The sequence below is a fragment of the Stenella coeruleoalba genome (genome assembly GCF_951394435.1).
Source record: "Stenella coeruleoalba genome assembly, chromosome: 2".
NCBI classification, from domain to species: domain Eukaryota; kingdom Metazoa; phylum Chordata; class Mammalia; order Artiodactyla; family Delphinidae; genus Stenella; species Stenella coeruleoalba.
The window spans coordinates 120581204-120653292 of NC_137147.1; positions in this window are offsets into that span (position 1 = coordinate 120581204).

Below are 72089 nucleotides of genomic sequence, written 5' to 3' on the forward strand. Positions count from 1 at the left end.
CTTTCAATCTAGCAAGCCATTTTTAATTGAGGCAAGTGAGTCATAAAAATGTGCCAGGTGACATTGGAGGTCAAAACACGTTCACTGATCCAACTTTAACCACGACTGCAAATTTATACACATGGGTCACATAGTTTAATTCTAAAATCACAACAAAATGCCTTGTGGATGCTGGAGCCACCATGGAGTGAATTCATCAGTTAACCCACTAGCAAAACTTTCTACAGACTGAGCATGTCCTCGAGTATAAAAGTCATGTTATTTGGCAGTTCTCTCATCAAAATGGGATTTGTTGAAGCTTTTCTGATCACCTTTAAAATTTCACTGTGTTGACATTTGGGCATGTTCTTCCATGTTGCTGAAACAGAAATCATGAGCAGTGACTTTCCTAGTTTCATCCCCAAGTAGAGTTGAGGGCTTCTGTTCATTCAATACAGATGGATTGAGGACCTGCCAGAAGTCAGGTGATACGGGGTATAGGGCTGGCGGGAGAACACAAGCTCCTCCTGGAGCATTGTGTCCAGTAAAATACTCTGCCCAGCAGATCCCCTAAGTTCTTTCCTTTGGGAAAAGTGGAGGCTGATGGATTGTTCTTGGAAGGGGGCTGGCTATCCCTTGCAACACATGCTGAGGATGGGCACTCTGTGCCAGGTGTGTGGGAAATCAGGGAGTCTGGTCATCCTCTACCCACTGAGGGTGTGTGTCCAATCATCAGAAAAGAGCATCCAAACTCTACCCAGAAAGTTTGGGTCATGAACCAAACCTCACGAACAGAAGCCTCTGTTATGGGCTTAACTGACCACCTTCAAAATTCATATATTGAGATCCTAATCTCCAGTGCCTCAGAATGGGACTATATTTGGAGATAAGGCCTTTATAGAGGTGATTAAGTTAAAGGAAGGCTGTTAGAGTGGGCCTTAATTCAATTTGACTGATGTCCTTATAAGAAGAGGAAATTTGGACACACAGAGGGACACCAGGGATGTGCAAACAGAGGAAAGACCACGTGAAGACACAGGAGGCGAAGGCAGTCATTTACAAGCCAAGAAGAGAGACCTCAGGGGAAATCAACCCTGCCGACACCTTGATTTTGGACTTCCAGCCTCCAGGACTATGAGGAAATAAGTGTCTGTTGTTTAAGCTAGCCAGCCTGTGGCATTTTTTATGGCTGCCCAGTAAGCCAATCCCTTTCTGATGCCAGGGAAAATGTCCCTGTGGATGAATATCCAGAGGAGGAAGTCCTGAGAGCCAGGGACAGTGGTGCTCCATGAGAACCCTGGAAGGCTGTACCATTTGGGGGAACCCATGATGTGCAGATGAGCCCCCAGCAGAAGGAACAACCAGTGTGGAGAGAGACTCGGGTCTGGAAGCCTGCTGCAGGAGTTGGGGAGGCCATCCCAAGGGCAGCTCAGAGAGGGGACACTCCAGCTTCCCAATGTGGGCACAGGCCTGAGCATCACTTTTGCTCACTGGTCTCAAGAGTCCTGGACATCCCTGCTGTTCCTCACACATGTCAAGCACCCCACAACCTATGATCTCGGCACATACTCCTCCCTCTGCCTGGGAAGTGCTGCTCCAGGAGTGCTCCTAGCTTGCTCACTCACGTTATTCAGGCTCTGCTTTAAAGGAGATGACTTCCCTGGTCATCCTTGGAAAGAGCTCTCCTGTCACTGTGTCTCCTTACCTTGCTTTACTTTTTTATTTTTCATTACTTCTATACTTATTCATAGAAGTAATATTTATTTTGATACTTTTCTACGTTACAGTGATTTTACTAGACCCCAAATTTAAAATAATACCATTTCATACTGGCCACGGTTGCAGGTTGGGTTTATTTATAATTGATTCTTAGCTGGAGCAGGGGATTTGGTGGCACCTTCTAAACTTGAGCTGGTGTGCATCAGGCTGCCCTCCCCTCTTTTATAACAGCTTTACTGAGATAAAATTTACATACCATACCATTCACCATTTAAAGTATACAATTCAATTTGCTTTACTTTTCTTAATAACACTTATCAGCACCCAGAATTATATATGTAGTTATACAAGAAAGTAACACACAAGAATGGGAACCTTCTCAGTGTGGTTTCCTGCCATGTCCCAGTGCCTAGAAGAGTGTTTAATGCCTGAAGGAAGACCTCCTGGTGTGGTGTGAGCATTAAGTGAGCTCGTGTACATGAAGTTCTTGCACCAGTGCTTGACACACAGGGCTCCAGAAACCTTGGCCATCGTGGATGGAGACACCAGGCAAGGGGTGTCCATCTCAGAGCTGTCGGGTTCATCAACAAACCTGTCTAGGAAAGTTGGACATTTTACATTTGTCTACTCAATGATCTCTTGAGTTTTATTCTTTTTATTATAATAAAACTTCAGCTTGATATTTTCTGGCCAAAATATGAAAAGCAAGGCAGTGAGTAGCTGTCAACAAAATATACAAATACCATTCCAAGATCTCTTTGCCCTTTGCACTAAGGCACTGTGGGTCCAAGTACCACTGACCCAGATTTCCATAAGCAGTCATCTCACATATATACACTCACACCTCTCTTTGTGCAGCATCATTATGAGTGTGCCTGGTTTGTCCCTACACAGTGTTATATCAATATTCTGTGCCAAGAGCACCTGCTACACAGTCATTGAGAATTTCCACTGTGCCAAACATTGTATGAGACGCAAGGTATTTTCTATCAGTATCATTATTCTCATTTTTTTCAATAAGGAACCTGAGAATGAGAGAGCTTTACTGAAATTAATTCTATTCTTTTCTAAATATGGGAGAGTTCCTCTAGTGAAGAGTGGACTATTAAGGCAACTTGACTGGTGACTGGATATTCTTGTACAAATCGTGATGGCTTTGTTTGCTTTGTCATATGTTCAGTGAGGAGTCTGAACCAGATCAGAGGTTTTCAGACAAGGAAACACATCTCATATGTTTCCCAATGTTTGCTTTTGTTAATAAAGTTTTATTGGATCATAACGAAGCACATTCATTTATGTATTGTCTATGGCAGCTTTTGTCCAATGACAGTAAGCTTAAGTGTTTATGACAGAGACCACAAAGCCTAAAATATTTATTATCTGACCCATTACAAAAAAAGTTTGCAGAGTTCTAGACAGATAAATGCTAAGGTCTTTCATGGTATTACATTGTTCTATTGTAGAAAGTCACTGCTATGTTCTCAGAATTTAGTAAACAGTCTTGCTAATTTCACTGACCATACTTACAAATGCTACATTACAGTTTTTCAAAGGCCCTAACCAGCAATGAGGTAGGTAGCTCAGGTAATAGAATTATTTTCCCTAGTCAGTATTGCGTTTCTAGATTGAAAGCAGAGACAGCTAATATGCCTGTTCATATCAGGATAAAGCACTGTAAGGCATTGAATTTCACCCCCCACCACTTCCATTTTTAAAGAATATCTCTGGTATCTATTTGAAACTGAATTGTGACTTTTAAATTATTTTAAACAGTTTTTAATTGAGATGCACTAAAGTAATACACACTGAAAAATCTGATCTATTTTGATGTAGTTTTTCTCAAAGTTAATTTACACTAAGAATATAATTTTCAAAACACTATTTGAAACCTTTTACTTTAATTTGTTGTTTTTCCTTGCAATTTATTTGGTTGTTGTTATACCCAGGCAACAATGATCTTTCATCTAGAAAGCTTAATATTTCAGTAACCACACAGATACTAATGCATGAAAACAATGGGCTTATATTGCCAAAGTTGTTAAGAAAATTTTTGCTAATAGGTCTCAATTAATTTTCCTGTCTGCTGTGGCAGCTCGGCAGTGGGCTAAGTGCTGCATGCTGCCCAGAGAGTGGTGCTTGGAGGTCCCTGTGTATAATGAGGCAAAAAGAAGACCTGTGAGGGGTCATACACAAGTCATCTTTACTTTGAGGACAGGATGCATTAGCATGACCTGGTAGGAGAAGGAAATGTGTTTCTTCGTTTTCATCTCTTCTCAGCTGTGTCGGAATGGTCAGTTTCTGTCTAACAAAGTTCTTCAGCCAATCCCAATAAGTCTTCCAGTTTATTCGTAGGTTCCCAGTTAAAGTGTTCTAAGGTTCTAGAATTGCAAGAGAAGTGATAAAAGTAATAATTTCTATTTCATCAAGTAAGTCAAAGATTTATATGGTAATATCTAGGGAACCCCTAAAAGAGGAATAAAATGATATATAACTAAGGAGCTAAGAGAGGAGAATGAATAGAATAATAATAATAATAATGAAATGATTAATCCCAAAGAAAGAAAGAAAGGGGAGAGTAAAGAAAATAACTAGGTCAAATAGCAAAGAAGTAGAAAGATGATAGATATAAATTCAAATATAACAGTAATTACTTTAAAGCTAAATGGGTTACATACTCCAATTTAAAGAGATAAAAACCAAAGGCAACATATATGCAACCTTCTAAGAGAAACATCTTAAATATAAGGACACAGAAATGTTGAAAGGAAAGGAAAGTAAAAATATATACCATATGTACCTTAATTGAAAGATAAATATACTACCAGACCAAGTAGACCCTAGGGCAGGAAACATTACTGGGAACAAAGAGGAAATTTTTTATGATAAAAAAGGAGTCAAGAAAATATAATAATTTTTAATATGTGTATATACAGTAACATAGCCTCGAAATACATTAAGCAAAATTGACAGGATTATGAGAAGTAAACAAATCCATGATAACAGTAGAGTTTAACACACTCAATACCTAATAGAACAAGTAGATAAAAAATTAGTGAAGCCATAGAACATCTAAAGTACACAATTAATAAATATGACCAATTTACATATTTATTATGTATAGGCATATCTTGGAGATACTGCAAGTTTGGTTCTAGACCACTGCAATAAAACAAATACCACAACAAAGTAAGATGCATGAATATTTTGGTTTCCCAGTGCATCTAAAAGTTATGCTTACATTATACTGAAGCCTATTAATTGTGAAATAACATTATGTCTAAAAAAATGTAGAAACCTTAATTAAAAAATAATGCTCTCAGATATACGGGACCAATAGATTTGCTTGACATAGGGTAGCCATAAACCTTCAATTTGTAAAAATGCAGTACCTGCGAGGTGCAATAAAGCAAAGTGCAATAAAACCAACATGTCTGTATTAATATAACATACATATATCTATTATATATTTTATATAAGCATAGTCATTGTATCCAGCAGCCATTTGCAAGTGTACAGAGCACATTATATGACCTTGTATTTCTGTTTTTGGTAATACAGGTATGCCTCTCTTTACGTAGCAGATTTTTTTTTTTTTTTTTTTTTTTTTTTTTTTGCGGTACGCGGGCCTCTCACTGCCGTGGCCTCTCCCGCTGCGGAGCACAGGCTCCGGACGCGCAGACTCAGCGGCCATGGCTCACGGGCCCAGCCGCTCAGCAGCACGTGGGATCCTCCCGGACGGGGGCACGAACCCGTGTCCCCTGCATCGGCAGGCGGACTCTCAACCACTGCGCCACCAGGGAAGCCCTACGTAGCAGATTTTTTGCCCTCAGGGAGGTTTTTCCTTGTCTATTTCTACTGTTGGTAACATCTAAAGTGGATATTAGGAAATACATCCTTCTCAGTGACTGAGAACATTTCTAAGTCCAATTCCTGACTACTGAATATTAGAGGACTAAGGATTGTTTCAGTCATAGGCTCTTTTATCCCAGGTCTATAGATTCTCAACCTGTGGAACTCAAAAGGTTAGTAACTCTTATTTGATTACAGACAGGGTTCTCCAGCCTGAAATATTGATTTGCTTTCTCATTCTTACCCCAATACTAATGGTATAAAAAGGGAAGCAAGAATGGTTGGTCTCAGGTTGGATGAGAATTATATCACTGGCATGGCATAGGATTGTTGGCATATGGAAATGATAAAGCCAAGCTGATCTTTGATTAGTTTTATAACTGTTTTAAAATTCTCTTTTGATAATGTACCACCTTATGGACAGGGGGAGACTGGTGCCATCACAAAACCCTTTGGTTTGCTACCTCCCATTACCTCCTGCTTCCATGTTATGCGGGGGCTATCTCCTTAAGGCAGTCAGGCTTTTGTGGGAAGCCCACATCCATGATCTTATCTCTATCCTCAGTTGTTTTAGCCAACTGAGGTGTTTTGACATCATGTAGATTTTTTTAAAAATCTGCCTTTGTCCCTCAAAAACTTTTAAAATTTTATCTCTTATCGTTTGGTGTCAAAACTGAAATGCCCTAAATTTCTTGGGCCTCTCTATTCTTAGTACTGTTTGAACATTTGCCAATTGTTTTTCTAAACTCATGTCTTGTAATACCTTGCCAAATGTAGCTACTAACCACTAGCACCAAAAACTAAGCTGTGTCTTTCAATCCTTTCCCCTGGAGCTACAAGTTCTTGAAGCAAGTAGTCTGCTTCCCCAGTGTCCACAGGTTTAGCATGTATTTTGCTCCTGGCGAACATGGATAACCACTTCACATCCCTTTCCCCACCATCCTCACATTCCAGCAACTGGCATAATTTCCTCACCCTATATTGGGTCAGGCTAGGATTGTCTTTCATGACCAAAAATTTCATGCCTTCAGAGGCTTAAGAATGAAATTTACTTGTCACTCACACAAAGTCACTGCAGATTAGGCAAATATCCATTTTGTAAATCTGAGATACCAGCTTCTTCAATCTTCTGTCTTGCCCCATTAGTAAGGGTCTCAATTCTTCACACAAAAGAAAGAGATAAAGTTGTGAAAGGGCTTTCCTCTGCCTCAGTGCAGGAGTGACATATGCCTGTGAGCCAGAACCGGTCACATGGCCCATCTTACTATGAGGAAGGAAAGCGTGTAGGATGAGTCCAGAAATGAGAGAAGAAGCAGATACTGGAAACCCAAGTATTTCTCCCAGATGGGTATTATAGTCTCCACTTTACAGATGGGGAAACTGAGGCTCAGAGTCATTAAAATAATTCCTCCAATATTCCAAGTTAGTAGGTGACAAAGCCCCAGGTTAATCTGATATTCTACTGTGTGCCATACCTCTCCTAATTTATTTGTTATACCATTTCAAATATCTTAACATCAAATTATTGTCCTATGATGATCACTTGGATAATTAAAAGCCAAATGTGTCACTTTAAGACCATAATGGCTCCCCTATGTGTTTTTTTTGTTATATATAAAACAGTTCTGCTTAGAATACATAATATATTTTCAATGAGTAATAAGTTAGATGCATGTACCTGAGAAATGTGTGTTCACTTTGTATTTATCTTCTTTCCAGAGGTCTTGTAACTTGCTGCACATGGGTTAACTTACCCAGCATCATAATGGGGAGCATGCCTGGAAGACAGCATTCCTATGCTTTGTACCCTAGTGGTCGCAACAAAAGGATTTAGGAAGAGCCAATACTTGGCACAAAAAGCAGCCCTTAGCTGGTGAGGGTAACTGTTGTGAGATACCCAGCCAAGAAGGGGATCAAGGTAAGACATCACTAGGTGTGGAGGTCATGGGGGAACTAAGGGTGTTAGAAGACAGAATAATGGGTGAGAAGATGGAAATTACCAGTTGATATTAAGATTCCAGAAAGCAAAGAGATGGTGAGGATTGTAATACAATAATGAATCGAAACATGAGAAACTAATTGCACAAGTTTCTTTTGACAACTAAAATCTGCCCATTTTGTATGCATCATCACATCTGTTTGAGAAAACAGCGGTTGCTCCTTGAAAGCTTTCTCTACCAAATTTTAACACTTTGAGGCTGCCTGAAGTGTTGGAGATATGGATATACCTTATCTGAAATTCAGGTTTTTAAAAAATAACTCCAAACACCAACAGCATAAAAGCATTATGCAAAAGCCCAAAGTTTTTGCCTTAATTCTTATTTTTAAAAATTACTTCATTGCTTTTTAAAAAGCACCTCAAGCTCATTTGAATGATTTAACTCATATTTCAAAACACCCAAAAGTGAAAAGAAAAAGGAAAGAAAATCAATCCAAAGTTCATCTTTCAGAAATTGCCATAATTAGATGAATATTATTAATATATATTTATATGTCAGTGCTCAGGTATAATAGTATACAGACAAATAATTTGTAAAAATGATTTCACACTACCAGTACAGTATAATAAAAATTATTAAGCTTTGTTTTTATTGAATTTAACAAATAAGAAGAAACAAAAGAAATTGCTGGAATATATATATATATATATACACATATATACATATATGTGTATATATATTTTATATTTTTCATTACTTCCTAAAATCTCTAAGGAGGGAAAAGAAATGTAAAGAGAAAACATAAAGAGTTTGAATCCTTCGTTTTACAACCTGTTTCAATTTCAGATGGCGACAATTGATCCTCTGCTCTGAAAGAAGGAAAAATTCTACTGTAACATTTAAAACAAAGTATCTTCCGTCATCTCCTACTTTTATTAGTTATAGAATTATTTTTCCATTTCTAGATGTATAACACTGAGATTCTGTTCCATAGCCTGCTTACCTGAGTTTCATCACCAGGTAGGTTTGGTTTTGTGTTGGTTGAACTCTCACTGGGGCTGCTTACCCGAGCTTTTGCAAATTGCAAATGTTCTTTTACTCGAGGTCTATTTATCTGGATATACTTTTTAAAGGTCAGTTTCCTTCCATCGGGGTTATTTTAGGCATTGTTCCAATATCTCTTGGCCTGAGAATTGCATCAGTCCTCTTATCACATCTTTCAATGCTTTTCAATGTCTAGTAAAATTTTAAAGATTTAATGGTGTGATATTTCTGCAGCTAGTTCACCTGATTGATGCTTTCACATTTGAAGGACAATTAAATTTATATTTTATATTTGGAAGGCAAATTATTTCTTGGGCATAAAATTTGGATCCAACCTTTGTCTCTCTGAAGACTTTGTAGACACTGCTCCATTACAGGCTTGTGTTGAGTATATATGTGTGTATTCACATGTGCATATATGTGTACATATATCATACATGTATAAAAATACATTTACATGTATATATACATATATCTGTGTATGTATATGTAGAAAATGTATAAAGCCATTCTGATCTTTTTTTCCCTTTTATAAGTGATTTGTTTTCTTTGCCTGGATGTTTGAATATTCCTTTCTTTACGTTTCAACTTCAATATTTAACCAGGTTCTTTTGCTAAGCTAATCATTTTTTATCTGGGAGTTGATGTACCACTCAAATAGACAACTAATTTTTTCCTTAGGTCCAAGGAAATCTTATTTTATGTCAAAAGTCATACACTTAAAGGCTTATATAGGGCTGATGCATAACAGGAGTATATAAAGTATGTTGGGTCAATTTAGAGGGAGTGATGGGGCCCCTGGTGAACCAGATAATGGATTCTCAACATTAAAACACTGAGATAAAATTTTTAAAAGAGAGAATGCACAAGGGAAACAAATACATCTTCCCAGTTTGTGATCCTTGGCCTATGACTTTGTGTAATTTTTCTGTTCCATTTAAATTTTTTTTCCCCTAAATTAGGGACTATGATCAACCTCTGTTAGACTGTAATTTTTCTGTCTTCGATGATTATTATCTTCTTTCTTATTGCTGAGATATTAGTATCTTTTTTTTTTTTTTTTTTTTTTTTTGCGGTACACGGGCCTCTCACTGCTGTGGCCTCTCCCGTTGCGGAGCATAGGCTCCAGACGCACAGGCTCAGCGGCCATGGCTCACGGGCGCAGCCGCTCCGCGGCATGTGGGATCTTCCCGGACCGGGACACGAACCTGTGTCCCCTGAATTGGCAGGCGGACTCTCAACCACTGCGCCACCAGGGAAGCCCAGATCTTAGTATCTTACACATTCATTCTGGTTTCCTCAAACTTTCCTTTATACCAGTCATTCAGCATTGTCTGGTGTTTGCCTTAATTTCTCAGATTTATTTATTAGTTCATTAATGGTGTGACTTTAGTCTTCTGTTAGTTTTGTTTACTATGTTTTTATTATTTAAGATTTTTATTATTTAAGACTTTTATTTTTAAAGATTTTTAGTTTTTAATATTTTTATTATTTAAGATTTGAATTTTCATTGTATTGAATTTTTATTATTGTTGTTTTTCTATTGCTTTAAGCAGTAATGAAGAATTGTCTACTGTACCTTTTGTCAACTTTTTAATAGACTGGACTCTCCATTTGCCGTTTAAGTTTAATTTTTTTCTTTCCTTTTTTTAAAAATTAATTAATTTTTAAACATTTTTATTGGAGTCTAATTGCTTTACAGTGTTGTGTTAGTTTCTGCTGTATAACAAAGTGAATCAGCTATATGCATACGTATATCCCCATATCCCCTCCCTCTTGTATCTCCCTACCACCCTCCTTATTCCACCCCTCTAGGTGGTCGCAAAGCACCGAGCTGATCTCCCTGTGCTATGTAGCTGCTTCCCACTAGCTATCGATTTCACATTTGGTAGTGTATATACGTCAATGCTACTCTCTCAGTTTGTCACAGCTTACCCTTCCCCCTCCCCATGTCCTCAAGTCCATTCTCTACGTCTGTGTCCTTATTCCTGTCTTGCCCTTATGGCCATGAGAACATATTTTTCCTTTTTTTTTTTAGATTCCATATATATGTGTTAATATATGGTATTGGATTTTCTCTTTCTTATATACTTCATTTTGTATGACAGACTCTAGGTACATGCACCTCACTACAAATAACTCAATTTCATTTCTTTTTATGGCTGAGTAATATTCCATTGTCTATATGTGCCACATCTTCTTTATCCATTCATCTCTTGATGGACACTTAGGTTGCTTCCATGTCCTGGCTATTGTAGATAGAGTTGCAATGAACATTGTGGTACATGACCCTTTTTGAATTATGGCTTTCTCAGAGTATATGCCCAGTAGGGGGACTGCTGGGTCATATGGTAGTTCGATTTGTAGTTTTTTAAGGAACCTCCATACTGTTCTCCATAATGGCTGCATCAATTTACATTCCCACCAACAACACAAGAGGGTTCCCTTTTCTCCACACCCTGTCCAGGATTTATTGTTTGTAGATTTTTTATGATGGCCATTTTGACTGGTGTGGGGTGATACCTCATTGTAGTTTTCATTTGCATTTCTCTAATGATTAGTGATGTTGCACATTCTTTCATATGTTTATTGGCAATCTGTTTATCTTCTTTGGAGAAATGTTGATTTAGGTCTTCTGCCCATTTTTGGATTGGGTTGTTTGCTTTTTTGTTATTGAGCTGCATGAGCTGCTTGTATATTTTGAAGATCAACCCTTTGTCAGTTGCTTTGTTTGCAAATATTTTCTCCCATTATGATGGCTGTCTTTTCATCTTGTTTATGGTTACCTTTGCTGTGAAAAAGCTTTGAAGGTTCATTAGGTCCCATTTGTTTATTTTTTATTTTATTTCCATTTCTCTAGGATGTGGGTCAAAAAGGGTCTTGCTGTGATTTATGTCATAGAGTGTTCTGCCTATGTTTTCCTCTAAGAGTTTGATAGTGTCTGACCTTACTTTTAGGTATTTAATCCATTTTGAGTTTATTTTTGTGTATGGTGTTAGGGAGTGTTCTAATTTCATTTTTTGACATGTAGCTGTCCAGTTTCCCCAGCACCACTTATTAAAGAGGCTCTCTTTTCTCCATTGTATTCTCTTGCCTCCTTTATCAAAGATAAGGTGACTATATGTGCATGGGTTTATCTCTGGGCTCTCTATCCTGTTCCAATGATCTATATTTCTGTTTGTGTGCCGGTACCATATTGTTTTATTACTGTAGATTTGTAGTATAGTCTGAAGTCAGGGAGTCTGATTCCTCCAGCTCCGTTTCTCTTTCTCAACATTGCTTTGGCTATTTGGAGTCCTTTGTGTTTCCATAAAAGTTGTGAAATTTTTTGTTCTAGTTCTGTGAAAAATGCCAGTGGTGGTTTGATAAGGATTGCATGGAATCTGTAGATTGCTTTGGGTCATATAGTCATTTTCACAATGTTGATTCTTCCAATCCAGGAACATGGTATATCTCTCCATCTATTTGTATCATCTCTAATTGCTTTCATCAGTGTCTTATAGTTTTCTGCATACAGGTCTTTTGTCTTCTTAGGTAGATTTATTCCCAGGTATTTTATTTTTTCTGTTGCAATGGTAAATGGGAGTGTTTCCTTAATTTCTCTTTCAGATTTTTCATCCTTAGTGTATAGATGCAGGAGATATATGTGCATTAGTTTTGTATCCTGCTACTCTACCAAATTTATTGATTAGCTCTAGTAGTTTTCTGGTGGCATCTTTAGGATTCTTCATGTATAGTATCATGTCATCTGCAAACAGTGACAGCTTTACTTATTCTTTTCTGATTTGGATTCTTTTTATTTATTTTTCTTCTCTGATTGCTGTGGCTAAAACTTCTAAAACTATGTTGAATAATAGTGGTGAGAGTGGGCACCTTTGCTTTGTTCCTGATCTTAGTGGAAATGCTTTCAGTGTTTCACCATTGAGAACGATATTGGCTGTGGGTTTGTCATATATGGCCTTTATTATGTTGAGGTAGGTTCTCACTATACCTACTTTCTGGAGGGTTTTTATCATAAATGGGTGTTGAATTTTGTCAAAATCTTTCTCTGCATCCATTGAGATGATCACATAGTTTTTATCCTTCAATTTGTTAATATGGTTTATCACATTGATTATTTTGCATATATTGAAGAATCCTTGCACTCCTGGGATAAACACCACTTGACCATGGTGTATGATCTTTTAAATGTGCTGTTGGATTCTGTTTGCTAGTATTTTGTTGAGGATATTTGCATCTATGTTCATCAGTGATATTGGCCTGTAGTTTTCTTTTTTTGTGACATCTTTGTCTGGTTTTGGTATCAGGGTGATGGTGGCCTTGTAGAATGAGTTTGGGAGTGTTCCTCCCTCTGCTATATTTTGGAAGAGTTTGAGAAGGATAGGTGCTATCTCTTCTCTAAATGTTAGATAGAATTCACCTGTGAAGCCATCCGGTCCTGAGCTTTTGTTTGTTGGAAGATTTTAAATCACAGTTTCTATTTCAGCATTTGTGATTGGTCTGTTTATATATTCTGTTTCTTCCTAGTTCAGTCTCAGAAGTTTGTGCTTTTCTAAGAATTTTTCCATTTCTTCCAGATTGTCCATTTTATTGGCATAGAGTTGCTTGTAGTAATCTCTCATGATCGTTTGTATTTCTGCAATGTCAGTTGCTACATCCCCTTTTTCATTTCTAATTCTATTGACTTGAGTCTTCTTCCATTTTTTCTTGATGAGTCTGGCTAATGGTTTATCAATTTTGTTTATCCTCTCAAGAAACAGCTTTTAGTTGTATTGATCTTTGTTATCCTTTCATTCATTTCTTTTTCATTTATTTCTGATCTGATCTTTATGATTTCTTTCCTTCTGCTAACTTTGGGTTTTTTTTGTTCTTCTTTCTCTAATTGCTTTAGGTGTAAGGTTAGGTTGTTTATTTGAGATGTTTCTTGTTTCGTGAGGTAGGATCATATTGCTAAAATCTTCCCTCTTTGAACTGCTTTTGTGGCTTCCCATAGGTTTTGGGTCATCGTGTTTTCATTGCCATTTGTTTCTAGGTATTTTTTATTTCCTCTTTGATTTCTTCAGTGATCTCTTGGTTATTGTGTAGTGTATTGTTTAGCCTCCATGTGTTTGTATTTTTTACAGTTTTTTCCCTGTAATTGATATATAGTCTCATAGTGTTGTGATCAGAAGAGATACGTGGTACAATTTCAATTTTCTTAAATTTACCAAGGCTTGATTTGTGACCCATGATATGGTCTATCCTGGAGAATGTTCCATGAGCACTTGAGAAGAAAGTGTATTCTGTTGTTTTTGGATGGAATGTCCTATAAGTATCAGTCAATCCCTCTTCTTTAATGTGTCATTTATAGCTTGTGTTTCCTTATTTATTCTCATTTTGGATGATCTTTCCAATGGTGAAACTGTGGTGTTAAAGTCCCCTACTATGATTGTGTTACTGTCGATTTTCCCCTTTTATGGCTGTTAGCATTTGCCTTATGTATTGAGGTGCTCCTATGTTGGGTGCATAAATATTTACAATTGTTATATCTTCTTCTTGCATTGATCCCTTGATCATTATGTAGTGTCTTTCTTTGTCTCTTGTGATAGTCTTTATTTTAAAGTCTTTTGTCTGATATGAGAACTGCTACTCCAGTGCTCTTTTGATTTCTATTTGCCTGAAATATCTTTTTCAAACACCTCACTTTCAGTCTGTATGTGTCTCTAGGTCTGAGGTGGGTGTCTTGTAAACAGCATATATATGGGTCTTGTTTTTGCATCCATTCAGCCAGTCTACGTCTTTTGGTTGGAACACTGAATCCATTTACATTTAAGGTAATTATCAATATGTGCGTTCCTGTTACCATTTTCTTAATTATTTTGGGTTTGTTTTTTGTAGGTATTTTCCTTCTTTTGTGTTTCCTGCCTAGAGAACTTCCTTTGGCATTTGTTGCAGAGCTGGTTTGGTGATGCTGAATTCTCTTAACTTTTGCTTATCTGTAGAGGTTTTAATTTCTACATCAAATCTGAATGAGATCCTTGCTGGGTAGAGTAATCTTGGTTGTAGGTTTTTCCGTTTCTTCACCTTAAATATGTCCTGCCACTCCCTTCTGGCTTCCAGAGTTTCTGCTGAGAGATCAGCTGTTAACCTTACGGGGATTCCCTTGTATTTTATTTGTTGTTTTTCCCTTACTGCTTTTAATATTTTTTCTTTGTATTTAATTTTTGATAGTTTGATTAATATGTGTCTCAGCGTGTTTCTCTTTGGGTTTATCCTGTATGGGACTCTCTTTGCTTTCTGGATTTGATTGACTATTTCCTTTTCCATGTTAGGGAAGTTTTTGACTATAATCTCTTCAAATATTTTCTCAGACCCCTTCTTTTTCTCTTCTTTTTCTAGAACCTGTATCATTAGAAATTGTTGTGTTTAATGTTGTCCCAGAGGTCTCTGAGACTGTCCTCAGTTCTTTTCATTCATTTTTCTTTATTCTGCTCCCTGGACGTTATTTCCACCATTTTATCTTCCAGGTCAGTTATCCATTCTTCTTCCTCAGTTATTCTGTTATTGATTTCTCTAAGGTATTTTTAATTTCATTTATTGTGTTTTTCATCATTGTTTGTTTGCTCTTTAATTCTTTTAGATCCTTTTTAAATGTTTCTTATATTTTTTCCATTGTGTTTCCAGGATTTTGGATCATCTTTACTATCATTACTCTGAATTCTTTTTCAGGTAGGTTGCCTATTTTGTCTTCATTTATTTGGTCTTCTAGGTTTTTACCTTGCTCCTTCATCTGTACCATTTTTTTTGTTGTTGTTATTTCATTTTCTTTTTATGGGTTTTGCTGTATTCTTGTCTTAGTGGCTGTTTGGCCTGAGATGTCCAGTACTGGCATTTGCAGGCACTTGGATATAACTGGGTCTTGCTGCTGAGATGAGGACCTCCGGGAGGCCTCAGTCCTACTGATATTCCCTGGGGTCTGAGGTTCTCTGTTAGTCCAGTGGTTTGGACTTGGAGCTCCCACCACAGGAGCTTGGGTCCAACCTCCTGCCTGGGAAACAAGATCCTGCAAGCTTCATGTTGTGATTAAAAAAAAAATAATAATAAAGGAAGAAAGAAAGAAAAAAAGGGGCAGTACAATATCAAAGAATAAAAAACAAAATACAATTAGAAAGATAAAAATTATATTAGGAAAAATAAAACTATAATTGGGGGCTTCCCTGGTGGCACAGTGGTTGAGGGTCTGCCTGCCGATGCAGAGGACACGGGTTCGTGCCCCAGTCTGGGAGGATCCCACATGCCGCGGAGCGGCTGGGCCCGTGAGCCATGGCTGCTGGACCTGTGTGTCCAGAGCCTGTGCTCCGCAATGGGGGAGGCCACAACAGTGAGAGGCCTGCATACCACAAAGAAAAAAAAAAAGAAACTATAATTGGAACAACTGCAACAAGGTAAAATAAAACCACAACAGAAAAAGTAAAAAAAAAAAAAAAAAAAAAAAAAATTGGGGAGAACAAGCCAAAAGGAGAGAACAATAATAAATTATTAAGAATAAAATAAAATTAGAAAAATAAAAGATTTATTAGGTAAAAAAAAAAATGTAAAAGAATCAACAACAATAAATCAACAAGGTAAAACAGAACCCCAATCTAAAAGAGGAAAAAAGAAAAAAAAGCTTTGTTTATGGGGGTGGAGTTTAGGCAGGGCGGGGGTGCAATTCAGTCAGAGGTGGGGTTTAGGTTGGGGCAGGACTTAGGCAGTGCGGGGGTGACATTTGAGCGTGGGGCAGGGCCTAGGCTCGGGACCCACATAGCCAGAAAAGGCCTTGTGTGCAGGGCCTAGGCAGGGTAAAGTTTAAGCATGGGGCAGGGCCTCTGCTTAGGACCTGAGGAAGGGGAGAGGCAACACTTCCAAAGGAGGGCCTTCAGAGTGTGGAGTTCCAGAGTTTGGAGGCAGGCCCCTGAGTGAGGGTGTGTGGATGGCGTTTAGGCCCAGCACATTGGAGTGGGTCTCAGAGGGGGTCTCTGAGTGTAGAGGTAGGGGCCTGGGTGGGAGTCTAGGGGCAGGGCTTGGGCTCTGCATGGCAGGTGGGAGGCTCCGAGGGCAGAGGACTAGGCTTGGGAGCCCAACCGGCTCCCTGGTGCCTAAGTAGACAGGGAAAGCACTTGCCATGTTCCCTTCTGTTCCTCCATGCCCCACCCCCACCATCTCCCCAAGGGTCTCCTCCATCGCTGCTGGACCCCTTACCGTGGGTGGGTCCCACTGGGTGAAGGAACTCCTCCCCTCGCCCAGCCACATCTCAGGGGTGCCTGTTCCAGAGCTCCAGCCTTTACTTTTGCTCCCCCTTCCCTCTATCCAACTCCCTCAAGACCCACACAGCTGGAGGGGATCTTGGTGGGCAGAGGATCAGTCCCAGGATCTCAGCAGGCTGCTGGGGGCCCAAGTGCACAGGGGAAACCTGGCCATGCTCCATTTTGATCCTCTGCCCTCCCAATTGTTCCCCAATTTCCCTCTTTTCCCCTCCCCCAGCCGCCCCTCAGGGGTGCCAGTCCCTCCGGATTCCACTTCTCCTCCCCTTTCACTGCCCCCACACCCCATGTCCTACCTGGTCCCTGAGAGTTCCTCCCATCCCCTCTGGTGCCTGGTAGGTGCCCTTGTTGTCCCTTTTTTTAATAGAATGTTTGCATATTTTCCATGGTATTTCTTTTTATCATGTCTGTAGGATATCTCTCTGGATTACTGCTTGCACTGATCTAGTGTGAGTGATTTCTCCTTGACTCACATCTAACTATATGAGTCATGTTTACTTTTTGTGAACTAATTTTCCATGGACTCATGGAGGATAGGTTTAGGGAGAAGCAGAAGCCACATCCCTTAACTAAAGCCAAGTACTGGCTTTGTTTTGGAATGAGGCTCTGAACTCGCTTCTGAAATTTCTTGACTTTCGTGTACCAGGGTTACCTAGCAAGGTGGGCAGGGCTATGCTCAATATTCAGGTCCCTCTCCCAGGACAGTGTGGAGCCTGCATCTACTGAGTTGTCAGAGTCAGTTCCAATTGTTCATTTGCTCTATTTCACTCATCCCTTCCAAGGAACTGCTTCCCCTTTTCAGGAAAATGGAATAGATGGGGAAGGGTATGCCCACAGTCCACAGTTTGTTCAATTTTTAGCATAAGTCCAAAATTGCAAAAGTCAACAATACTATATATTTTGGTAGCATTTCTGGGAGATGGGTTGGAGGTAAACACCACACCTACCTTTCTCAAGTTGCACTAGAATATTCTGCTTCTTCTTGTCACTTCACCTTTTGAGTTTTTACTATAAATACATGTCCTTTTCCTGGTTTGTTTGCTTTTGGTAAGTGTTTTTATTATTATTATTGTTATTATTATTCCTGTCTTAGGAAGAGAAAAAGGCAGTCTCTTCTTCTTCATGTTGATGTTTGTGCTCAGAAATTTTGTCTCTGACTTTACCCTATGAAAAGGAAATTTATCTTGTTGGAGGACTTGTTTCAATGTCTCAGAGTTGGAGAAAATGGAACCATTTGTGATTACTGTAAAATGGTTCTTTGGTTACTAATTTGTAGATACCACACAAATGAATAGACAAAACTGAAGAATGATGTACAGACTAGCTCAACAGCTTTATGGTAATGTATTGGCTTCTCTGGACAACTTACCTGAATAGGCAATATCCTGGGAAAAGACTCAACACCAAAGAAATCATAATGCTTTACAAAGGATGAGAGTGGGATTGATGTGAGTTGGGGCCATCATGCAGGTTTGGAATACCAAAAAGAGACCTTGAAAAACTGTAACTCAAAAAGATACATGCACCCCTATGTTCATAGCAGCACTATTCACAATAGCCAAGACACAGAAACAACCTAAATATCCGTTGACAGATGAGTGTATAAGGAAGATGTGGTATATATACCATGGAATACTACTCAGCCATAAAAAGAATGAAATAATGCCACTTGCAGCAACATGGATGGACCTAAGAGATTATCATACTAAGTGAAGTCAGAAAGAGAAACACAAATACCATATGATATCACTTATATGTGGAATCTAAAATATGATACAAGTGAACACATCTACGAAACAGAAACAGACTCACAGACATAGAGAACAGACTTGTGGTTGCCAAGGGGGAGGGCTGGTGGGGGAGAGATGGAGTGGGACTTTGGGTTTAGCAGATGCAAACTGTTATATATAGAAGGAAAAATAACGAGGTCCTATCGCATAGCAGAGGGAACTATATTCAATATCCTGTGGTAAACCATAATGGAAAATAATATATAAAAGAATGTATAACTGAATTGCTTTGCTGTACAGCAGAAATTAACACAACATTGTACAGCAACTATACTTCAATAATAAAAAAAAAAGACCTGAGGATGATGAGTGGCAGGCACGTTAAGGGACAGGATGGGATGCTTTATGAGACCTATGCTTCAGGTTGTCCCTTTCCTGTGAAAGGACTCCTGGGTAGAAAACACTAAAACGTGAATTAGTGTGGAGGACATAAATATTAGAAAGACTAATTGGTGCAAATGCTACCAGATTGGGAGACACTGTCATAAAGTCTAAAATTCTAATGTATCAGTTTGGTTTGTAGAAGTTTAATAAGGCTGCGGTGGGACTTTTTCTGATTTTGTAAGTTACTTATATTTATCTTGCTAGATGAGTGTTTGTGAACTGTCTTAAATCTTTACTGGCAGAGGTAAAGTGTAAATGAACATGCATTATAATGCCTTAATTATGTTATTGTTTTTACTATTCCTTTAAGACCAAGTCCTCTAACTTTGGGTTAGTACTAGTGCATTTGTGTTATCTAGGTAATTAGACACACCACCACCACTTCCAATGGCTAATCAGTTTGAATACCCATTGACATCATTGTGTTACTTCTGGTGATCCTTTTTAAAAGACGAAATTTGGACTCAACTTTGAAGAAGTTGTTAGTAAAATGTCATTTAATCTTGGTGGTGGGGCAATGAGGCAGAACGTTTTGCATGTTTGCAAAATAAGCTTCATTTTGATGCATTTGACTTTGCTGATTATATTAATTAACTTAACAGCAAGTCTGAAGATAATTTATGATGCATTAAAAATGATTGGCCGTTAATTGCTTCTCTGGTAAAACAGGGACTTGAATTTCAGTGTAAGGTTTGTAAAAAATTTAGCTTGCTGGTATGCAAATTCAAATTTTAGAAATGGGCCTTTGCAAACAAATGGAATCTCATGATGAGATATAATTATGCATAATATTTCCCTCAGAAAGCAGAATTTAAATATTTTACCTAAATTGGAACTTTTTTCAGTTTATGCTTATAAAGCATCTTGATTTTGTTTTTTTAGATATTTATTTTATTTTAAGATAGTATTACATTTATTTACTAAAAATATACCAAAGTATATATTTTTGTTGCCTATAATATATAAGACCTAAGCATCACAGGAAGTATGAGTCACATGTTAAGTTACTGGTCTCCAAGATTTCTTCTCTTAGAACACCTTCAGTTAATTTTATTTCAAAACGTTAATATCTTTCTTGTGTTTTCAATTTAAATTTTATTCTAATGCCTTTGCAGATTTTCTTCTCTTCCAATACAAATTGAGGCCTGAGCACTTTTCTGTGAACCATTTTTCTTTTCTTTTTTTTCCTTGTTTGGGTATTTATGCACCATGGGCAGCAATGAATTTCTGGATGAAAGTTTATGTGGATTCTTCAAGTTCATTAACCCCATGGAACTTGCATTACCTGTTACCAACAGTCAATTTATCACATAGGGGAATGTGCAAATCTCCATGGAGAAATAAGCAAAGAATGTGTAATATTGAGTAGGTCGCATGTAAAATGTAGCTGACTGGTAAAAGCTAGATTAATAATTTAGAACAGTCTTTTAAACCTCACACATAATGTGTGTTGTTTTGTTTATTGCTCTGAACATTTTACTTCTCTTCGTAGGAAGCAGGTGTGTAGTAGATCAAAAGTTAGTGGGAACAGTTAAGTAATCTACATATCTTAACCAATATAGCTACTTCAGGGCATAATTGTTATAGCTGCACAGAACAGGTTCACACCTATGTTTTTCGTCCTTAATGCATCTTAAATAGAGTCTGAGGCTGCATAGTTTCTATGAATGCATGTGTAATGTCTGTTTGATAAGTGTCTTCTCACACCCTGAGGACTTTTATAGGCAATTTGCATTTCACAATGAGAGAAATCAGCTGGAGAGGGTTTATTGTTTTGTATAATAGAGAGGAGTGTGAAAATATCCCAGTTCTACAGATGGCACTTCTCGTTAGCCTTGAACATATACATGTGCAAGGATTGTTTTATCTTAACTAATACAGCAACCAAAAAGGCTATTTTTAGAGGTGAATTCACAGTTTGGTTGGATGGTAATAATTAGTAGAATTTCTTTCAAGATAGACATAGTACTTATTTGAACTCTAGGCTGGAGAGTGACTTTGTGATCCTGGAAAGGAAATTTCCCTTTGTGTTGATCTCTTCTAAATGGTGAATTGTAATAAGCCTATAATGCAATCAGCCTGATTTTTAAATAACTCAAAAGACAAATCAAGGAGTGTGGAGCCACTGCTGCTGTGTGTGAACTTCTCATTTGTGGCAGTCATATACAGATGAAAGCATATGCATATGTGAGCCCAAAAGCTGGGTAATAAAACAAAAGCCTATAAAGAAAACCATATGCACTTAAAAATGCTATCCGTGAACAATGAAATATCAGAAAACTTCAAGATCCCCACAATTCATAAAGTTAGTTTGAGTCTTATACCATTCCATCTACAAGTTGAATATTAACTTCTAAATTTGACACAAATATAAATGAAAATGTGACTCCTATTGATTGATTGATAGTGCTCCTGCCCAATTTAAATTAGTATTTACAATTTCATGGAGAAATAATCACATATCTCTGTAAATCTCAAAGTTTCGGTCTCCCTACCCATTTTTACACTTAATATTGATTGACGATTCCAAAGGCCTTTTGGTTGTGAGGGTTGTATCAATGAATGTTTACCATATTAGAAATTAAAACTGATAATCATCTTTAAACATTTATTAAATATTAAAAAAACAATAATAAACCCATTTCATGCTAACATACATAGATAATATTTTTAATGGAAAAATAAAAAGTAAAAGGGTAGCACTGATTTTTATTTTTGTAAATCTTCTTAATGTTCAGTTTAACAGAAAAGGGCTGGGATTTCATATCTGCTTCTGAAAGCATCTGTTGTGATATGTTCTTTTGGTTGAAGTATATGAATAATGCCTAGCTTTAAACTGACATTGAATTAGAAGAGGAAGTGTTTCAACAGCCCTTTTCGATAATTGTAAATGTTGTTCTCTGATATGACACCAGTTTGAAAAATGGTAGTTTTTAAAAGGTTAATTGAAAGTAGAATCTTAAATCATATTAATAAACTCAGTTACATTAAAATTTTTCTTGTGTCTTGCACTTTGAATGGATGTTTTAGTCACACATGATTTTATACCATCATGTTTTGATTATTGGTAAGATATTAGCTCACTAAATTATGTAGATATTACAAATGTTGACATAATTTATCATACTATATAAAAAAACTGCATGTTCATTAACATTACCATTGATATAAGAAATGCCTTTAAATTTTGGGAAGACATCACACTTGTGAAGGTGAATACAAATTCTCCAGAACTGCTGTATTTGCTTAAGAGCTCAAGTTTCGTCTTTGTCAACAAAAACGGGTCAATGACTTTTCCTGGAGGGATAAGTTCACACAGTTAAGTTTTGAAAAACCTGTCTGCCAAATACTTAAAACTAAATAACTATATTTTATCTGTCATTCTTTTAATTTAAAATAACATTCTATGACAAAAAATAGTCACACTCACAATTCAACCTCTAGTGCCTTTCCTGGGGACCACCATTTGATATGCGTAAGAAGTGCTTTATACAAATTTACCATTTTGTCAAAAAGAATATTTAAAACAAAAAGCAAAAACAATGTAAAGACCTGTACTCAAGGGTCAGGATTTAATAAAGTTTATCATCTTTACTGCTTTATCAAGGACACTCTCAAGTGCAATTGACACTTTTTTTTTTCTTCTTAAAACAGGTAGTGTGTAGTGGTGAAGAATACAGTATAGTACAGTTTGGTGTCATTTGCCTCGACTCAAGCAATGGCACCAGCACATTTTTCCCCCATTTCTTTTGCACCATCAGTACAAATGTAAACATTGTGAAAACAGCAAACAATGTCTCAATATTATTAAGAAAATAGTTTTAAGCTCAAGAACCCCCTTATGTCTCAGGGACTATCAGGCGTTCACAGACCACACCTTGGAAACCGTTGATCTCCAATCACATGTAGCACAATGCCATTTGTGTCTACACAGCCTTTCCTATTGCAAGAAAATTTTCTTAGTTCAAGTGCTCTAAATTTCATCACTTATCTAATTTGGATCTATGACTTCAACTTTAAACATTATTATGAGTGATTTAGTAGACCAAGAAAGGATCTTGTAAAGGCAATTTTAAAATACCACTAAATACTTTTATAAATAATCCCCAAAGCCAAATAATAACATGTTTTATTTGTTATTTTATGAGTCAAGGTCAAATAAGAGAGAAACCACCCTACATGTTTTAACAGATGTAATTTAATACAGTGAAGTGATTTTAATATCAGGAAGTATTTGAGGGTTGAAAGAGCAAAAAATAATGCTTCAGTATATCTGAAATTACAACTGCAGAGCCAGAGAACTTGAGATGTCCCAGGAATATGGCACTCAAAACTCTGAAGAGTTTATATGACCTGCTTCTGCTGCTACTTCCTTTGAAAAATGTGTGTTGAGGGGGAAGGAAGCTGGGTGATGATGGAAAGTGGCCAAAAAGAGAGAAGAAAAGTTTTTAAAAAGTGTTTTTAGTCCCTTTTCTTCTTCTCCCACTTTCCGTTCTTCTTCTAACATTTCCTGTTGTCTGAATCTAAGAGGAAGTCAGTTTCAAAGAAGTCTGCAAAATGCCATTTTCTCAGCCCTGATCTCACAGAGTGGAATATAGAACAGCGATTTGTAGTTGAGTGATAATAGAAAAATAACTGGCATGTTCACCCCTTTGGATACTCAGAATCCATACTCACCCTTCTACATGTGTTTGAATTACCATGCAACAACAACTTTGTGTTTTGGTCTAAGAGGAAGACAGTCCCTCATACAAACAAAGGTGCTTCCATCCTCCCTCCTAAAAGGAGAGACTGAAAATCTCAATAGTCATGGTACCTACCTCATGGAAAACATCACCAGGAAATATATTTCTCCTGCAGTGCAGTCTCAACCTTCCAACTGAATAATTTGTAACCTAAATATAAATTTGGACACAAAATTCATATACAATTATAAGAGAATAGGAGGAAGATAAAATTAGTTTATCCATATGAATGCCATATATATAATATAGGAAGGGTGGGGGGGGGAGAAATAGGTGAGGGAGACTAAGAGGTACAAATTTCCAGTTGCAAAAGAAATGAGTCACAGGTATGAAATAAAGTGTGAGTAATACAGTCAACAACTATGTAATATCTTTGTATGGTGACATATCGTAACTAGACTTAATATGGTGATCATTTTGAAATACATAGAAACACCAAATCACTATATTGTGTAACAGGAACTAACATAGTGTTGAAGGCCAATTATATTTCAAAACAAATAAACAAACTAATAGAAAGAGAGAATAGGGAAGAGGAGAGAGGGGATTGGCTAAAGGCTGTCAAAAGGTACAAATGTCCAGTTATAAGATAAATAAGTACCAGGGATGTACTGATACATGATAAATATAATTAACACTGTGGTAGGTTATATATAGAAGTTGTTAAGAGACTAAATTCTAAAAGTTCTTACCTCAAGAAAATTTTTTTTCTATTTCTTTAATTTTATATTTATATGAAATATGATGGATATTTACTAAACATTGTGATAATCATTTCATGATGTATATAAGTCAAATCATTATGCTGTACACTATTAACCTGTACAGTACTGTATGTGAATTACATCTCAGTAAAACTGGAAGAGAAAAAAAATATATATAAAATTATGCAAGGAACAACCTGCTATAGTAATTGGTCACAAAGCTGTGGTTGGTATTTGTAACATCTTCTTGCACTACCCATTTCTTGCCCCCTTTTTCCTCAGTCAGCACTGAATCGTCATGTTACTGAATTTAATTGGTTAATTAAATAATTAACATTTACTGGGGTGCTGGGAAGATGGTGGAAGAGTAAGACACGGAGATCACCTTCCTCCCCACAGATACACCAGAAATACATCTACACGTGGAACAACTCCTACAGAACACCTACTGAATGCTGGCAGAAGACCTCAGACCTCCCAAAAGGCAAGAAACTCCCCACGTACCTGGGTAGGGCAAAAGAAAAAACAGAAAAAAACAGAGACAAAAGAATAGGGATGGGACCTGCACCAGTGGGAGGGAGCTGTGAAGGAGGAAAGGTTTCCACACACTAGGAAGCCCCTTCGCGGGCGGAGACTGTGGGAGGCGGAGCGGGGAGCTTCGAAGCCGCGGAGGAGAGCACAGCAAAAGGGGTGCGGAGGGCAAACTGGGAAGATTCCCGCACAGAGGATCGGTGCCGACCGGCACTCACCAGCACGAGAGGCTTGTCTGCTCACCCGCCGGATCGGGCAGGGCTGCGAGCTGAGGCTTGGGCTTCGGTCAGAGCATAGGGAGAGGACAGGGGTTGGTGGCTTGAACACAGCCTGAAGGGGTTAGTGCACCATGGCTAGCCAGGAGGGAGTCTGGGGAAGTCTGCACCTGCCGAAGAGGCAAGAGACTTTTTCTTCCCTCTTTGTTTCCTGGTGCGTCAGGAGAGGAGTTTAAGAGCGCTGCTTAAAGGAACTCCAGAGACAGGGGCAAGCTGCGGCTAAAAGCGCAGACCCCAGGGACAGGCGCGAGCCACGGCTAAAAGCACAGACCCCAGAGATGGGCGGGAGACGCTAAGGCTGCTGCTGCCGCCACCAAGGGGCCTGTGTGCGAGCACAGGTCACTATCCACACCCCTCTTCTGGGGAGCCTGTGCAGCCCGCCACTGCTAGGTTCCCAGGATCCAGGGACAACTTCCCCGGTAAACGCATGGCGGGCCTCAGGCTGGTGCAACGTCATGCCGGCCTCTGCTGCCACAGGCCCGCCCCGCACGCTGTGCCCTGCCCTCCCCGCCGGCCTGAGTGCGCCAGAGCCCGCGAATCAGCGGCTCCTTTAACCCCATCCTGTCTGAGCAAAAAACAGACGCCCTCCGGCGACTTACACGCAGAGGCAGGACCAAATCCAAAGCTGAGCCCCTGTGAGCTGTAAGAACAAAGAAGAGAAAGGGAAATCTCTCCCAGCAGCCTCAGAAACAGTGGATTAAAGCTCTACAATCAACTTGATGTACCCGGCATCTGTGGAATACATGAATAGACAATGAATCATCCCAAATTGAGGAGGTGGACTTCGAGAGCAAGATCTATGATTTTTTCCCCTTTCCTTTTTTGTGAATGAGTATGTGTATGCTTCTGTGTGAGATCCTGTCTGTATAGCTTTGCTTCCACCATTCGTCCTAGGGTTCTATCCATCCATTGTTTGTTGTTTTTTTTTAATTTTTTTCCTTAATAATTAATTTTAATAACTGTATTATACTTTACCTTCTTTCTTTCTTTCTTTCTCTCTTTCTCCCTTTCTTTCTTTCTTTCTTTCTTCCTTCCTTTCTTTCTTTCTTTCTTTCTTTCTTTCTTTCTTTCTTTCCTTCCTTCCTTCCTTCCTTCCTTCCTTCCTTCCTTCCTTCCTTCCTTCCTTCCTTCCTTCCCTCCTTTAGACAACGAATCATCCCAAATTGAGGAGGTGGACTTTGAGAGCAAGATTTATGATTTTTTCCCCTTTACCTCTTTTTGTGAGGCTGTATGTGTACGCTTCTGTGTAAGATTTTGTCTGTATAGCTTTGCTCCCACCATTTGTCCTAAGGTTCTATCTGTCCATTTTTTTAATCTAAGTAATTATTTTTTGATTCAATAACTTTATTATACTTTATTTTATTTTACTGTATCTTCTTTCTTTCTGTCTTTTTTCCTTTCTTCCCTCCTTCCAACCTTCCTTCCTCCCTCCCTCCCTCCTTTCTTTCCTTCTTGCCTTCTTTCCTTCTTTTCTTCTTTCTTTCTTTCTTTTTCTTTCTTTCTTTCTTTCTTTCTTTCTTTCTTTCTTTCTTTCTTTCTTTCTTTCTTTCTTTCTTTCTTCCTTCCCTCCTTTCCTTCTTTCTTTCTTCCTACTTCCATTAATTCTCTCTACATTCTCTCCCTTTTATTCTGAGCCGTGTGGATGAAAGGCTTTTGCTGCTCCAGCCAGGAGTCAGGGCTCTGCCTCTGAGGTGGGAGAGCCAACTTCAGGACACTGGTCAACAAGAGACCTCCTAGCTCCACATAATATCAAATGATGAAAATCTCCCAGAGACCTCCATCTTAACACCAGCATCCAGCTTCACTCAAAGACAGCAAGCTACAGTGCTGGACACCCTATGCCAAAAAACTAGCAAAACAGGAACACGACCCCACCCATTAGCAGAGAGGCTGCCTAAAATAACAATAAGGCCACAGACACCCCAAAACACATCACCATTGTGGGCCTGCCCACTAGAGAGACAAGATCTAGCCTCATACACCACAACACAGGCACTAGTCCCCTCCACCAGGAAGCTTACACAACCCACTGAACCAACCTTAGCCACTGGAGACAGACATCCAAAACAACGGGAACTACGAACCTGCATCCTGCAAAAAGGAGACCCCAAACACAGTAAGATAAGCAAAATGAGAAGACAGAAAAACACACAGCAGATGAAGGAGCAAGATAAAAATGCACCAGACCTAACAAATGAAGAGGAAATAGGCAGTCTACCTGAAAAATAATTCAGAATAATGATAGTAAAGATGATCCTCCAAACTCTTGGAAATAGAATGGACAAAATGCAAGAAACATTTAACAAGGACCTAGAAGAAATAAAGGTGAAAAAAGCAATGATGAACAACACAATAAATGAAATTAAAAGTACTCTAGATGGGATCAATAGCAGAATAACTGAGGCAGAAGACCGGATAAGTGACCTGGAAGATAAAATAGTGGAAATAACTACTGCAGAACAAAATAAAGAAAAAAGAATGAAAAGAACTGAGGACAGTCTCAGAGACCTCTGGGACAACATTAAACACACCAACATTCGAATTATAGGGGTTCCAGAAGAAGAAGAGAAAAAGAAAGGGACTGAGAAAATATTTGAAGAGATTATAGTTGAAAACTTCCTTAATATGGGAAAGGAAATAGTTAATCAAGTCCAGGAAGCACAGAGAGTCCCATACAGGATAAATCCAAGGAGAAATACACCAAGACATATATTAATCAAACTGTCAAAAATTAAATACAAAGAAAGCATATTAAAAGTAGCAAGGGAAAAACAACAAATAACACACAAGGGAATCCCCAAAAGGTTAACAGCTGATCTCTCAGCAGAAACTCTGCAAGCCAGAAGGGAGTGGCAGGACATACTGAAAGTGATGAAGGAGAAAAACCTGCAACCAAGATTACTCTACCCAGCAAGGATCTCATTCAGATTTGATGGAGAAATTAAAACCTTTACAGACAAGCAAAAGGTGAGAGAGTTCAGCACCACCAAACCAGCTTTACAACAAATGCTAAAGGAACTTCTCTAGACAAGAAACACAAGTGAAGGAAAAGACCTATGATAGCAAACCCCAAAATAATTTAGAAAATGGGAATAGGAACATGCATATCAATAATTACCTTAAATGTAAATGGACTAAATGCTCCCACCAAAAGACACAGATTGGCTGAATGGATACAAAAACAAGACCCATATATATGCTGTCTACAAGAGACCCACTTCAGACCTAGAGACACATACAGACTGAAAGTAAGGGGATGGAAAAAGATATTTCATGTAAATGAGAACCTAAAGAAAGCTGGAGTAGCAATTCTCATATCAGACAAAATAGACTTTAAAATAAAGACTATTAGAAGAGACAAAGAAGGACACTACATAATGATCAAGGGATTGATCCAAGAAGAGCATATAACAATTGTAAATATTTATGCACCCAACATAGGAGAACCTCAATGTATAAGGCAAAAACTAACAGCCATAAAAGGGGAAATCAACAGTAACACATTCATAATAGGGGACTTTAACACCCCACTTTCACCAATAGACAGATCATCCAAAATGAAAATAAATAAGGAAACACAAGCTTTAAATGATACATTAAACAAGATGGACTTAATTGATATTTATAGGACAAACCATCCAAAAACAACAGAATACACATTTTTCTCAAGTGCTCATGGAACATTCTCCAGGATAGATCAAATCTTTGGTCACAAATCAAGCCTTGGTAAATTTAAGAAAATTGAAATCGTATCAGGTATCTTTTCCGACCACAACGCCATGAGACTGGATATCAATTACAGGAAAAGATCTGTAAAAAATACAAACACATGGAAGCTAAACAATACACTACTTAATAACGAAGTGATCACTGAAGAAATCAAAGAGGAAATCAATAAATACCTAGAAACAAATGAGAATGGAGACACAATGACCCAAAACCTATGGGATGCAGCAAAAGCAGTTCTAAGAGGGAAGTTTATAGCAATACAAGCCCACCTTAAGAAGCAGGAAACATCTCAAATAAACAACCTAACCTTGCACCTCAAGCAATTAGAGAAAGAAAAACAAACAAACAAAAAAAAAACCCCAAAGTAGCAGAAGGAAAGAAATCATAAAAATCAGATCAGAAATAAATGAAAAAGAAATGAAGGAAACAATAGCAAAGATCAAGAAAACTAAAAGCTGGTTCTTTGAGAAGATAAACAAAATAGATAAACCACTAGCCAGACTCATCAAGAAAAAAAGAGAGAAGACACAAATCAATAGAATTAGAAATGAAAAAGGAGAAGTAACAACTTATACTGCAAAAATAAAAAAAAGATCATGAAAGATTACTACAAGCAACTCTATGCCAATAAAATGGACAATCTGGAAGAAATGTACCAATTCTTAGAAGTGCACAACCTGCCAAGACTGAATCAGGAAGAAATAGAAAATATGAACAGACCAATCACAAGCACTGAAATTGAAACTGTGATTAAAAATCTTCCAACAAACAAAAGCCCAGGACCAGATGGCTTCACAGGTGAATTCTGTCAAACATTTAGAGAAGAGCTAACACCTATCCTTCTCAAACTCTTCCAAAATATAGCAGAGGGAGGAACACTCCCAAATTCCTTCTACGAGACCACCATCACCTTGATACCAAAACCAGACAAGGATGTCACAAAGAAAGAAAACTACAGGCCAATATCACTGATGAACATAGATGCAAAAATCCTCAACAAAAAACTAGCAAACAGAATCCAACAGCACATTAAAAGGATCATACACCATGATCAAGTGGGATTTATTCCAGGAATGCAAGGATTCTTCAATATACGCAAATTCATCAATGTGATAAACCATATTAACAAATTGAAGGAGAAAAAACCATATGATCATCTCAATAGATGCAGAGAAAGCTTTTGACAAAATTCAACACCCATTTATGATTAAAACCCTGCAGAAAGTAGGCATAGAGGGAACTTTCCTCAACATAATAAAGGCCATATATGACAAGCCCACAGCCAACATCATCCTCAATGGTGAAAAACTGAAAGCATTTCCACTAAGATCAGGAAAAAGACAAGGTTGCCCACTCTCACCACTCTTTATTCAACATACTTTCGGAAGTTTTAGCCACAGCAATCAGAGAAGAGAAGGAAATAAAAGGAATCGAAATCAGAAAAGAAGTAAAGCTGTCACTGTTTGCAGATGACATGATACTCTACATAGAGAATCCTAAAGATGCTACCAGAAAACTACTAGAGCTAATCAATGAATTTAGTAAAGTAGCAGGATACAAAATTAATGCATAGAAATCTCTGGCATTCCTATATACTAATGATGAAAAATCTGAAAGTGAAATCAAGAAAACACTCCCATTTACCATTGCAACAAAAAGAATAAAATATCTGGGAATAAACTTACCTAAGGAGACAAAAGACCTGTATGCAGAAAATTATAACACACTGAGGAAAGAAATTAAAGATGATACAAATAGATGGAGAGATATACCATATTCTTGGATTGGAAGCATCAACATTGTGAAGATGACTCTACTACCCAAAGCAATCTACAGATTCAATGCAATCCCTATCAAACTACCACTGGCATTTTTCACAGAACTAGAACAAAAAATTTTACAATTTGTATGGAAACACAGAAGACCCCGAATAGCCAAAGCAATCTTGAGAACAAAAAACGGAGCTGGAGGAATCAGGCTCCCTGACTTCAGACTATACTACAAAGGTACAGTAATCAAGATAGTATGGTACTGGCACAAAAACAGAAATATAGATCTATGGAACAGGATAGAAAGCCCAGAGATAAACCCATGCACGTATGGACACCTTATCTTTGATAAAGGTGGCAGGAATGTACAGTGGAGAAAGGGCAGCCTCTTCAATAAGTGGTGCTGGGAAAACTGGACAGGTACATGTAAAAGTATGAGATTAGATCACTCCCTAACACCATACACAAAAATAAGCTCAAAATGGATTAAAGACCTAAATGTAAGGCCAGAAACTGTCAAACCCTTAGAGGAAAACATAGGCAGAAATCTCTATGACATAAATCACAGCAAGATCCTTTTTGACCCACCTCCTAGAGAAATGGAAATAAAAACCAAAATAAACAAATGGGACCTAATGAAACTTCAAAGCTTTTGCACAGCAAAGGAAACCATAAACAAGACCAAAAGACAACCCTCAGAATGGGAGAAAGTATTTGTAAATGAAGCAACTGACCAAGGATTAATTTCCAAAATTTACAAGCAGCTCATTCAGCTCAATAACAAAAAAGCAAACAACCCAATCCAAAAATGGGCAGAAGACCTAAATCAACATTTCTCCAAAGATGATATACAGACTGCCAACAAACACATGAAAGAATGCTCAACATCGTTAATCATTAGAGAAATACAAATCAAAACTGCAATGAGATATCATCTCACACCAGTCAGAATGCCCATCATCAAAAAATCTAGAAACAATAAATGCTGGAGAGGGTGTGGAGAAAAGGGAACACTCTTACACTGCTGGTGGGAATGTGAATTGGTCCAGCCACTATGGAGAACAGTATGGAGGTTCCTTAAAATACTACAAATAGAACTACCATATGACCCAGCAATCCCACTACTGGGCATATACCCTGAGAAAAACAAAATTCAAAAGGAGTCATGTACCAAAATGTTCATTGCAGCTCCATTTACAATAGCCCGGAGATGGAAACAACTTATGTGCCCATCATTGGATGAATGGATAAAGAAGATGTGGCACATATATACAATGGAATATTACTCAGCCATAAAAAGAAACAAAATTGAGCTATTTGTAATGAGGTGGATAGACCTAGAGTCTGTCATACAGAGTGAAATAAGTCAGAAAGAAAAAGACAAATACCGTATGCTAACACATATATATGGAATTTAAGAAAAAAACAAATGTCATGAAGAACCTAGGGGTAAGAAAGGAATAAAAACACAGACCTACTGGAGAACGGACTTGAGTATATGGGGAGGGGGAAGGGTAAGCTGTGACAAAGCAAGAGAGAGGCATGGACATATATACGCTACCAAAAGTAAAATAGCTAGCTAGTGGGAAGTAGCCACATAGCACAGGGAGATCAGCTCGGTGCTTTGTGACCACCTAGAGGGGTGGAATAGGGAGGGTGGGTGGGAGGGAGACACAAGAGGGAAGAGATATGGGAACATATGTATATGTATAACTGATTCACTTTGTTATAAAGCAGAAAGTAACACACCATTGTAAAACCATTATACCCCAATAAAGATGTTAAAAAAAAAATTACTGCTGGATTTGGAAGTACCAAGAGGTAGGCCACAGGATTTCCTAGGTTCAGACAATATCCTGCCTCCTACATTGCACTGCAATAACCTAATTTTACCCTGACAATCAGGGAAATCGCCTCAGACAACAGAATCATGCTCTTATTTGGTTCAGTCAAGTGAGAAACCCAAATTGGCCAGGTGGCAGTCTCATTCTAATTCAATGAAACTATGCTGTATCCCTTACTAAAAGCATACCTCTTTGGGGAATGAATACCTCTAAGCCCGCAAAGTTCAAAAGGATGCAAAATTTCTGTGAGTGGATTATTTAGGGTTTCTAGAGAGAGAACTCATTCCCATTTCCATCCCTTGATTTTGCAAATTCTGAATTCAGGCTATGGGGGAAACCACATGTTATACTGGTCAAAAATACAAGGGCCCTCCAGTGAGATCTCCAATCTTTCAGGTTGTGGTCTCCCAACTGAGATTTCAATAGGTTACTTTGCCATTTTATCAGGCCTACTGCTTCTGAGTAATGGGCTACATGGGAAGATTAGTAAATTATTTATGAGCTCACAACAGCTATTTTTGCTGTTGTTGTTGTTGACAAATGTGTTTCTTGTCAGAAGAACATATTGCCCCTCAGAAGCAATGTTAGCTGGGATACTGTGATAGCTAATAAGGCATTCCTGCTGTAAAGGGCTGGCTCTCATCTATAAAATTTGTAATCTTTTCTATTTGATGAGTGACAATGAATGCCATTTGGCAAGCATTCACATGAGACAAAAATATCTCCAACTTCTGTGTTTGTTTGAAGAGAGTTTCATCTATAAATCTCTTCCCAGGCCTCCTTATCATCAATCTTTTTTCCTTCAAAGTCTCTAACTATTTAGTTTCTCTGACACCTGTGAATCAATATCCTTGATCATTTTTTTCAATCCAGATAATGTGGACAACCAAACACATTGTTTAAACTTCTCTCCACTGTGCAGATTTTCCTTCACTACTTTCTTTCAGGAAATTTCCTGTTTGTGCCTGTAATATTAAAAGCACTTCCAGTTGGTACCAACATATTGCACAGGAACATCTGCAAACAAGGTCCAAGTTTTTTCTCCTCACTAATGATGAATTTCTCATGAGGTCATAGATGCCAGTTGAGCAAGAGGAGACCAACAGGTGTAGGTGATCAGGGAGAATGAGATACATGTGACTTCAGGATCTGCTCAAAGATGATCACTTACACACCATCTCAGTTGATCGTGGAGTTGCTGCTGTGAACATCCAACTTCATGGTCTAGTGGGCCATACAACACCAGTGTATGACAGAAGGCTAATGTTGCGAAGTCACCTGAAGTCTCATGATTAGGCTTTCAGACCCTATCAGCGCCCAGGAACAAAAAAAGCGTTTTCTCAGAAGGAGATTTATCTGCCAAAATTCATGGCTTTATAAATTCTTTCTCTTTCTTTCTTTTCTTTTCTTTTTCTAAGCAAACCTCTGTGGGACTGCACTGTGATTCCTCTAATGTAGTTTATAAGACGTTCTACACAACATGCCTACTTGCCTCAGACTCATAGTGTGCTGGTGGCTCTCCTGAGTCACAGGGATGAATTAACTGAGTAGTCTGCATTATAGAATGGATGATGAAGAGCTTTATTTTTCCCTAACAACTGGCCAGTTTATAGGTTACTCAAACCTTTATAGATTACTGGCTACTTTATAGGTTTTTCTTTAAAAACTGGCCACTTTATAGGTTACTTAATTAATGGGTTATATTAGCACACTCATTGTGACCTTCATTGCCTTTAAAATCCAAAGAGATCTACCATGCAGTGTGAGATGTAGCAACTGTTTTTTACTTAGAGGGATATTCTGTTGTTTTCCAAATCATTGGGTATCCAGAAACTTCACCAAGGTGGCAGGCTTGTGAGTTTTCATATGTATTTCTTACTCTCTGCCATGTGTGTCTCTTAATATGTTATTTAGGGTGCTAGCTACTTCCTGCTCATCAGGTCCAATCAGCAATGTTGCCGCCAGTGAGAAGGAGCCATATGACATTTTGTGGGATGTGTTTACCAGCAAGACCTCTGTGAACTATCTTATGTCAGAGAGCACCAGACCTGACATAGCCCTCAGGAAAGAAAGTCGAGATGTGCTGTTGTTCCTGACAGACAGAGAAAAAAACTTCTAGTGTCCTTGCAAATCAGTACAGAGAAAAACAGTGTGAGATAAATAGCTGTGTGTCAGGTACTAGGAGATATGCTGACTTGCTCCAGTAAATAATTCATATCTGGAACAGCTGCTGTAATTAGATCACCTTATAATGTTTATGAAAATCTATAGTCACTCTCCAAGATCCAGTGCCTTTTTCAAGAGCCCAATGGCAGAATTAAATAGAGCTATAGTAGGATTTTACCTGCATCTTTCAAGTCTTTGGTAATGACACTGACTCCTGTAATTCCTTTGGTGGTAATAATTTTGCTTTACCATTCTGATGGAGAAAAAGATTCCAAGGGATTTATCTTGGTTATTTTTACTACAATAACCAGCTTATTGTCTGGTTCTTATTTGAGCCTATAGTTTATAACACAACACTCTAATTTTCTTTCTGTTAACTCTTCCATGCATTTGACAGCAGCCAACCTACCACATAATCCTTGTGACCAATATTAATACAGTAACAGTAAGTGTATCAGCTGCTTAGTCTTCCAAAGCACCTGCTCTGAAAGGTACTTCATTCCAAGCAACGAAAGATGATAATTTAATTCATTATGATGCCACTGCATAGCATAGATTTGGTATCTCATTTTTCACTGGGAACCAGCTCAATACTGTGCTCACAGCTAAAGATGTAACCAAATCAATCCTTGAATACTTCCTCTGAGAGTCTTATTGATAGTACCAAGCACTGTGTTAGACAGGGTCTTGTAAGGAAAAAAAGAAACCATACCAGATATTCAATAGATCTGATTTAAATTGTCTCTACAGGTGTTGAGATAGTTAGAGGCAAAAAGAAAAGGAAGGAAGGAATGAAGGAAGGGAGGGAGGGAGGGAGGGAGATGTGGAAGCAACCAAGATAACTGATGGAAGCAGCAATCACTTCTAGGTTTGGGGAAACAAAGAAATTAGCAGAACTTCAGGAACACAGGAGTGTGGATGGCACCACTGAGCATCTGACTGATTGCTGCTTGTACCTTGGGGAAAGTTTGACAAGGCTGGTTCTGAGAAGCTGGAGGCTGGGAATAACTGATGCTACTAAGTCCAACTGGCACTGCAGTTACTAGATGTCAAAGTCCCTCTGCTCTCCTCCTCATTCCAATTTTCCATAGTGCTCCTTATTGAGAGAATCCATCAAGGAGCGAGCAAGAAAAGGAATCTGGGAAACGTAGTTTGCAAAGTCCCAACCTCAGCATCACAGAGCAAACCATAGAAGGAGCTAATACATAAATGATTGGCCATAGGGATATCTTTCATTTTGTCGTATCAGGGGTCACTTACAAAGTTAATAGTAGATATTGTGGGGAAGCTGTGTGAGAAGTGTTAAGGGTATAAGCTCAGAGATGTATTCACTTATCTTCTCTATTGCTGGTCTCCGATCTTAAGCAAATTGTTTAGCCTCAATGATTTTTAGTTTCCTCTTATATGCAATAAATAAAATTTTACCTTGCATGCTTGAAGTAATGATTAAATAACAAAAATGAAAATAAAGTGCTTAGTATTGTGACTGGTACATGGAAAGCACTGTTAAATGTGGGTTATTAATTGAAAAAAATAATTCCCTACCATTTTCTTGTTATTGGTACTGTTTCAGGTTGGTAAAAGTTATTTTACCAACCTGAAACAGGTTGGTAAAAGTTATTTTATTTTCTCTTATTAAATAATTTACAACGCAATAAGACTTCATCTTTAAAGCCCAAGCAAAGCAGATGAATAGAAAAACTAAGGCTGAAACTATTGATCCATTACTGTCATTTATTCTCCCGAAATTTTCAGCATTTTAAAACCTTGGTTTCACTTTCCATGGTGAAAATATATACTGTTTTTACATCTTCAATTCATTTTTTCAGTTTTAAATACTTTCTAACAAATGCTTAGCAATGAGAAGTCATTTGTGAAAGAACTTTGTGGACTTTAAAGTATATGCAAATTTATTATTATTGTTACAATCATTATTTGAGAAACTAGCCCAGAAAAGCTGGTATTTTTTAAATCCTCATGCATAGCCGTCCCTTTTATAAGGTGGTTTAAATATAATTTTGAGTTGTCTTCAAGGCATTTGCTTAAGCCATTGTCATGATTCTTAATAATCTAAACATGATAATAACATGATCATGAACCTTAATCATTTTCATTTATAAAAGCCCTGTTAGACATCTGAAATGAAAAAATGCTATCCATAGCAATCATTCAATTCACAGTTGACTCTGCTTCATCTTCCCTGAAGTTGTATGTTGATAACAGTTTCTTTTCTCTTTCTAGAAGAATGTTAAGGAAAGACTGAGTGATTGATCTGGAATTCGGGTTATGATGTTGACCAGGGCAGTGGTTATGTTGGACTGGGATAATCAACCACAGTGAGTCAAAAAGCATTCACCTTCACCAGTCACCTAATATGTCCTCTGAGTCACCCTATGATCCAGTTAGAGAGGAAATTGTGTATTTAGTCTAATGATTCAGGAGTTGGGCAAGCTAATGTATCTGCAGGCATACGAATTCATTCTCAGGTGAAATAAATGAGTTTCTAATGTCTTTGAATTTTGTCAAACCTTAGAGTTTGAGCTCAGGAACAAGAATGCCTCCAAATTTTGGTGGATGGATCTCTTTGACATTTGAATATGGATATACAAAAAAGTTAGCTTGTAGGACTGGTCAATGACAAAACTCTAGCTGAAAAAAAGTACATCATTGCTCTTATCTTACGTTTCCCTCTGTTGTAATAAATGCTGGCAGTATCAAAGATTTGGGGAACACTAAATGTGAGAGTCTATGAAAACATCCACATTTTAGGAAAAGCAAGGTCTATTTTTCCATGGATTTCAGGAAAAAATGAAACAGAAATTCTTAATTCACTTCTGGGATTACTGTGCAAATTAATAGGAAAATACCAAAGCAAAAAAGGAGTAATTTGTGTTCCTTGTCTTTTTTTTCATATAAGTAATATGCATTCCTTCAGAAAAATAAGAAACTGCAGATAAACAAACACACAAAAAAGTAATGTATGGGATATGTAGAAACTTTATAACCAAGTTCTACACTACATTTTCTAGAAATCCTACATTGTACCTTATTTTATTAGTGTTAATGTTTATTTTAGAAAATTTAAAAGTACATATAAACATTTTACCTGATACAGAATCCTACCACCCCAAAATAAACACAATTACTATTTTGGTGCATTTCTCTTCACACATATATGTACATTTTGCAGCAGTACTACATTTTATTAATATATGCTATTCTTTGGAATTTTGTTCAGCTTAATTCCCTGGTCTCACTCTCCTCCTGGGAGAAAAGGGCTCATCCAGGTGCTCTCCTCAGGGTGGTGGCAGAGGCATAAGAGAACAAGTCCAACTGCCCAGAAACACTTCAGTTTTCTGCTGCTCAGTCAGCTCTCGGCCAGCGCACGTAACACGGCCAAGTCAAAATGCAAGGGATGCAAAAGTGCCCTCTCTAACTGCCAGTAAGCCACATAGCCAAGCCTAACCTCAAATAAAGGGGGATTAGACTTCTCCATGGAGGTGGGGTGGGGAAAGGACATAGATATTTTTTTACAATGAGTCAATCTAGCATATTAGTCATTTGGATAGATGCTTTTGTGAAGTCTCAGTTCAATTGTTTTGCCCATTTTTTCTGTTGGGTTGTTTGAGCTTTTCTGTACACATATTTTAGATGAGTGCTAATACCTTTCTTGGAAAAGGTCTAAATTTTTCCACTATTGCAGAAGGAGGAGAAAGGAAGGAGGAAGGAGGAGAAAGAAGGAAGGAAGCAGGAGAGAATAATGGGAGGAAAGGAGGAAGGTAGGAGAAGGAAAAAAATAAAGAAAAATCACTGCCAATAATTTTATTCAGGTGAGTAAACCTTTTGGTGGTCAAGAAATTACATTAACTTTTTTTTTGATATATAGTGTGTGGTCCATTGCCCTGGAGATTAGGGGGACCTCCCGACTTGCTGAGGGATCCAGGACAGAGGGCCTTATAGGTATCCCTGAGTTTACTTACCTGGTTCAACAAGATTCAGAAACTTTCTGAATCAGCTTTCTTGTGGGTCAAGGGGTTGAGGTTCCAGGGCAGTGCACTATCCTATCATCTCAACTCAAACCTGTACTGCTTTAAGGTTTACAAAGTCCGATCCCATGCATTATCTACATTTCTGTACCCATATTTTATATGAGTGCTAATATCTCTCTTTAAAAAGATCTCATTCTATCTACTATTGCAGAAGAAGAAGGAGGATCATGCTAAACATGATCTTGCCTACTGAATGCTATATATTTACATAAACCTGCATCCATGTATAAAAAGGCATGGATTAAATAGTTATTAGCACTTTAAAACACATTGCATTGAATAATACAGAACTCTATTAATTGTCAAGGAGTTTGTCTTATTTTTTTGTTTGTTTCTGTAATGCTTGTCTGCTTTGAAATAACTAATTCACCTTAAGCCATTTTAATCTATTATCCATTAACTTGGTGAAATGTTGTCACTTGCTTTTATGCCTTCTAGTCAGCAAACCAGCAAGTTCTCCATCATTTAGAAGAGGCGTTCTAATGATTCCACCATGTCCTGATCAAGATGGCAGCTTGCAGAGATGTTCCTCAGAGAAGCATCCTTGGATTGTCTCATCTTCTCTATATTGTTGACACTTTCACTACTTTCCCAATGCTGTTAGAAAGGGAAAATGCATCTATATTTGAAGGAAGAGGTGGGAAGTGATCAGAACAAGAACTGGATGGGAAGTATGGCTTCTGCATATATAGCCGTGCATCCCATTTTGCAATTCTTTCCTTGGTTTCATTTTTCCATAAAATGGGACAATTAAAAATAAAAGCCATGTTCAGAGAAAAGAAGGTCATCCACAGAATGCTTACAATGTCATTTGCCTTTATGAAATGCAAAATTTTCTAATGTATATAAACTTCACCTTCTGCAGCTCAGTATATATTTTTGCTTTAGCATTTCTTCCACTATTCTTTTAAGACAGTTCCTCTGCAACCTTCCGTTTTGGTGTTAACCTTTATGGTTTGTTCAGGCTTTCAGTCTCTTTCATGGAAAATCCCCACAGATAGAGCTGTTGCACCATCAGCTTGCAGAGTCCTGCCTTCTTTTTTATTTCAGCATCATTTGTGTAGGACAGATTATGGGCACTTCTTGATTCTCATTTGAAGGGATAGGAATAACTTAGATATGTTTTAGTAAATACATCAATAGGGCTTGCTTTGCTAAAGAGACAACCAGAAACCCACAAAGGACTAATGCACTTTCCTTTAACGTGAGTAAGTAAAGGGAAAAATCAGTCTACTTATTCCATGAACATACCTCTCTACCTGGACATTCTTACACCTAATATCTCAGTTACAAGCTGATCAATGCAGCCCCAACCCTCTTACTTTCAAAGCACTTAACCCCTTTAAATATATGCATAACTTACTTATTTATCGGGTTTAATGTCCGTCCACTGGGTTACAAGTTTATACGGGCCTCCCACCTCTGCACTTGTTTTTGGTAAGTTTTGTTTTATGCTGTATCCCCAAGTACCTGGAACAGTGTTGGAGTCAGCACAGCCCTTTTCCAAATGTTGACACCTGAATGAGGAGTGTGGAAGGGAGGAGTAGTTGATACTTTCCCTTTAGGCTGCCTTGCTCTTCTGCTGGATGTTTATCATCCCAGCCCACCTCTGTCAGATCTATCTCAGGGAGCACAGAAAGTATTAGACATTCCCAGTCTATCCCAGGTCCCACGGGGAGGTGTTGGTAGCCCCCTTGAACTGCCTCTAACAAAAATCAAGGACACCTTGCATGAATATCTGTTGAATGCTTATTTTATACAGAGAGTGGAGGAGGAAAGCAGATACACACACTGAGCATAGTCTCCTCTTTCTGAGAGTGTAGAAACTGGTGGGCAGGCACTAGGAATGTTTGAGGGCCTAAATATGGTCATCATTTCCCCCAGGCTCCATTAAATATGATTAGTGGAAACAGAATATATAGGGAAAAGAACTACTGAGAACATTCAGCCTGAAGTTCTAATTCATATTCATCCAAGGCTGATTTATCTTAATGACATAGATTAAAAACATTGTTAATAGATAGTCTCTTTACTTTTACTGTTCTTTTGCCTTTTATTTTTATCTTTGTAATTTTGTTTCCTGGATGTATTTCCCAGATGGATATTTCCCAGCTGTTCAGTCTCTTCACATTGTGCATTTTTCCCTACTAGGCTTTTCCTGTATGTCAATACCTAGACTTTATGCCACAGAATTATAGACACCAGTTAAAACAACATACTTTTTGGTGTTTTGCTAGTTCAAATCATAGTATTGCATCTGAAACATATCACTCTGGGGGGGGGGGTGATAATAATCTTTTTGTATTATATATTTTTAACATGTGTTAGTAGATTTTCTAATCATAGGCACAGATTCACTGTTTTCTGTTAAACATTGTGGCTATTTCTGTACTAAATTCAATATATTTCAGTTCTTACATTTCTTTTTGAACTGTGTATGTCCTATTTACATTTACAGTTTATAGAATTGTAATAGAGTTCAGCAAAATAAAGATTTATATTTGTATTACCTTCAGGTATTCTTAGTTGAAAGCATGCATGGTTTTCTAAACTGTTTTTTTCACTGCCTCATCTAGTTTTCTGTTTTGACCAAATAGAGTATGTTATGTGGCCAGTTATCAAAATTGCATGACCTTTTCCTTTGGAAAACTGTCTGAGAAAATATGTACACATATATTTTGGGCAAGTTATTAAACCTGACAGTAAAAAAAAACCACATTATTTCTAAACAAATACCTTAGCCCACTACCATCTATATGCCACTCCAAGACACACCGATTTGTAAGACTTTCTATTTTCTATGCTTCAAATTACTCTTAAATTACAGTTTACACAACTGATTATCAGATGGAAACATTGAAACAGAGATAAAATGTCTTCCAAACTTGATGAACCAAGAATTTTTGTCTTAAATCTGTCATTTCTCTCAGATTAAACAGCTAAATTGAGCCACCTGTGAAGAAAACAATATGATTTATTTCCAGTAAAGGTAATTCCCATTTTGATAACCTCAGTCTAAAAGCAGAAACCTCTTAAGGCACTCTCTTCTGCTGAACAATTTCTGAATAGCTCTTTATTTTCAGAACTGCCCCTCACCTTTGAGTTTTAGGGATCATCAGTGAATTTTAAGGGTCCGCTTGGATGTTGCATTTTTAACTACTGTTAAATTTTATTAAACAGACAATATTCTTTTCTACTAGAAAATTTTTATCAGTGTTGGGATAACACCCTAATAGATGATTTCCATGCTCCATCCACAGTGCACTAAAAAGGAAAACACTGATGGATTAATACACTCAAGAATTAAGAAAGTTAAAAATGTAGTTGGCTATCCAAACCATGAATAAAAGTGTCAAAATATTATCAAAAAACACCCTATTTGCAGACACTGGCAGGAAGACACATCCAAATTGAGAGAGAAAGGTTTGAATTAGGTGATTTCCAACAAAAAAAGCCCAGGACCAGATGGCTTCACAGGCGAATTCTATCAAACATTTAGAGAAGAGTTAACACCTATCCTTCTCAAACTCTTCCAAAATACAGCAGAGGGATGAACACTCCCAAACTCATTCTATGAGGCCACCATCACCCTGATACCAAAACCAGACAAAGATGTCACAAAAAAAAGAAAATTGCAGACCAATATCACTGATGAACATAGAGGCAAAAATCCTCAACAAAATACTAGCAAACAGAATCCAACAGCACATTAAAAAGATTATACACCATAATCAAGTGGGGTTTATCCCAGGAACACAAGGATTCTTCAATATACACAAATCAATCAATGTGATACACCATATTAACAAATTAAATTAAATAAACAAATTAAAGGATAAAAACAAAATGATCATCTCAATAGATGCAGAAAAAGCTTTTGATAAAATTCAACACCCATTTATGATAAAAACCCTCCAGAAAGTAGGCATAGAAGGAACTTACCTCAACATAATAAAGATCATATATGACAAACCCACAGGCAACATCGTCCTCAATGGTGAAAAACTGAAACAATTTCCACTAAGATCAGGAACAAGACAAGGTTGCCCACTCTCAGCACTATTATTCAAAATAGTTTTGGAAGTTTTAGCCACAGCAATCAGAGAAGAAAAAGAAATAAAAGGAATCCAAATTGGAAAAGAAGAAGTATAGCTGTCACTGTTTGCAGATGACATGATACTATACGTAGAGTATCCTAAGGGTGCTACCAGAAAACTACAAGAGCTAATCAATGAATTTGGTAAAGTAGCAGGATACAAAATTAATGCACAGAAATCTCTGGCATTCCTATACACTAATGATGAAAAATCTGAAAGTGAAATTAAGAAAACACTCTCATTTGCCATTGCAACAAAAAGAATAAAATACCTAGGAATAAACCTACCTAAGGAGACAAAAGACCTCTATGCAGAAAATTATAAGACACTGATGAAAGCAATTAGAGATGATACAAATAGATGTAGAGATACACCATGTTCTTGGATTGGAAGCATCAACATTGTGAAAAAGACTCTACTACCCAAAGCAATCTACAGATTCCATGCAATCCCTATCAAACGACCACTGGCGTTTTTCACAGAACTAGAACAAAAATTTTCACAATTTGAATGGAAACACAGAAGACCCCGAATAGCCAAAGCAATCTTGAGGAAGAAAAACATCACTGGAGGAATCAGGCTCCTTGATTTTAGACTATACTACAAAGCTACAGTATTGAAGACAGTATGGTACTGACACAAAAACAGAAATACAGATCAATGGAAGAGGATAGAAAGCCCAGAGATAAACCCACACACATATGGTCACCTTATCTTTCATAAAGGAGGCAAGACTATACAGTGGAGAAAAGACAGCCTCTTCAATAAGTGGTGCTGGGGAAACTGGACAGCTACATGTAAAAGAATGCAATTAGAGCACTCCCTAACACCATACACAAAAATAAACTCAAAATGGATTAATGACCTAAATGTAAGGCCAGACACTCTCAAACTCTTAGAGGAATACATAGGCAGAACACTCTATGACATAAACCACAGCAAGTTCCTTTTTGACCCACCTCCTAGAGAAATGGAAATAAAAACCAAAATAAACAAATGGGACCTAATTAAACTTCAAAGCTTTTGCACAGCAAAGGAAACCATAAACAAGACCAAAAGACAACCCTCAGAATGGGAGAAAATATTTGCAAATGAAGCAACTGACAAAGGATTAATCTCCAAAATTTACAAGAAGCTCATGCAGCTCAATATCAAAAAATCAAACAACCCAATTGAAAAATGGGCTGAAGACCTAAATAGGCATTTCTCCAAAGAAGATATACAGATTGCCAACAAACACATGAAAGTATGCTCAACATCATTACTCATTAGAGAAATGCTAATCAAAACTACAATGAGATATCATCTCACACCAGTCAGAATGGCCATCATCAAAAAATCTGGAAACAATAAATGCTGGAGAGGGTGTGGAGAAAAGGGAGCCCTCTTGCACTGTTGGTGGGAATTTAAATTGATACAGCCACTATGGAGAACAGTATGGAGGTTCCTTGGAAACCTAAAAATAGAACTACCATACGACCCAGCAATCCCACTACTGGGCATATACCCTGAGAAAACCATAATTCAGAAAGAGTCATGTATCACAATGTTCATTGCAGCTCTATTTACAATAGCCAGGACATGGAAGTAACCTAATGTCCATCAACAAATGAATGGATAAAGAAGATGTGGCACATATATACAACGGAATATTACTTACTCAGTGAAGTAAGTCAGAAAGAGAAAAACAAATGCCATATGCTAACACATATATATGGAATCTAAAATTCAAATAAAAAATGGTCATGAAAAACCTAGGGTCAAGATGGGAATAAAGACGTAGACCTACTAGAGAATGGACTTGAGCATATGGGGAGGGGGAAGCATAAGCTGGGACAAAGTGAGAGAGTGGCATGGACATGTATACACTACCAAATGTAAAATAGATAGCTAGTGGGAAGCAGTCACATAGCACAGGGAGATCAGCTCAGTGCCTTGTGACCATCCAGAAGGGTGGAATAGGGAGGGTGGGAGGGAGGGAGATGCAAGAGGGAAGAGATATGGGGATATATGTATATGTATAACTGATTCATTTTGTTATAAAGCAGAAACTAACACACCATTGTAAAGCAATTATACTCCAGTAAAAATGTTAAAAAAAAAAAAAAAGAATTAAGAAAGTTAAAAATGCAGTAAGCTCTCCAAACCATGAATAAAAGGGTTAAAATATCATCAAAAAAACACCCTATTTGCAGACACTGGCAGGAAGACACATCCAAATTGAAAGAGAGAGGTTTGAATTAGGTGATTTTATAAAATAATAAAATTACTTATAAAAATTAATGATTTAAGGAGAATTTATTAAATGTATTAAATTGAGTTATCTAAGCGTTTTTGGTAACTCATTTTTAATTTAACTAAAGAGCTGTATTTGAATTATTAACTTTTTTTCTGTGTTTGGACAAACCTTAGCTGTTTTTCATTTGGGTTTGTTGGGTTTGTTCTTTCAGATGATTAATAAAATGTTATTTTGAGGTTTATAGAATGGTGTAATATAACTTAAATTGAAATATTGGCAGTATAGTTTTGTGTAGTTAGCAAAACAGATGTGTGCGTGTGTATCTACACATATGCATATAATTCATATAATTAGAATTACAATATCCTTACAGTATTCCAGAAAGAGAAGGGAAGAAAAAAATGTTTGTGGAAAAAAATGTACTTCACTGAAGCAAGTTTCATGAAAATTTAGTCATGCATACCGGTTAGAGTGGACTTTGGTACCCTGATTTCAATCCTGTCGTTACTAACCTTTTTTTTTAATGTCTATAGTAAAACAAAATTACATTACTTATCCTCAGATTTCAGGATGCCTAAAATTGCACAGTAGGTACTTCTCACATATAGCTCATAATTCTTAAAACAGGTGGGCATTAATTACCTTCATTTAACAGTATATAAGGTGATAACACAAAACATTTCTAAAACTTTCATGTACATAGATGTTCAGTTCAATATTGGAGACAATTTAAGTGTCTATCAATAGGAGGAATGTTTAATAAACTATGTTATAAGGGAACTTATGCAGCTTTCAAAATGACTTTTACAGAGATTTTCGTTAACATGAGACAATACCGTTATTTCATTAATAAAGAAATATACCAAAAAATATACGAACAATTGTCTCAGTTATGCCAAAACACATAGGCAGAAAAATAATTGGATGACACTTAATTGTTCATTGTGTTAACCTCTAGGTAGTTTCTGATATTTCTAAGGCTTTTTATGTGTTTTCTAAATTTTCCCCATAATTATCCCATCACCTTTAAATAATATCTGTAAAAGTAGAATTTTGGTTACCTTTTCCAAAAGGAACTGCTGAGTTTTCAAAGGTTTTATGCCATTCAGATACCTGGGGGCTGTGATGAGTGATAGGACAGGGACAGTGATGGGCAGTTATTCTTAGATCCCTATGACAACATCAGCTAATTCTGTGATGTTTTCTAGCTGGCACTTCATCAGCATATTGATTTTAAAGTTTTATCGACTCTCCTAAGACACTTCTAGGCAAGTTGTAAGCTCTTTTTGTAAGCCATTGGTCCCTCTGCTCTTCACTTCTTGGCTTTGATCGAGCTATTGAGAATTTCTTATGTGAAGCCTGGTCCTATTAGTGAGATTTCTATCCTCTGAAGAATTTGATTGTCCAGCTATGTGTAGCTTCTTAAACTTTTGCAAAGCCCAATTACTTTGTGAAAATGTAAATTCCACAGGCATTAACTTTGCTGACATTGTGTCTTCCTCTTCACCCCATACCTTGGCTCATGTCCTTCCTGTCTGCAAAGGCTTCTCCCTCTATCCATGAAGCAGACATTTCCTGGAGGTCTAAACATGCATCAGGCACAAGACTCACTGCTGAGGTTGCAAAGATGATGAAGCCAGTCTTCAAAGAGCTCACAGTCTCAAGAGGAAAATGACTCAACATTGATATCAGTAGAATAGAATAAAAATGCTCTAGGAAATAGAAGTGAGGGTGATTTATCTCTCTAAAGAAGTTGAACTGGAAGCAACATAAGGGTGGAGAGATTATGTCATTGGCACTGAAGATAGAGTAAGATTTAGGCAAGTGGAAAAGGAAGAGAAAGGCATTTAAGTCAGAGAAAATGTACAAAAATTTTGTACTATGTACAAAAATCAGAAGGTGATGGGGTTTAGAGTATGCAGAAAGGAAAGGATACCACCTGATAGCTCCAGAGAATATGGTGCCAGTGAGGGAGCAGACTGCAACAAAAGTAAACACGTTGGTTAGCCCTCAAAGCTGGTGAGTTTGAAGGCTGGCCTAGATTATACTTCTCAAGCTTGGGCAAATGGAGGTATGCTGGTGATTCTTAACTTGTCAGTTTGATGGACAATATAAAAGTGTCCCCATACATGAAAAAATGGCCACCATCACTTATCATTAGGGAAATGAAAGTCGAAGGCACAATGAGATGTCACCTCACATCCATTAGGATAGTTACTATAAAAAACAAACAAAAGTCATAGAAAATAATAAGTCAGGAGTTGGTGAGGATGTGCTGAAATTGGAACCTTTGTGCACTGTTGGTGAGATTGTAAAATGGTGCAGCCACTATGGAAAGCAATATGGTAGTTTCTCAAAAAATTAAAAATAGAACTCCCACATGATCCAGCAATTCCACTTTTGGGTACATACTCAAAAGATTTAAAAACCTTGACTTAAACAGATATTTATACACCCATGTTGAAAGCAGCAATGTTCACAATGACCAAAAGATAAAAGCAACCCAAGTATTCATGGATGGATGAAAGGATAAACAAAATGTGATCTATACACAAATGGAATGTATTCAGTCTTAAAAAAAAAAGAAAATTCTGACACAGGCTACAACATGGATGAGTCTTGAGGACATTATGCTCAGTGAAATAAGCCACTCACAAAAAAAACAATTATCTTGTGATTCCATATATATATAAGGGGCTTAGAATAGTCAAATCCATAGAGACAGAAAGAAGGCTGGTGGTTGCCAGAGCAGAGTGGGAAGCAGGAAGTGAGAAGTTATTGTTAACTAGGTACAGAGTTTCAGTTTTGCAAGATGAAAAGAGTTATGGAGATGGGATGCATGATAGTATAAATGTACTTAACCCTGTTGAACTGTCTGCTTAAGGATGGTTAAGATGGTACATTTTATGTTATGTGTTTTCTTCGATTATTACTTTTTTAAAAGTCTATGTATTTAAATAAATATGGACACATTACACAATAAAATGCCAACTTTGGTTGAATTTTTAACACAAAACTTGAAAATATGAAGAAATTTGTACCAAGCATCTCTCTGTGTATTCTCAAAACCCCTAGAGGTACTCATTTAATTCTGTCTACTACTAGGTTTTATTAGTGAACAGCTTTGAGAAACACTACTATGGGACTTAAATTTTATCCTATGTCAATTTGTCACCAATGATGGATCTTTAAAAAGAGTTTTAATATCTTTATTTTCATCCATGTTTCTATGTTAGTTATTGACAAATGGTTTCTAACTATACATTTTTTCATTCTTTTTAAAAATTTTCATTTTATTGTGGTAACAAAATGATATGAGATCTACCCTCTTAAATATTTCTAAGCGTACAAAACATTACTATTGACTATAGGCAAATATATGATCAGATTTGTGTTTGGGGATGGGAAGGGTGGGGGGCAGGGGACGTATAAGAGGAAGATGTTGCTGGAAACCAGTCAGGAATGGGGCAAAAACCCAGAGATGGGAACTTATCTCATGTGCTTCAGGAATAGCAAGGAGGCCACAGTAGTGGGTGTGCAGAGTAGACAAGAAGAATAGAAATTCAAGTTGTAGAGGGAGTCAGGAGCCAGCAGAGAGAGAGTGGAAGGCCCACATTAAAGCATTGAGTTTTTATTACCAGCATGATGGCAGGCACTTAAGGGGAGGCAGAGAAGGGGAGAAACTTGACTTTTTAAACCAGAAATCTGAGTCATTGTTACTGTCTTCACTTTCCCATCCCCTTACCCAATCACAGTTCCTGTTGATTTGACTCCCTAAATATCTCTCACATTTGTATATTTCCAGCAACCATCATCTCTTGCCTGGACTATTACAATAGCCTAATTTTAATAACTTTCTAATTCACTATTCACCCTGCAGTAAAAAGTTATTTATGTTTAAAATCTCTCAGTGGTTCCCCACTGTTATTAGAGGGATATTTGCATCCTTATCAGGACATAAAAACTCAAACTGCCTTGGGCTTTGCCTCTACCTTCAGCTCTTTCTCTTTCCTCTGTCTTTCTGTGCTTCAGCTGAATTGACCTTATTTCTATTTTTTTAAAGGAGAAAGAGACCTTTTTGTCTCAAGACTCTTATCCCTTGACTTGTTCTTCTTGTGTTGCTCCACTGCATTGTTCAAATCTCAGCTTGAATGTCTCTTCCTCAGAAGAATGTCCTGGACTCTCCAGACAGACTCCAGACACCCCCCCATACACTCAGAGCACCAGCATTTCTTCTTCATGGAATGAATCAGAATTGTAATTAATAGGATAAAACATCTGTCTTTTCTAGTGCACTCCAAGTGTCCTGAGTGCAGAGACCACATCCATCTTCACCATTGTATTCTCACAGCCTTCCACAGAATCTGGTACATAGAAGGCACTCAACAATACTTAATGCGTACCCGTTTATTGAATGAATGAATCACTCAATGAATACATTGTTGGATTCTCATAGCACTCCTGGCACCAGCACATGGTAGCAGACTATTTTATTTTCTCTTTTATCTGACCACATTTTTGATTTATCAAAAGAAAGGACCTCTTGTGTTACCCACCACATATACCCCAGTGGTCGTAGACATGAAGCTTGAATTTGGTGGTCCTTTGGAAGAATCAAATCACCTTATTAGACCCATCCTGACCAGATGTAGAATTTGGTTACTATTGACAGAAAAGTGAATGAATGAGGGCCAAAGAATGATCTCTTTTAGAACTCAGTTTGGTATTTGATGCCTGTTCTTTGCTCCTGAGTCTCAAAAATTTCCTGTCCTTCAGAGTTCTACTTCCTCTCTGACTGCTGAATCTCCATCTTCATCTTCTTCCTTCATTCTAAGAATGGGCATTTCCCAGGGGTTTCTTCTCAGATATCTCTTTTCTTCTCCCCTCAGGCTTTGGAACACTAGTGCTAAATAGGCAGGTGGTCATCAAACTTGTGTAGCGAGTCTATCTACTGAGGCCCAGAATGCTTCCGCTGGATGCTCTGGGTGATGGAGAATTCAATGTATCCAGGTTTCTCCTTCCAGCAACACATCCCCAAATACAAAACACAGTAACAACAACTTGGGGATCATCTGTGACTCATCTTTTCCTTCTTTGCCAATGTTTCCTAACTTCTTTCACATCTGTTTCTCTCTTGCCAGTTCCTGCTGCCACCTAAAGAAAAGTCTTTTTCATATGTCTCTGAGGCTCCTGAGGTAGTTTCCAAACAGATGTGCCTACTTCCTGTATCTACTCTCCACAAACAGTCTTCAAAAATCTAATTTTAAGTTTCCTAAAGTGCACTTCTAATTCTAGGAAGACTTTCATTGGAAATAGCAATGTGTGTCCTCGCTAATAATGAGTTCCTACTATTGATATTAAGCACTAATCAAAGAGCTTAACATGCTTTAAATCATCTAACCACACAACAATCCCATGAAGCACATATTGTTATCCACAATTAAAAATGAGGCATGTATAGCTTCAGTACTTGTTCAAGGTCATACAGCTTCTAAGTGACAGAACTAGGATCCAAGCCTAAGCATTCTGGTTCTCACATCATGCTCTAACCATGAAGCAGCCTGTCTCTCTGTTCTGGCAACTGTCTATTTGTCATTCAAATTCCTTCAGTAGCTCTCTTCTCGCCACCAAATAAGTAGACACTTTAAGAACTTTTATAAGTTGATGTTAACTCACCCTTCCCACCTTATGTCTTACTGTTCCTTTAAGTGAACCTTGCACCCTAGACAAACTGGGCTACTTAGTGGCCCCTAAAAATGCTTTACTGTTTCCGAGTAATGATTTTTACACCTCCTATGAGCCCCACTACTAGGTACCTATCTTCATATCTTAATTCTATTCATCTTTCAAAGCCAAATTAGCTGCAATGGTAGTGTTGTTGATGCTTTCCCCCAATCTTTCACACTCTTCTTTGCCTTAGTCAAGACTTCATAGCAATAATTGTCTTTCTAAATTATTCAAATAAACAGATACACAGTTTCCCCACCTTGTATAATCCCTGTTCTTATAAAATAAGATCCTCGAACTGGAGCAGTGCTATTTTTGGTTTTGCCAGCCACACAGAGCCCAGCACAGTGCATTACACAGAAAACTATGTCTTATATTAAATAAATTCCTTGACTTGACTCCATCACATAGATGCAGCATGGGTCATGAATGCTGTCTCATTAACGTATGGTCATATTTCCCTCCCCTCCCCTTTTCCCCAAGCTCAACTCAAAATGTTTTTATTCAAAACTTTTAAAAGGTTTTGAAAGAGTATTTTGATGTCACAAACTTTTAGGAGTCAAATGGCTTATTAAATTGGTGAGCAGATGATTGTGTCAAAAATGATGACTGAGGGCTTCCCTGGTGGCGCAGTGGTTGGGAGTCCGCCTGCCGATGCAGGGGACACGGGTTCGTGCCCCGGTCCGGGAGGATCACACATGCCGCGGAGTGGCTGGGCCCGTGAGCCATGGCCGCTGAGCCTACGTGTCCGGAGCCTGTGCTCCGCTGCAGGAGTGGCCACAGCGGTGAGAGACCCACGTACCACAAAACAAAAAACAAGCAAAAACAAAATGATGACTGATACTGAGAATTACACATATTGGATGAAATATATGCATTTCTAATGAACACAAAACTACCCTCAGGGTAAAAATAAGCCTCTTCTCTCACCATCAAAATCTTGACCTTATTCAATAAAGCAATCAGTGTTTAAAGGAGACAATGAAATGTGAGCGATAGGGACTTTTTTAACGTGCACTGTCTCGCTTTATACATTACGGTTTAAATAATTATGAAGTGATGCAGGCAAAGAAGCTGCTTGATGAAGGGGTCCAAAATTCTGAAAAATGACTTGTTGCCTAGTGGAAAGGTCCTATAATTCATGAGCACAGTTTAGCTACTAATGCAGTTTGCGATACTTTATAATCGTTACACATTCCAGAGCCCCGGCTCTCAGAAGGTTAGACCTAAGGGATACACTTCAGAAAAGTTACATAAACAACCTGTGAACCTTAGGCAGGGAAAATGTACACTTTGAACACGTTGAAACTCTCCATATTAAGTCAGTTTAGCACTTTGATTAAAGAGTTTAATCAATCACCATCCTAAGCTGTTTATTAATCACTTTATCAAGCAGTTGATGCATTGCCGGTTTTAATAGAATCCATTTATTTTGATTTCTACCTACTTCATCTTTCCAAAGGGCTTTGCGAATCAGTTGCGATAAAAAGGAGAGGGAGAGGGAGAAGGGGAGAGCAAGAGAGTGGGAGAGGGCGGTTACATCGAAAACCCGGCAAGAAATCTCTAACTTCACCTATACATGCTGTATTATCAACACCCTACGAAGACTTGGCCAATTTATTACGGGTAAAAAAAAAAACGCTCTGGGAAGTGAATGTTTGGGTGAACCACACGGCTTAGCTCAGATAAACACAGGCCATTCATCTGCTTTCACACCTGACACCCTCATGATATAAGAACCTAATAAGATTAATCTCCACCCACCCATCCCTGGCCGGCCCCTCTTTGTTCCAACCTATTTGAGATCTTCCACTTTTCTTCATGGACATTTTCCTCACCTTGGATTACAATTTGCGGTTCGAGTTAAAGCCCTTGTTTCCTCACTACAAGGAAAACAAGATTTGTGGGAAGAAAACATTTGTTATATGGCTTAACTTTTACTTAGAGACTTTTACCTTCCTTATGCCTTTAGCATGAAAGGAAGTGGGTTTGCAAGACACCCATGAAGTCAGACACATCAGGTCTGAAGGCTGGATGCTCCCCAGGTGTTCAGAATACTGTTCCTATTCTCAACAAGCTATTCTTCTCAACCAACGCCAGGAATTTAGGGGGGATACTGGTTACCTGCATTTCTTTTTATTCTGTTCTTACCAGTTTAATTCATAGACATGACAAGTGTCATACAGATAGACATTTTAACTCTACATTTTCTCTTTCTCCAGTTTAAAAAATTCTGTAAATATCTTCCTCTTCCATAGATTTTTCCCAAGAGGAAAATAATGTCCTGGGGGAATATTACATTTTAATATTAGTATCATAGATAGTGAGAAATAAGCAAAAGTTTAGTACATCTTTATATGACAGTGCCTGTGCTAAGTATTTCCTATATACCATTGTTCCACATAACTTTGATAACAGTCCTAAGTATTATAATCCTTGTGATTGGAGCTGTGTTGTTCAATACAGCAGTCACTAGACACATGAGGCTACTGAACACCTGAGATGTGGCAGATTCAAACTGAGATGTAATGTTATAGAGGATGAAGAATGTTGATTTAATTTAAAAACCCCAAAATGACTCTATCATAGAGACACTCTTTACTGAGGAGACCACATAGATTATGTAAACAATTTTACATCACTTTTTATTGTCATCCAAAAATATGGGAACATTTCATTCTCCTGACATTTATTAAGCAGATGCCCTGCTATGTGGCAGGTGTACAGAGATAAAAGAACAGTCCCTGCTCTCAAGGAACTACAATCCAGTTGAGAGAAAAGAGAGTGAGGGAAGAAAGAGGGCAAGAGAGAAAGAAAGTGCTATGTGGTACTTAAAATGACAAACTAATGCACAAGGTGTTATGGGACCAGAAAATTTTAAAAAACCCTTCTGGAGGTGGAGGGCAAAAAGCTGGAGAAAGTCAGGGATTTTCTTGTGGAGGGTATGACTAAGCAAGAAGTATCCATTGTAAGAATGTCTTGTACATTACCTTGTATATCTGGGGATGGAGATGGAAGATGGATGGGGATTGCTGGGGGAGGAGAACTACCGCAGGTGGAGGCACAGTTTAGTCAGAGACATGCAGGTAGAGAAGCAGCATGGAGTGTGAAGAGATTGCAAACATTTCAGAATAAGCTGAAAAAAATAACAGAAAACAGAGCTGGGGAATTAGCTCCAGCTCAGACTTTCCTTTTGGGGAGCTCTGAATACCATATAAAGGTTTTAGCCTTTCATCCTGTATCCCAAAATAAATTACTGCCAGATTATAAATGGAGAGAGGTGATGAGACTTGTATTTAAAATTTATCTCTCTGGTGGGGGTATATGGAGGATGAATTTGAGGTGTACAGGCTGGCAGGAGACCCATAAAACCTCTGGCAGCAGTATAGGTGAGGAATGATAAGGATTTGGAAAGAGGCTCCAGATTCAAGACATGGCTGGATGAACAGCCGAGGTCTGGTCAGATGATAACCAGAGTGGGTCTACTGGCTTTGGCAAGAAAGAGGTCATTAAGTATTGGAAGGCAGGTCACAGGGCATTAATGAGTCACTGGAGGTAGGCAAATTGAGAGCTTAAAAGAATTTCAGTTGAGAAGGGGGGAAAAGAAATCAATAGCAGCTGGAAAGGGGCAGAGGGCACGGGGAGATTTTTTTCAAATGCATTTATTTTTTAACAAATGTCGCCGTTTCTGAGATAGAACAAAAGGAGGCAGAGGTGGATGTGGTTATAGCTGTGTTTGTAGGCAGCACAGAAGATTGGAGATGGCTGACGAAAGAGGTATGATTGTCCATTGTGAGGTCAGGGGAACTGAAGATACTAGGGAAGGTTTGTACTGGTCAATATGGAGAAGGGGTTCCAAAAGAAGTTCAAGAATTGGTGGGAAGTGTTGAGAGACTGGCTGAATGGTTGCCCACGGAGCTCAGACATGGCTATAGGAGCAATGGGAGCAGAATGTAACATGGCCCTGGGTTGGCAGTTGGCTTGAATGTTGGAACAGCCAGATCATAAAAAGGGCTGGCGAATGATTAATTTAGATGGCCATGGGATCCCAGCTGGGCTTGGAAGGAAGAGAAGCTAAACAGTGGTTAATGAGTTGAAGAAATGAGAGGGATAGAAGGACAGGGTATTCCAATGATTTTAAAGAACATGTACTGCTGATTTCTTTCATGTTAAATTCCATGAATGGCTACTCTTAGTTTTCCATAGGAGAAACTGAGTTACAAAGAGCTACCTCTAAAGGAAAGTGGCATTAACTTGTGGCAATCTAGAATTTAGGGATTATAGCATTTGCTTTTCTGTATACCTAGTAAAATAAGTAGGTGTTAAATAAATATAAATGAAGTAAAACTACACCTGTGTGTTTGGCTGCAGCTTATTCTGCGAGTTCATGCAGGTCATACTATTATAGATACAATGAGGAAAAATATTCATAGAAGTATGAAAATGCTGCGATAATTAATTTTATTACTTAAATGTCATATGAATCAATTATTTTCTACTAATATCTCAGATTTGACCTCTACTACTTCTAGGAATTGGACAAGGCAATTGACCTCTGTGAGCCTTTCTGGGACACTTGGAAGGAAGGAGACAATTTGTTCTTTTCTTTGTGGCTTCACAGTGTATGGAGATGGTTACTGCAGCTCCTATTCCTTTGGTGTACTGATTGGTGTGTGCAGCAGTGATTGGGTTTTACTGTTCCTTGTATACCAATAGGTACCTCTGGCTCCTTTGCACAAGAAATGCTCAATAAATCTTTATCAAATAAATGAGTCAAGGAGTATGAAATGAAATAATTACATTAGGTAATTTATGATAATCGTTCTAGCTCGGGTGTCTCTGGTGGACTTTCATGGCATCCTCAAACAGCTCTCTGATGGATCACAAAGATTACATTCATGCTCCTCAATCTGACCATCCTAACCTGTGGATCACTGAGAAATCCCAAACACCCTTAAGGATGGGATGTTAACCCTAGAATACTTGACATCTTTCTGTCACCATTTTTTTGGTAAGCATCTAGCCCATCTCTATCACAATTCATCCTCCGTTCACCAAATTTTACTCTCCCCTCCCAAATAGATTGTGCTCACTCTTACATCAAGAGATACAACCCTAAGTCTCACCCACTTCTGCTTCCTGCTCAAAGACTAAGATGTCCCTGTGATGCATAGTCCCTCTCCATCAGGTCTATATCTGATGGATCAATATCTCTGGTGGTCTAGTGACATATGAGTTAAAAAGAAGAGTGACCTGATCCCTTAAACTGTACACACATTACAAAATACAGAGCAGAGAAAGGATAACAAGCAGTCACTAGTCTAGAGCACCTCTGAAATCCCACTGAGCAGACTTTGTGAGAACCCCCTACCCTGAAGCAAAGGGCTTCCTTGACCAGGGCTGACTCTGCTGCCTGTGAGGAATTCCTTTTTCCATCGTTCTCTGTGGTTTCTGCTCTGCCCTATGAAAATTTCTCCTGTCTATTTTCCTCCTAGGCCATGTCTAAAATGGGCCTTGAGGAATTTCACCTTTTGAGGCTACATAGTTTTGTAGACCGCTTTTTGTCCAAGCGTTGTTAGAAAGCTCTGTTAAACAAGTCCAGTCTTTTTAGACCAAACGTGGGGATTTCTGACAACACAGTTTCTTCAAAAACTTAGTATGTTATGATATATTTATTTTTAATCAGTTCTGTGCATCAATAACCAAACCCAATATTCCTTCTAGACTGTGCCTCATGTATGTCTCATTTCTTTGTGTGAGCTCTCAAATGTGTCTCTTAATTTACTGATGGCTGCTTTCATTAGAAAGACCACATTCTTCATCTGATCTATCCTCCAAGACTGACTCACTGTCACCTGGGAAATCTTACTAGGTCTTTGTCCCTATAAGTAAGTCTTTCTCAATCCCAGAACTTACTCTTCAGGGTCTAGAAACTGTTGGCCTTTCTCACCCTGAAAGTCTCCCTATATTTACATTTTCTCTATTCCTTTTCACTTTTGCTTGCAAAGTAGTCAATACTTTGTAGAGTTATTTTATCAAACACCTTGCCAAATGCAGACAGTAACAAACAACAAAGAGCAGTGATGTCCTGTTTTCCAATTTCTTCCATCAGAATCACAAGCTCAGTAAGCATACAGTCTACCTTCCAAGTTATAGAACCTAGGGTTTTACAAAATATTTTATCACAACCTAACATGAATCTCAGCTACCCATCCAGTTATATCCCTTTCTTCACTAACTTCCTACTAAGCCAAGGTGATAAAATTTGAAGATTTTATTTGGCAATTCTGTAGTTCAACGTGACATATTCCATATTAGAATAGACTAAGCCAACAAAACCAAACAAAATTAAAAAAAGCAAAAGCAAAAAAACTCTGAAGGCTCAATAGATTTTAAAACACTAAATTTTGATTGCTTTCTCATGTCAGTCCAGTATGGTTGGTTAAGGGGTGATTTCTCCATGAAATTTTTCAGAGACCCAAACCCCCTTCCATTTTATAACATTGCCATTGTCAAATCATGGCTTCCAAATACCCATGGAAGAGAAAAATTTATCATGGAGAATCTCAGGTGGGTTGACATCAGACCTGGAAGTGGTGAACATCACTTCTGGTCTCATTTCATTGGCCAGAACTCTGTCATATTGTCTCAACCTAACCCAAGGAAGTCTGGAAAATGTAGTTTAACTTGTGCCCAGGAAGGGGAAATAAGCATTGTAGTCAGTCGTTGCCATACATAGGATTAACCAAATCTCTGCTTTGCCATAAATTGAATATACTTGCTAGCAAAAGGAGTCAAAAAGGTAAAAATTCCATATTATTTCCTTTTTAGGAGGTACAAATCATTCAGTGCCCTCCCTAAACTAAGTCAACCACTGTTTGGTAGCTCAGGGATTCACAAAACTTTTCTCTGTAACATTGTTGAGCTAAAAGTTGAAGATTTTTAAATGTTGATCACTTCTCTAATTAAACAAATTTTTTTTTTAAATTTAAAATGCTGGCTTGTAGGGGACGAAAATGTTGCATTGTTATAGAGATGAAATATACCCTTGTTATCCACTCATTTATATTCACTTACTCATTTAATATATGTTTGTCAAGTCCTTAAAATGTACAAGGCTTTGTGCTCAGTGCCTAGGTTGTATTCTTATTATGAGATTTGAGTTATTCAATCTGCAGATATTTATGGAGCACTAAGCTCTGCTAGGGACCAGGGAGACCGAGATAAATGTTGCATTCCTGTCCTGAAAGGGCCCTAGTTTAGGCAGGTGATCAGCAGGTAAGCCAGGGTTCTCATCAGCTTGTAAGTGCTATGACAGGGCCATAACCTGCGGCACAGCCTAGGAGGGACGTGGGGACATCTATAATGGGGAAGTCAGTGACAATCATGCTGAGTCTTAATAGGCAGCTATGTGTTCACTGAGGAAAAAAAAAGAGAGGAAAGGAATTTCAGAAAGAGGGCCCTGCATGTGAAAACACTGAGGGAAAGAGAAACTGGCAAGAGGGCAGGAGGTGAGTCAGCGGGTGAGAGTTCCCCAAAGGCTTGCCAAAATACAAGGCTGCAAACGGATGTGACAGCCAGGTCAGGAGGAAACAGATGCCTACTTAAGGAATTTAAACTTGAACCTGAAGGTAAGTCATAAGTTAAAGCTTTATTATTGGAAACTCTGCTTTGGAAATGATATTAATATGGATAACAAAGTAGAAGACATTTATTGAAATCTTACTCTGTTTCAGGCACTGTTATAAGTTTTTGCATATTATGAGCATATTATGCTATACACACTTCACCATAAATTTGGGAGAACAGTGACTCTCTTGTATTTGTTTTATCATTTTGGGACTGAAACTCAAAGAGATTCCATAATGCATCTGAGTTCACGCAGCTCATAATCATTGGAGGTAACAATAATGACCCACGTAAAATACCAGCAAAGAATTATGACAGCTCCCAATTATGGGTATATTGGTGTGTGTGTGTGTGTGTGTGTGTGTGTGTTTCTCCTTGAGAAAAATGATGCACAGAGATTAGGCTTCCTCCTCCAAAGACTTCACAACCCCTAGATGTTACAGAGGACATTTCAATCTAGGCCTGTGTCCCTGAGAAGCTGTCATATACATCCATCTCCTTGCCCATTCCAAGTCTTCTGTGGTGAAAGAACAGGTGATGAAATACAAATTAAGAGATGTTCCTTCTTCCATTCTGTCTGTGTGACCACCCACTGTCCTGAACTCTAGCCATGGAGCGTCTCTGGACCTTGTTCTCTTCCTCTGTAAGTCTAAGGTGTTGAAAAAAACCTTTGCCAGGTCCTTCTAGTTGTACAGTATTCCATTTTCTCTTTGGGAGCCCCAGCCCACAAGATAAAAGTCTGGTGCTTAGCATGTGCATATGGCCAGGGAGGAAAGGGGAAGCCCAGCCAGAAGTGCCAGTGGCCATCTTACTTTTATGCCCACAGCAGCCTGAGACCAGTATTCTCAGAACCAAGAGTTAAAGGCATGACTATGTACACCCACCTCTCCTTTCTGTGCTTTCCCTTCTCTCCATCACTCTCCCATCATAGTGGTGGTGGGTTACTGCCTCTGAGCTCTCTTATCACCCAGGCCTGGGGTCTGCACAGCAGGGTCACTCACCTTCTAACAATAAATCCTCTTCCAGCCCACTCACAACTGGTGCAGCACAGTGACAGGGTCTCCAAGTGGCAGTTCCAGAAAAATTAATTATGGCTGAACAAGGCTGCTGAGCAGCCCCATTCCAGGCTCCTTGGGCGAGGGATCTGTGGCCCAGCTGTGAAAGCCACTTCCAGGCAACTACCAATTGTAAGAGAATGCAGTGGATCCAAAAATGCTAACTAAGCAGGGGACACCACTGTAAAGCAGCAGCCTTCTTCTTCCCTAGGAACTAGACACACAAGGCTCCAGAAGCTGGCAATGTGCGTCTGGTACAATGGTTTTTGCTTTCACTTTATATTTGGTATTCAGGGTTGATAAGATATTTCTGGTGCTTTCCTTTCCTTCCTTTCTTTCTTCCCTCCCTCCCTCCCTCCTTCCTTCCTTCTCTTTTCTTTTTCTTCCTCCTCCATTTCCCCCCTCCCTTCTTCCTCTCTCCTGCCTCTCTCCTTACTTCTTCTCTTTCATGTTATTTCAAGCCATCTGTGAAAGATGGCACCCTGACAGCATTCAGGGAGCATCTGAAGTTCTTTAAGATTTCCTGAGAAGACTCAAAGCTGAGATGGGGTTTCTGTCAAAACCCATCTTAGGCAGTATCTGCATATCTGAGTTCAAATTCATTTTCTGAGGTTTGTCGCTCCTGGAGCTAGCATCATCTTTGAAAATATAACCAATCCTGCTGGCTTAAGTAGAGGGCATGATTTCCCCAACCTCTGAATAGACTCTAATTCTATGTTGGCTTCATGAGGGCTGGAGTGTGGAGCCCTGGGCCCTGCCCTGCTCTTCTGCGAAGCTGCAGAATCTCTTGGTTCTGTATTCCCCAGCATCTGCTCCATTCTCTTGCTTCCCTTTATCGACTGGCTCCTCTGTTCCTCCTAACAGTGCTCTGCATGAAGCTTTGGTTGACCACATCTACTTTTGCAAATCAAGTTCCTCTTCAGTGCAGTCCTGCTTAATCGTTAAGAACACAGGCTCTTCATTTGCAACAACTTGGATGGACCTGGAGGGCATTATGCATTTACTTGTAGAATTTTAAAAATACAACAAATTAGTGACTAAAACAAAAAAGATGCAGACTCACAGACATAGAAAACAAACTAGTGGGTACCAGAGGGGAGAGGGAAGGGGGAGGGGCAATACAGGGGTAGGGGAGTAAGAGGTACAAACTATTAGGTATAAAATAAGCTACAAGGATATATTTTCCAGCACAGGGAATACTGCCAATATTTTATAGTAACTATAAATGCAGTATAACCTTTAAAAATTGTGAATCACTATATTGTACACTTGTAATATATAATATTGTATAGCAACTATATATTTCAATTAAAAAAAGAAAGTAATTATTGATAGGTAAAATAAATAAAAAGAACACAGGTTCTTGAGGCAACCTGCTTGAGTTCTGATCTTGCTTCTGTCACTTAATAGTTGTGTAACCTTGGGCAAAGTCATTTAAATTCTAGAAGCCTCATTTCACTAACTTGTAAAAGGGGGATAAATAGTACCTACTTTCTTAAGACTAAATGAAATAATTTCTGCAAAGACCTGGTATGTAGAAAGTGCTCTTCAGAGGTTGGCTGTCAGAGGCAAGTGTCCACTTTTACTCAACTCATGTAGTTTATGTATCTCCTAGCTGTAATTATTACTTTTTTTTCAGTTTAAGAAAAGTTTAATGACAGGTGAGCCATCCATCTTTGCATGAATGGAGGACTCCTCTTAGCTCCAATTCTTGACTGGGAATATATGATTGAGTCAACCTGGCCTGGGGGGTGGCTCTTTGGAGAGTTGGGGTCCTGGGAGGAAATGGTAGTTCATAGGGTATATTCTCTGAGAAGACAGTGTGGGTTGAGGCAATGACTGACAATTGACATCAATATTATTGGTTTTTTTTTTTTATTTTCTACCTGTTTGACTTCATTATCTTGTAACTAGCTTGCTAGCTTGCTACTTCTATTCACGTATTCATCTAATACATTCTGAAGAATGGCAGGAAGATAAAGGAGCCCCAAAAGGAGAGAAAACCAGGATGTTATTTAACTGTTAGCCACCAGTACAGCTGCACTGGTTGTTAAAATATTGTTTTATTTACTTATTTATTTAATTTTTATTGGAATATAGTTGATTTACAATGTTGTGTTAGTTTCTGCTGCACAGCAAAGTGAATCAGTTATACATATACATATATCCACTCTTTTTTAGATTATTTTCCTATATAGGTCATTACAGAGTATTGAGTAGAGTTAACTGTGCTCTAGAGTAGGTTCTTATTAGTTATCTATTTTATATATAGTAGTATGCATGTGTCAATACCAATCTCCTAATTTATCCCTCCTCCTCCTTTCCCCCTTGGTAACCATAATTTTGTTTTCTACAGCTGTGACTATTTTTTTTAATTTATTTTATTTTTATTTATTTTTGGTTGCATTGGGTCTTTGTTGCTGCGCTTGAGTTTTCTCTAGTTGCGGTGAACCGGGTCTACTCTTTATTGCAGTGTGTGGGTTTCTCATTGTGGTGGCTTCTCTTGTTGCAGAGCATGGGCTCTAGGTGCACGGGCTTCAGTAGTTGTGATGCATGGGCTCAGCAGTTGTGGCACATGGGCTTAGATGCTCCACAGCATGTGGTATCTCTCCGGATCAGGGCTCGAATCCATGTCTCCTGTATTGACAGGTGGATTCTTAACCACTGTGCCACCAGGGAAGCCCTTTGACTCTATTTTTGTTTTATAATTGTTTTAAATTTTGTTTGTCAGTATAATACACCTATTCCTTGAATAAATGATTTCTCTTGCCCTGCAACCCTGGTTCCCCCACTAGGAACACTAGAACTCTCCATGACCTAAAACTAAAGAAGTCATGCCTGACAGAGCACGTGCCTCCAAGACATTATGCAAAGCTATAGCCAGCATTTCATACACCAGCTATATCCTCTGCTACTGTTCTCATTCTTCTTCCTTCCAATCTCTGTCCATCCAGTGGGTTCTCATTATCCTCTCTGTACTGGTGGTTGGGAAATAATTGGACAAAACAGAGAGAAAGAAGTCCATATGATATTTCCAATGACTAGAACTGGAGTGTTGGATTGGCATAAGGACAATGGCCTATGAAGTACTAATGCCTGATCTTAGGCTTCTAATCCATCACTTCACATGTGTGCAAGTGTCTATTTCTCTACCTCCCTAGAAACAGTGACAATTATGGACCTCTAATATTTTTGGCCATCTGGTGGACAAAAAAATGCTATCTTACTGTCTCAAGTTGCATTTCCTGATTACTAACGAGGTTGAACAATTTCTGAAAGAATATATTGTAAGCCAGTTTTTCCTACGTATGTTTGACTAATATGCTGTGCTCATTTTTTTTCCTGTGGAGTTGCACAAGAGTTTATTGGGGCAGGAGGAAACATTGTACCATTTAGTTAACAGCGTGAAGGAGGATGGTCTTGGAAAAAACTGTAGGAGAAGGGGGGAAACTGAAGGAAAATTGTATCAGGAGGCTTTCAAACTAATTCAGTTAAAGATCTCTATTTGTTGGAGAATCGAGATTACCTGTGATGATGCAAATGTAGGATCACAGAAGCTTAAACAAATAGAAATCTATTTGTCTCACAAGAAGGTCAGGGTTAGATGGTTATGTTGGTGTTGTTTCAGTACTTCAGTGATACCGAAACCAGTATAAAGGCAATGATTTTGGTCTTCTAATCATGTTTATGGACTCATGAACACAAGTTTGAAGCTGAATCTCCAGCCATCACACCTTCATTCTAACAAGAGAAAGGAAAAAGAGGGGCCTATAGATGGAATGTGAAAACTTTCCTAGGAATCAAAAAATGGTGTTTTATGGATATACCTAGTTGAAAAGTTGTTAGGGAGAGTGAGTGTTGGGAGAATGCACAATACACAGGCAAGGAAAACAGACACCTCTAAGACAAATGAGGTTTCTAGGATTGGAGATTGGGTGCATTTTTGTCCATTTAGGAAATGTGAGAGAAGAAATAAGTTGATGTATTTTGAGGGCCTTCGTATGTACAGCAGTTGGAAATAGGTTGGGATAAAATAGACATGGGAATCATATGGGTTAGAGAGTAGAGAGTAGGGTGAAAAAAAAGGGCAAAAGGGTCAAGAACAAAATATGAAAAAAGTTTTGAAAACTCATACTTGTTAATTTCTTGAACTAAATTCTCAGAATTGAATACCAGATTTGAAACTGCATTTCAAATGCATTTTTTTCAGCATCATATTGCTTTTTACAGCTTATTAATTTGAGAACAATAGACTCATCCACTTTTTGGATGGAGGATAAAACTTTCAGAGTTATGAAGTGAGTGCTTAGATCAATAGAAGACTCTAGTCTCCAGAACTATTTTTTTTCTTTTTCACTAGCTCTTCCATAGTAACTATTCTGATTATGTATTTAAATAAAAAGATAGTAATAATGAATTTCCTGTTACATTTAACTGCCTTGAGGGATAAGAATATGCAGCAGTGTGATATGTAAAGTGTCTCTTCCTGTGTGTCCACACGTGTGAAGGTATACGCGGTCTCCCGCCATGGAGCCTTTGTACTGGGCTTCAAAGTCATCATGCTGGAGCTCAAAGGCCTGTGGGAGTGGTGCCATCTTCCTCTTTTTTACTGAAACTCAAGTGTGAAAGTTCTTTGATAGCTGAGTTGGTGTTTAAAAATGTTGGTCCTGGTAATGTACTCTTCTGAATGGCCTTTCCATTTCATAATCTCATACTCAGAATACAAATGGAAAACTCTATTTACATGAACATTAAAATGGGAAATTTGTTTTTGCTGAATTATGCATGCTGCAGAGGAAACGCTGAAGCTGTCAACTATGATGAGACAGGAAAAATATAAATAGCTAACAGGTATTAAGCATCTACTTTTGTGCTAAACACTTTATATGAATGACTTTTTGCAACCCCTATAGACATCCTACATAGCCAATACTCTTATTATACCCATTTAATACATCAAGAAAATAATGCTTAGATAAATTTAGTGTTGTATTCTGTGTGTTCACCACAGTAGTAAATAATGATCTACTTTGATTTGAGAGGTAGGTTTTGAAAAGAGGCAAGGACATAGAAGTTCCCAGGATAATAACAAAAGAGAAATGTCACTGACAGGACAGGCAAATGGTCACTTGACACAGACATTGTGACCAGTGGGCTGGGTAGCAATGCCTGAGTTGCATTTCTAGAATCTAACATGGGCCATGGCTGCTTCCAACTTCTATGAGGAAACATTAATAAAAAAAATTGGGGGCTGAGAGTTGGAAGTGAAAAAAAAGTTATTGTAAATTCAGGAAAAATAAATTACATAATTTCCAACATTTCCAATTTTGTTACAGTGAGGATAGGTAATAATGATTTTAAAATAACACAGTACCCTGTATATAACACTATTCAAAAACTGTTGCATAAAGCTTGTGGAACTTCTTTGGTAAATCTAGAGTAATTATATTTTAAGGAGTATTTGTAAACTCTAGTAATTACCTAAACAAAGACAAGGAAAAGACACATGAGCTATATTATTATACAAAAGCAGGTGTGCCATTGAAATAAGGAAACTATTTGGAAAGTATCTTAACATCCTCAGAGGAATTCTCTGTACAGAGACTCTGCCTCAACTCAGGGCAATATTTTACTTCTCATGTTTTGTACAATTTTTCTAAACAAATTGAATTTTCAGAATAGATTTAGGTTTTTTTCTCCCACTTAGGGCTAGTTGGGGGGGATTAGGGTCTACAGTGGGAGGTGGCACATAAAAAATAAAAATGAAATAAAAAAGAAAAGCTTCAATTTTGACTCAAAAAAGGCTGAATCTGGAACAGCTGTGAAGAACTGGTTGGGTTAACATGTATATAGTCTGGAGATTTGAGTCTACACTTTAGAGTGATAGAAACTCCTCCAAATTCAGGGACTTAACTTTTTCCTTGGGGTCCTAATATTTCTGATTCATTTTTTTCTGTCCACCATCTTTTATTAAGACCTCATTATGTGCCAGCCCTGTGCATGGTCCTGGAGATAGAATGATGATGAGGAAACAGTATGAATAATCAGATACAGATAAGTGGGGCTAAAGTGGGACCAACAAAGAAGGAGTAATTTCTTCTACCTGAGGACATAGTGTGACACAGCTGTCTAGGGAATCTTAGTAAATGTTGGAGAAAGGCAGCGCATTTTAACACATTCACATTTATCAGAGACTGCTCTTTGGCCTTGTTCAAAACAACCATGGATGAAATTCTTTTCTATTTGCTTTCCCTGAAAGTTTCCTTTCAGCCAGAGCTCTCTGGCTACTTATTTCAAGCCCTGGCGAATCAGGTTTCTATTCACATCAGCAAACTCCCTTAAATCTTGGTGAAAATGAGGGACTCTAGACTAATAGAGTGAGTAGGTGAAAGCTGATGGAAACCAATGTCTTCAGTACGTGCCTTCTTTTCACTGGTGTTCAGTAACCATTCACAAATCACAAGGCCAAAATTCATGGAAGATTTGTATTTTGCTAATGTAGACAGATGTTTTCTATCCTTGGGGAAGATGATAGGATGGAGGCTTCCCCCACAGGAGTATGTGGGGAGGAGGCTGAATTCAGAAATTGTCAATAGATAACTATAGTATTCATTTATTATCAACTATCCATAAAATAACTGCTGATGTGCCAAGCCCCATGATGAGTGCTGAGGACATACTAGTTGTCAAAATGGGCTTGATTTGTCCTCATAAAATTTGTATTCATCATTTTTCAATGATTTGGATTGCTTGAGGCAAACAATTTCTCTGTCCTTCTTACAGCACTTGTAATACTTCTAAAGACCTCATGGTCCATCTTTTAAATCCCATGAAGGGAAACTTAGACTCTCAACAGCTTGTTGACAACTAGACCCCATTAAGGAGCTTCTGCAGGATCTATTATCTACTATAACTTGATGCTGAAAATGTGGTTCTCGAGGTGATAGTAAAAATGATTTAGTGTGATTAGAAATATTTTCTACAGACAAGTACTATAATATTTTGATCAATAAAATGATTTCATTGATCATTTTATTGACAATTTTATAATTGTCAATGATTTTATAAAAATCATTGAAATAAATTGAACTGTCTTTCCAAAAGACAATGTGGGTGAGAAAGGTATTGAACTAAATATGTCCACACATTTGTATTAAGAAGTCATGTTTCAGGCTTCCCTGGTGGCGCAGTGGTTGAGAGTCCGCCTGCTGATACAGGGGACACGGGTTCATGCCCCGGTCTGGGAAGATCCCACATGCCGTGGAGTGGCTGGGCCCGTGAGCCATGGCCACTGAGCCTGTGCGTCCAGAGCCTGTGCTCTGCAACTGGAGAGGCCACAACAGTGAGACGCCCGCATACCGCCAAAAAAGAAAAGAAGAAGTCATGTTTCTTACATCATACAAAGAGAACAACTGGCAGAGGGCAGAGGGCAGACAGCAGAAGCAATAAGAACTACAATTCTGCAGCCTGTGGAAGGAAAACCATAAAGACAGACAAAATGAAAACCATAAAGACAGACAAAATGAAAAGGCCGAACACTGTGGACCAGATGAAGGAACAAGATAAAACCCCAGAAAACCAACTAAATGAAGTGGAAATAGGCAACCTTCCAGTAAAAGAATTCAGAATAATGATAGTGAAGATGATCCAGGACCTTGGAAAAAGAATGAAGGCAAAGATCAAGAAGATGTAAGAAATGTTTAACAAAGACCTAGAAGAATAAAAGAACAAAACCTAGAAGAATTAAAGAACAAACAAACAGAAATGAACAATAAAATAACTGAAATGAAAAATACACTAGAAGGAATCAATATCAGAATAACTGAGGGAGTAGAACAGTTAAGTGATTTTGAAGACAGAATGCTGGAATTCACAGCCACAGAACACAATAAAGAAAAAAGAATTAAAAGAAATGATGACAACCTAAGAGACTTCTGGGACAACATTAAAAGCAACAACATTCACATTATAGGGGTCTCAGAAGGAGAAGAGAGAGAGAAAGGACCTGAGAAAATATTTGAAGAGATTATAGATGAAGACTTCCCTAACATGGAAAAGGAAATAGCCACCCAAGTCCAGGAAGCACAGAGAGTCCCAGGCAGTAAAAACCTAAGGAGAAACATGCCGAGACACATAGTAATGAAATTGACAAAAATTAAAGACAAAGAAAAATTACTGAAAGCAACAAGGGATAAACAACAAATAACATACAAGGGAACTCCCATAAGGTTAACAGCTGATTTCTCAGCAGAAAATCTACAAGGCAGAAGGGAGTGGCATGATATATTTAAAGTGATGAAAGGGAGGAACCTAAAACCAAGTTTACTCTACCTGGCAAGGATTTCATTCAGATTTGACAGAGAAATCAAAAGCTTTACAGACATGCAAAAGCTAAGAGAATTCAGCACCACCAAACCATTTCTACAACAAATGCTAAAGGAACTTCTCCAAGTGGGAAACACAAGAGAAGAAAAGGACCTACAAAAACAAACCCATAACAATTAAGAAAATGGTAATAGAAACATACATATCAATAATTACCTTAAACGTGAATGGATTAAATGCTCCAACCAAAAGACAAAGGCTCGCTGAATGGATACAAAAACAAGACCCATATATATGCTGTCTACAAGAGACCCACTTCAGACCTAGGGACACATACAGACTGAAAGTGAGGGGATGGAAAAAGATATTCCATGCAAATGGAAATCAAAAGAAAGCTGGAGTAGCAGTACTTATGTAAGATAAAATGAGACTTTAAAATAAAGAATGTTATAAGAGACAAGGAAGGACAGTACATAATGATCAAAGAATCAATCCAAGAAGAAGATATAACAATTATAAATATACATGCACCCAATATAGGTGCACTTCAATACAGAAGGCAACTTCTAACAGCTATAAAAGAGGAAATACACAGTAACACAATAATAATGGGGGACTTTAACACCTCATTTACACCAATGGACACATCATCCAAACAGAAAATTAATAAGGAAACACAAGCTTTAAATTACATAATAGAGAAGATAGATTTAATTAATATTTATAGGACATTCCATCCAAAAACAGCAGATTACATTTTCTTCTCAAGTACACAGGGGACATTCTCCAGGACAGATCATATCTTGGGTCACAAATCAAGCCTCAGTAAATTTAAGAAAATTGAAATCATATCAAGCATCTTTTCTGACAACAATGCTATGAGATTAGAAATCAATTACAGGAAAAAAAAAAGTAAAAAACACAAATACGTGGAGACTAAAAAATATGTTATTAAATAACCAAGAGATCACTGAAGAAATCAAAGAAAAAATAAAAAAAAATACCTAGAGAAAAATTACAATGAATACATGACGACCCAAAATCTATGGGATGCAGCAAAAGCAGTTCTAAGAGGGAAGTTTATAGCAATTCAAGCCTACCTCAAGAAACAAGAAAAATCTCAAATAAACAATCTAACCTTACACCTATAGGAACTAGAGAAAGAACAAACAAAACACAAAGTTAGCAGAAGGAAAGGAAACATAAATATCAGAGCATAAATAAATGAAATAGAAACAAAGAAAACAATAGCAAAGATCAATAAAAGTAAAAGCTGGTTCTTTGAGAAGGTAGACAAAATTGATAAACCTTTAGCCAGACTCATTAAGAAAAAGAGGGAGAAGACTTAAATCAATAAAATTAGAAATGAAAAAGGAGACGTTACATTGGACACCGCAGAAATGGAAAGCATCCTAAGAGATTACTACAAGCAACTCTGTGCCAATAAAATTGACAACCTGGAGGAAATGGACAAATTCTTAGAAAGGTATAACTTTCCAAGACTGAATCAGGAAGAAAGAGAAAATATGAACAGACCAATCACAGGCAATGAAATTGAAACTATGATTAAAAATCTTCAAACAAATAGAAGTCCAGGATCAGACGGCTTCACAGGTGAATTCTATCAAACATTTAGAGAAAAGTTAACACCCATCCTTCTCAAACTCTTCCAAAAAATTGCAGAGGAAGGAACACTCTCAAACTCATTCTATGAGGCCAACATCACCCTGATCCCAAAATCAGACAAAGATACTACAAAAAAAGAAAATTACACACCAATATCACTGATGAATACACATGCAAAATCCTCAACAAAATACTAGCAAACAGAATCCAACAACACATTAAAAGGATCATACACCATCATCAAGTGGAAATTATCCCAGGGATGCAAGGATTCTTCAATATAGGCAAATCAATCAGTGTGATACACCATATTAACAAATTGAAGAATAAAAACCATATAATCATCTCAATAGATGCAGAAAAAGCTTGCAACAAAGTTCAACAGCGATTTATGATAAAAACTCTCCAGAAAGTAGTCATAGAGGGAACCTACTTCAAGAAATCCAGAGCAAACATCATTCTCAATGGTGAAAAACTGAAAGCATTTCCTCTAAGATCAGGAGCAAGACAAGGATGTCCACTTTTGCCACTATTATTCAACATAGTTTTGGAAGTCCTAGCAACAGCAATCAGAGAAGAAAAAGAAATAAAAGGAATAAAAATTGGAAAAGAAGAAGAAAAACTGCCACTGTTTGCAGATGACATGATACTATACATAGCGTATCCTAAAGATGCCACCAGAAAACTACTAGAGGTAATCAATGAATTTGATAAAGTTGCAGGATACAAAATTAATGCACAGAAATCTCTTGCATTCCTACTCATTAACAACAAAAGAACAGAAAGAGAAATTAAGGAAACAGTCCCATTTACCATTACAGCAGAAAGAATAAAATATCTAGGAATAAACCTACTTAAGGAGGTAACAGACCTGTACTCAGAAAACTATAAGACACTGATGAAAGAAATCAAAGATGACACAAACAGATGGAGAGATATACCATGTTCTTGGATAGGAAGAATCAATATTGTGAAAATGACTATACTACCCAAAGCAATCTACAGATTCAATGCAATCCCTATCAAATTACCAGTGACATTTTTTACAGAACTAGAACAAAAAAATGTTAAAATTTGTATGGAGACAAAAAAAAAACCCTGAATAGCCTAAGCAGTCTTGAGAGAAAAAAATGGAGCTGGAGGAATCAGACTCCCTGACTTCAGACTATACTACAGAGCTACAGTAATCAAGGCAGTACAGTACTGGTACAAAAACAGAAATATAGATCAATGCAACAGGATAGAAAGCCCAGAGATAAACCCACACACCTATGACACCTATGGTCAACTAATCTATGACAAAGGAGGCAAAGATATAAAGTGGAGAAAAGATAGTCTCTTCAATAATTGGTGATGGGAAAACTGGACAGCTATGTGTAAAAGAATGAAAGTAGAATGCTTCCTAACACCATACACAAAAATAAACTCAAACTGGATTAGAGACCTAAATGTAAGACCAGACACTGTAAAACTCTTAGAGGAAAACATAGGAAGAACACTCTTTGACATAAATCACAGCAAGATCTTTTTTCATCCACCTCCTAGAATAATGGAAAATAACCAAAAATAAACAAATGGGACCCAATGAAACTTAAAATCCTTTGCAAAGCAAAGGAAACTACAAACAAGACAAAAAGACAACCCTCAGAATGGGAGAAAATATTTGCCAGTGAAACAATGGACAAAGGATTAATCTAAAAAGTACATAAACAGCTCATGCAGCTCAATATTAAAAAAACAAGCAACCCCATCAAAAAATAGGCAGACATTTTAAATAGACATTTCTCCAAAGAAGACATACAGATGACCAAGAAGCACACGAAAAGCTTCTCAACATCACTAATTATTAGAGAAATGCAAATCAAAACTACAATGAGGTATCACCTCACACCGGTCAGAATAGGCATCATCAGAAAATGTACAAACAACAAATGCTGGAGAGGGTGTGGAGAAAAGGGAACCCTCTTGCACTGTTGGTGGGAATGTAAATTCATACAGCCACTATGAAGCCACTATGGAGGTTCCTTAAAAAACTAAAAATAGAATTACCATATGACACTGCGATCCCACTACTGGGCATATACCCAGAGAAAATCATAATTCAAAAAGACACATGCACCCCAATGTTCATTGCAACACTATTTACAATAGCTAGGTCATGGAAGCAACCTAAATGCCCATGGACAGAGGAATGAATAAAGAAGAAGTGGTACATATATACAATGGAATATTACTCAGCCATAAGAAGGAATGAAATTGGGTCATTTGTAGAGATGTGGATGGATCTAGAGACTGTCATGCAGAGTGAAGTTAGTCAGAAAGAGAAGAACAAATACCGTATATTAATGTATATATGTGGAACCTAGAAAAATGGTACAGATGAATCGATCTGCAGGGCAGAAATAGAGACACAGTTGTAGAGAACAAACATATGGACACCAAGTGGGGAAAGTGGTGGGTGGGGGTGAGATGAATTGGAATATTGAGATTGACATATGTACACTAATATGTATAAAATAGATAACTGATAAGAACCTGTTGTCTAAAAAAATAAAATAAAATGCAAAAATTCAAAAAAAAAGAGAACAACTG